General features: G+C 35.8%; 4 protein-coding genes across 11 annotated transcripts in view; 3 read left to right on the top strand and 1 right to left on the bottom strand.

The window, feature by feature from the left end:
- The window catches only part of LOC140799271 (phosphoglycerate mutase-like protein AT74), a 9,856-nt gene extending 9,214 nt beyond the window's left edge, over positions 1–642 (top strand). For all 7 annotated transcript variants that reach the window (XM_073153519.1, XM_073153517.1, XM_073153520.1 and 4 more), the window contains one exon: positions 28–642. In XM_073153519.1, the coding sequence (XP_073009620.1) occupies positions 28–437 (410 nt within the window). In that variant the 3' untranslated portion in view covers positions 438–642. The remainder of the gene's footprint in view (positions 1–27) is intronic.
- A 4,108-nt stretch (positions 643–4,750) lies between these two features.
- On the top strand, positions 4,751–10,648 carry LOC140798441 (auxin-binding protein 1-like). The gene is made up of 5 exons (XM_073152269.1): positions 4,751–4,889; positions 5,572–5,678; positions 6,599–6,799; positions 7,714–7,781; positions 10,366–10,648. The coding sequence occupies exons 1-5, from the start codon at positions 4,793–4,795 to the stop codon at positions 10,466–10,468; spliced, it is 576 nt and encodes a 191-aa protein (XP_073008370.1). The 5' UTR covers positions 4,751–4,792; the 3' UTR covers positions 10,469–10,648.
- Positions 10,649–20,039: 9,391 nt separating this feature from the next.
- On the bottom strand, positions 20,040–24,440 carry LOC140799419 (pentatricopeptide repeat-containing protein ELI1, chloroplastic-like). The gene is made up of 3 exons (XM_073153759.1): positions 23,135–24,440; positions 20,643–21,836; positions 20,040–20,469 (listed from the first exon to the last, which is right to left on the bottom strand). Exons 1-3 carry the CDS (start codon positions 23,812–23,814, stop codon positions 20,412–20,414), a joined length of 1,932 nt encoding a protein of 643 aa, XP_073009860.1. The 5' UTR covers positions 23,815–24,440; the 3' UTR covers positions 20,040–20,411.
- Positions 24,441–40,364: 15,924 nt separating this feature from the next.
- Positions 40,365–68,314, top strand: LOC140799076 (uncharacterized). Of its 2 annotated transcripts, none has more exons than XM_073153219.1 (10): positions 40,365–40,527; positions 40,709–40,778; positions 42,505–42,642; positions 62,138–62,201; positions 62,316–62,376; positions 64,755–64,839; positions 65,709–65,765; positions 66,084–66,200; positions 67,496–67,566; positions 67,890–68,314. In XM_073153219.1, the coding sequence occupies exons 1-10, from the start codon at positions 40,427–40,429 to the stop codon at positions 68,266–68,268; spliced, it is 1,143 nt and encodes a 380-aa protein (XP_073009320.1). In that variant the 5' UTR covers positions 40,365–40,426; the 3' UTR covers positions 68,269–68,314. The 2 variants fall into 2 exon arrangements, with proteins under 2 accessions (XP_073009320.1, XP_073009319.1); XM_073153218.1 differs by having other exon boundaries at positions 62,301–62,376.
- The last annotated feature ends 3,775 nt before the right edge of the window (positions 68,315–72,089 follow it).

Below are 72,089 nucleotides of genomic sequence, written 5' to 3'. Positions count from 1 at the left end.
ATTAAATTGTGAAAAATTTAAATGCAGGTTTCATGGAATCTCTGTGGAGGGACATAGACATGAAGAGGCTTGATCAGGACCGGTGCTCAGACACGAATCTCGTCATCGTCTCACACGGCTTGACATCAAGGGTGTTCCTCATGAAGTGGTTCAAGTGGACAGTTGATCAATTCGAGAGGCTAAACAACTTTGAAAACAGTGAGTTCCGGGTGATGCAGTTAGGTCCAGGAGGGGATTACAGCCTCCTGATTCATCACACAAAGGAGGAGCTGGAGCAGTGGGGGATGTCGCGAGAGATGATCGCCGATCAACAGTGGCGTGCGACGGAGAATCGCGGGAGTTGGAATGAGGAATGCTGCTGGAATTTAGCGTCCTTCTTTGACAATCTGAAGGAGTCATCCTCCTCATCAGAGGAGGATGAGGATGAGGAAAAGTAAAAGTAAAAGAGAAAAAAAAAGGTCTTTAACTTATCAATTACATGGATTTTCCTTTGTCATTCTTTTGAAAATTTGTTTCTTACGAAGAAAAATTCTAGGTATCTAGATTGAAGCTGGAAGAATGATCAATTTGTACGCTATTAAATTTGTACACAGACCTGCATAGATATTGAAAAAAAAAACCCAAAACAACTATTTTAATCAAGATAGATGACAACTATTTTGCCCTCTCTTTTCTTAGAATACTTGTAATCTCCAAATTTCGGAATGAGGAATTGAGAGGAAAGAACTATGAACTTCTTGGGGTTTTTTTTTTTACAAAAAAAAAAAAAAAAGAAAAAAAACAAAATTTCAACTTGTGAGTGTCAATTGAAAGGAACAAATTAGACTTTTTTTTTAAATTAAAATTGCAGTCATTTTTATGATTTGATGTCCTCTGACTATTTTGGAGGAGGAAGGAGAAGGAGAAGAGGAAGAGCAAAAAAATAAAATAAAAATAAAGTATTAACTTGTTAATTATATGGATTTTTTTTCCCATTTTCATTCATTTGAATTGGTCTCTTCATAAGAAAAATCATCGGTGTCTTAGATTGAAGCTGGAAGTATGATCAATTTATCGCTATTCAATTTCTACATAGACCTGGATAGATATTGAAATAGAAAAGAAAAGAAAAGGAAGTTAATTTAACCAAGAATATTGCCATTGTTCTTGAATGTTGATCAAACTTTCAGAAGAACAGTTAGTGAACCCATTTATTATACAGATTAAAATATTGAATATGAATATGAATTGTTAATTAAACGAGTGACATGGGGTCACATAGGCTACTTATATTATTATTTGTTCAAGGAAAAAAATGTGTGTATTTAAATTATAAATAAATTTATTTGAATTTTTAAGTGAATTATTCTGTTAATAAATAAATTATTTGAGTTATAGTCGAGTCATCGGGAAGCATACAAGTTATTTAATATTGTAAATGAATTATCATGTTATATATGAGTTAAATTAAAGTGGAAGATTAATTGTAAAGTGAAAATTTTATTTCTATAACATTGGATGAAATTTTGGTGCAATGGTTCTAACTAGGAAGATAGAGATTTTAATTTGTTTTGCACACTTTTTGAAAAGCAATTTGGGCTATCTTTGGGGCTATATATAAAAGCTTATTAAGAACTAACCCTAAATTATTATTTTTTTCATCAAATGTGCCTCCACTTTAAAGTTTTAAGGAAATTAATATTATAACTTTGCGATAATTTACAATGGAAGGTATTAAATTATTTTCTACTCATCTCATTTGCTTCGCATCCGAAAAGACTCTATTTCGATGATCACTGAGGTTAAGAACCAATTATGAGAAAAAAATATATAGTAGATTCAAGCAAATAAAATCTTATAAATATAGGTGTGGGTATCAGTAGACATTTTATAAGTCCATTTTATAATTGATATATTAATTTTAATAAATAATTTTATTTTAGATAGAATTTGTTATGTTTTATTTGGGTTTAACCATGGATTTTTTTCCAAAATAAATGTTTTATGTTTTATCTGTTGTAAGTTCTTTTGCCCTTTATTTCTTTCTCGCAAAATTTATAATCTCGAAAATTTAGGAACGAGAGGAATTTAGGACGAAGAAATTATATAATTTATCAACATTTCATAATAAAAAAAAGCTCAAAATTATAACTTATTATAAATTTTGAAAAAGAGTATTCATCATATTGAGGAATCGATTGCTCAAACTACTGTGATATCAATCTAATGACGACTTTTGTGAATAAACAGTCAGAATATAATATCTCATTTGCTCCTATATAAACTGAGGTGATTAATTTATGGTCTATAAAAAAATTATATGAAGTCACCCATGATAAAGTTAGCATTTGATATTGGAGTTTTGACCCTATTTTATCATTTTTTTATACCAAAATAGGCTGCTAGTATAGTTATTACAAAAACGCTGAACTGATCAGCGTTTTTAAAAATCAGCATTTTTATCGTTAAGTATTTTTTTGCTCTAATTGCTGAAAAACTAAGTTAAAGTTATATACATAAAATGCCGATCAATTCAACATTTTAGGACCAAACAAAAGTACTAAACTAATCAGCGTTTTTTTCTTAAGCAAAAATACTGACCAGTTCAGCATTTTAATCAGGGCTATAGTGAATTGAACCTCATTTAGTAGTAATTTTGAGGGATAGTTTATTCCGGTAAAAAAAAAACATTTGAAACACTTCTAAATTGATCAAATACTCTTTGTTATTGTGCATTAAGTGTAGTCAAATTAGATAAAACATCAATTTATCATTTTAAATAAACTAATATGAAGGTCAACTAAATTTTTTTTTAGTACTTTTTAATTAATTAAAATATGTAGGTGAAGTAAGCCAATCTACATCTATGACTTCCTCCACTGCCACATAGCCAAATCTTTAATCATTCAAACCCATTTGTAATATAATTCTTATCTAAAGTTTTATATCACCTATGCCATTGGATACCATAGGTGATTAGAAAATTTAAGTTTTATACTGTACATCAACTTAACGAAGGATATTGTATGTTAATGGTAGAAGAAAGAATGTGATTGATTATTTTATCTCACAAATTGAAGAAGAGGTCAACTAGCAATGCTCAATTTTTTTTATGGATCAAAGGAAATGCAACAATGGGTTGACTCAGTGGAAGGTATCAATAGTTTAAGGTGTAGTAAGATAATGTTGGACTTAGTTCAAAATGAATCATAAACTCAAGTCTTGAAGTGGCCAAACAATGACAGTAATCTTTTTGTTTTTCTTATTAATGACATAATTGACCAAACTAGCTATTTTTAAATTTATTTATCAATATATATGACATCCCAAATTTAATACTAAACATAGATTATTTTATTATAGCTCTAAGTAAAATGCTAAACTAATTTATTAACATTTTTATTGAAATACTTTGCTAGGTAATGAGAATAGACATAAAATAATTTAGCGATTCATATATAAAAAAGAAAAGAATCAGCATTTTTATCTAAAAGTAAAACAGTGAATTTATTAATATTTTACTTATGACTAAAATAAAATATAGACCTATTTTAGTATTAAGTTTGAAGTTTATAACAAAGATGTATAAATAAGACGAGTTTTACTTACCAATACTAATGCTAAGTTGGTATATAACTATATATATATATATATATATATATATATATCGAGAGAGAGAGAAAAAAATATATATTTAGTGATAGTGATACTGAGTTTTATAAACTTTTTTTTTTCTCTATATATAGTTTGATAATTTATTCTCAACTTATATAATTATATGTACTTGTTTTTTTATTTTAAAAAAGTTAAGGTTATTTTCCTTTTACCAACAAATACTTTATATATTCTAACTTATAACAATTAAAAGCCAAGCCAATTTTACTGATAGTAAAGCTAAGTTGAGAATGCATCGAATAATGAATGTTGATATGATGCTTTTTTTACATTACAAGTAAAAATATAATATATGGGAAGATAATAAGTGTCAATTAGACCTAATTGCAGGTAATTAGGGACTAAGAGTGGGCTATTCACAAGACACATCTGGCAATTAAAAAGTTTAATTTTAAGTATATATATATATTTTAGGAATTTTTATAAATTAAACTCTATATTTTACCTATTTTATTTTATGATTCACACCTGTTTTCAAGAATTTTATAGCTAATTAACGTCGACTAAGTTACTAAAATACTCATACTATCTCCTCTCATTTTTTTATATCCTTCTATTATCTTCTCCACCTACCGCCTTCACCGTTGCTGTTGTCGTCGTCATTGCCGCCGTCACCGTCTTTCCTCGCCTTCACCCTCCTCTTTCTCATTCTTCTTTTTTTCTTCTACTCTTTTGGAAAGAGAAAGAGGAAAGAGAAAGAGGATGAAGAAGAGGTAATTTAGGTGTTAATCTAGGATGCTAAATGATAATTATATAGAAAAATGAGAATTTTGATTATAAAATTCTCAACGAGGAGATGTGAATCATAAAACAAGTAAAATACAAGGTGTGATTTATAAAAATATTTATATTTTATAATATAATACATATAATTTACCGTACATATTAGAGTATATTATTATTAATTAAAAAAATCGAATGCAATTAAATTTGCAAAGCCCCCAACTATCTGGTACAAGTGTTTTTTTTTTCTGTTGAAAAGTTCAAAGCCTAGACTTGATTGTGAACTCTAATACCATTTAATGTAGGGTGTGAAATGCAAATTTACTTGTATTAATTTCAATCTATAAATATGCATCAGATTTCCTCTTGGAAAGCTAGCTACCTCACCTGACGTCTTCTAGAATTGCAAGGAAAAATGAGTAGACTTTCTCTACCAGACAGCGTCCTCTTCCTCGTCCTCTTCCTCTTCACCTCCTTCGCCGTCCAAGCTTCCTCTCTCTGCTCTAATCAAGGTTCCTCTCTCCTTCTCTACATAATTTTTCTATTAAATTAACGTCTTTGACTGAAAAAATTGGGAGCTTTAATTCGTTTTTGGGCTAAATTAGTTCATAAAATCAATGTTTCTGTTGGATTTGAAAAGGAGGTGGTGATTTCTACCTATAAGAGGAGGATTGCTTAATCCATTCATGAATTTTTGTCCGTGTTACTGCGGTAGTCAATAATGATGTTTAAAGTTTATACCTTTATATCTGGTCAATCTTGGCAAAGTCCTATGGCCATTTCAGTGAAGGGCTCCCACGAAATAAATCTTGTGTTTTTTTATTTACTGTGCCTGCTGATCAGTTTATGTTCTCTTTTTTTTTGTTGACTACTTAACTTTCTGTTGTGCGTTATCATTGTTGATTGCAGAATCATTAACAATAATAAAAGAAAGTTGAGAATCGTAATTGGTACCCAAGTTGAGAAACCACATTCATATAATTTTTCTTTGCTACCAGACTTTATATGAGGCATGACTAGATAACACTTTGAGCCTCAGCAGAGACCTTGATATAATGATTAAGTTAACACTGAAGCTCCTTGTTTTCTTCTTATGAATAATAAATTCTTTTTGCTGCTATATCATATTAAATTAGAGATAAAAAAATTGTTTTTGTTTATTGTTTGCGTAACTCCCAATTTTCATATAAGTAGGTTCTTCACTGGTCAGAAATATAAGTGAGATACCCGAAAGCAACTATGGAATAAGAGGTCTGATGCATATCACCCTTGCTGGTGCTATTTCTCATGGAATGAAGGAGGTAATGTCTGCAGCTGCAACATTGAAAACTTGAAATTCATTCATGAGAACCAAACCATGATATAAACATTTTTCCTTTATTTGTATAACTCTTCTGCCAATATTTGGTAAGCCTAACCATTGTTATTTAGTATTTTCAGTACCTGTCCAAGATACCTGGTCTTTACACCCAGTGAGATTTTCTTGAATTCCTTGATCAACGCATCATGGAGAAGAATGAAATGGATGGGAAATTCTTGATCTCATTACAAAATTGAATAGTGATAGCTATTAAGGTATTAAGGTAAAATGACAGTAGCAGTTGAATTTTGTTGGGAGGTTGAGAAAACACTAATCTAGCTATTGTCAGAGTAAATTCAAACCAAAAATAGATTTTTTTCTGTAACATGAATATGGCAGTCTAAGCTTCCTAATAATAGAATGTTATGCCTAGACCAATGCAAGGAAAAGCAAGAGAAAGAAGGATATTTGTAAATCCTACACATACACTACAAGACCCTAGTCTGAATAATACTAGGATTTTGAACTCAACTGGTTCTGGTTTAGGGTTACATTGTATCATGGTTTCCGGGGGCTTTGCTGTGCTTCACCCCCTTGAGAAAATTGCCCTTTGAGTATGAACCGTGAGAATACGAGCCACTCTCATCAACATAGAATTACTTAAGAATGGCAAGGAGTTCATGCGACAAATAGTAGTGGCTTACACTTGTCAACTAAGTAGTAGTTGATTAGCTGGTTGACAAATCTGATTACAGTCAAATATGACATTCTTTCATGTATACTCCTATCATAATGTGTGTTCTGTACAAAGCTGTAATAATTTCTCAGACGAACCAACAGTCTCAAAAGAAAAGATATATACTTATACAGTGCAAATTATATACTGTTGCACCACTTCATGCAATCACATATTCTTGTTAGGTTGAGGTTTGGCTTGAAACACTTTCCCCTGGCTCAAGTACACCAATCCACAGGCACTCTTGTGAAGAGGTATTCATTGTCTTAAAAGGAAGAGGTACTCTTTTACTGGGCTCAAGCACACTTACGTATCCAGGACAACCTGAGGAATTCCTAATCTACCAGAATAGCACGTTTTCAATCCCTGTGAATGATCCCCACCAGGTATTTAATTGACAGCTATACTTGTTTACCAGAACTGCATCTTGCCCTCTGCAACCCTGCAATGGTGCGAGCCTCATGCAGTGGGGCTTTTCTAAATCATGGTTGGAATCCTAAATGTGGCCTACAAATTTATATATTTAAGAGACTCTTATAGCAGACCTGAATGCTACCTTTTTGTTTCCAATCTTTCCATTGTTATTTTCTGCTCAGATAATTCATTTTATCCTCCATGATTCTCTCTTAAATTGAATTCTGAAAAGGATGTGGGATATATTCAGTCTGTGCTGGCTAATTTGATCTGGTGATATCTGATGAAGATTTTGTCTATGTACTGCTTTTGATGTATCAATTTTATCCTAAACATTTCCAGTTCTACTTCCTCTTCTTCAGCATGCATGTTTAACTTATTTGATGAATGCAGAAATTGGTCCCCTTATTTCTGTATTATGATCCAATTTGTGACCGGATATTGGTGGTCAACCTATAAATTACTAAAAATGTATGAAAAATGAACAAATGAGATCAAAAAATAATTTTTTCGTACTCTAGTTTGCTGCTTGGTTGCTGTTTAGTAAATGAAAGAGACATTTAGGGGCTAGCAAAGAATAAGGCATATCAAGTAGCATTACAGATCTATTGATTTGCAAGAGTGCTAATTGCTTCTTATCATCACCTTCATCACTATTTCCCATCAATATAGGTCATCTGGAGCATAACTCAAAGATAAGAAGGAAGAATAGCCAGAATTTTGTGATCTTGGTCTGACAGTTTCTTTTCTCTTAGACTGTTATATCAAATGCATGATATTGCATCTATGGTTGGACTGAAGGGCACATGTTACATTTCTTGTCTTGGTTATATGGTTCTTGGAGTAATTCTGTATTTCTATTTTTATTTATACAACAAATATGCAGGTCTTGAACACAGACAAGAATGAAGATTTGCAGATACTTGTCACAATATCACGTCCACCAGTCAAAGTGTTAGTACATCAAACCTTATTGTTTTGTTTTCTGTCAGAAATATTGTGCATTATGTGCAAAATCACAGTCACGGTCATTTAATTTTCATAGGCTTCAACTTGAGATTGGAGTCGGTTTTTGATGCTCATTATAGTCAGAGTCACTCTAGAAGTCTAATATCTTTCTGAGGGCAAACCTGAGAACAGATTCTTTCATGTTGAAGTTAGAGATTCCTCTTGATGCCACACCAAGCGATGTTTAACGAATTTTTCTACTACTACTATTATATTTTCTACTTGTATATTGATCCCTTGCCATTCTTTGTCATCGTAATGGGGCTCAATCTTGATGCATCTCATCATCGGTAGTTATATTCTTTCGCCATATTTACAAATATCAAAGATATTGACTGTGCTATTGTTATATACCTCTGTATATCATACCGAAATCAAGTGATACCTGTTCCTCATCAAGAAGTGCTCTTTCAATGTATAATCCCATTTCAATATCTTATTAGAATGGAAAAGGATAGGCAACATGGAACAATTCAATATGGGGAGGCTCTAGTAATATAGTGCAATTCTTTTTTACTCTCCAAAAAAATAGGGCAAATTTTTATGCCCTGTTCAATCTGAATTGAAGATAAAAGATCGTGCAAGCTCATGACAATAGAAGTTCAGATAATAGAGGGACTTGCTACAAGAGCTATAACAGAAGCTGGCGCAAAATCTACTTTCTTCATTGCAAGTTAGTCTGATGCAAAATGAACCATCCAAAGTACTCCTCTATACGTAGGAATAGTTAGAGAGAAAATTTCTCATCTAGGGCACCTCTGTTATATAGAAAATCTTGATAACTAGTTTATACTACTTCTTTAGATTGTTTTTTGTGGGATAAAATTTGACCACTCAAAATGGCAACCAAACTCAACATCCTAAAGTACATACCTTGCCAGTCTCTTTTTTTACCTATTAGCAACAATCATACATGGAATTGGATATAAAACTTGTATACTGCCAGTTGTTCTCAGCGAAATTAGTTGTTCAATGTAAATTAAAGGTACTAGCTTTCTAAACTTTAATTAGGCTTAACATCACCTGAAACACTTCCCGTCTTCCTTTACTTAACCAATCTTGACTAGAAAAACAAGAAGAGATACTTCGACTCATTAAGGAAGGTACAGTGAAGAAGGAAAAGAAGGGCTAAAACCCTCGAATTATTTGTTAATTCCAGAAAGAACAGCTCTTAACATTCATATCTATTTGTCAATAGACTAAATAATTGAAGTCTTAGGAAGATCATGTAATCATCTTCATAATCAATTTACCCTTTGTTGAGCCTTTTACAAGCTCCCTGTATATCCGAGTTATCATCTTCAGAGGAAGTGGTGACATGGTGACATTTGTAAGACAAAGCAGGTAAAAATATCAGCCTTCTATTTAGTAATATATATTTCTTTATGACTATTCACCATAATATGGCTGCATAAATATATCATTCCATCCTGTTGGGACACATTTGGACCTACTTAAAGTGCTGTAATGCTACCAATAGATCAAGCCAAATATGTGTGGTAACATTTTACCTATCTGTGGTCTTGCACTTTGTTTGTTTGCGTTTAAAGTTTCATTTAGAAAAAGCACTTTGTGGTATACATGCATCTGGTTTGTCTGGCATCCCTGTTCCTTTAGATCCAGCAGTAAAGATTGTTTGATAATGTTGTAGTCCATGTGTATAAGATTTTCTGAAATATCTGGATATGTTGTAAACTTGTGAAGTACCACTCTTTTGAGTGTATGACATTTGAACCAAGTGGCAAAAGTTTATGAAGCTGACCTTTTCCACGGAGATAAACCAAGTACCATCACTCATTATTGATCTTGCCTTGATCTTTGGCTGATTTACACATAGATATATGCTGCCATACTTTCATGAATTTTATCTTCTTATTAGGAATTGCCCTAGAATGGCATATTTAAGAGACTGCATATAGGTGAATATGGAGCAAAAGGACATTTTATGTCCCTTCTCTGAATTTTTGTAACATTATTCAATACATGGATCCAGTATAACAATTTTCTTAATGAGAAAAAGGAGAGAATCTTTCATTGTCTCTTTGACTTAACTCTATCATAGTGATAAGAGCTTCTCTAGTCCTAAACTGTATTCTGTACATCTAAGAGGACTTCTGCTGGGATACTCCTATAGTACATTTAGGCTTTACAACATTAAGCTGCCCTCGGGAATGCATATAGATTGGCTAGATTTTTATGACAGGTCCCTCTTATCATCTGATTTTGCTTTAGTCAGGAATTTGGAATCACATACTAGTCTTTATATGCATTGACATGTAACTTTAGATACCCTTCTCGTCCTTCGGGTGCCATTTAGCAAATGAAATGAGTTTTTTTGGTGCATGCTGGAATATGTGTGAATCTTCTTGGTATCACTTGTCAAAATTGGAGTATCTAATGCTCGTACAAGTTCTACAGAACTAATTGAAATCTACGGTGTTCTACATCATTTGTCTTGCGTGCTCGAATCAAATGACTATTGTTGTCATCATTCATCGCATAATAGAATTCTATGATCCACTTTTTACAGGTTTATATATGATGACTGGAACATGCCTCATACTGCAGCCAAGTTGAAATATCCCATCTTTTGGGATGAGGAATGCCTCCATGCAGCTAAGGATGAGCTTTGATGTCTTTCCTGCTTTGATGTCTTTCCTTTCACTTGATTAATGTTGCTAGCTCTTCATATGACCTCTTATTAAATGTTCATATGTATTGCTTATTTCAATTTGTATGCTACTTTTGGTGGAGTCATAATTCTGGAAGAACATTTCAAAAACTTCTCAATATCCTATGGACCATAATTTTTATGTGGAGTCCCATACTATAAGACAAGAGAATTAAATTTATTCCCTGTATTATCAAAACAAGCAGCAAAAGAGTATGTTTGCATAATATTGTTGAGCAGACAATAAACAATTTCTTTCTCCTTCACTCATCTAGCAAATTGTAATAGTTAGCTAATAGTTTGTTTGCACAACAAATAAATATTTCAGTCAGTCAAAGGAGCAAGTCTCGAGATAAGGCGTTAGAACGCCTTCAAGGCCGTTCAAACGCATTTACCCAATAGCAGAATATTAATAGGCATTCGAACACCCTCAAAGCTATTCGAACGCATTTATCCGAGAGATAGAAATAAATTAGGCATTTGAACGCCCTCAAGACCGTTTGAACGTCCGACGATGAGGAACTTTAGTTTAAATGTTTTAATTAAGTATTTTTGTTTATGTTAGGCAATAAAATTTGAGCTTGTTCGATCTCATTGCTAAGTAGTCGAATCAGGGAGCCACCTATAAATAGATGTGGTGTGCGCCTGAATAATCCTCTTGGATTATTAAAGTTAATTTGGAAGATTGTCTCCTTTTTTTTTATTCGACTGCCTCCAAGCTTTAGAACTCTAGCCACCATCTAGTATTTTTCATTACTGCCTTCCTCTTCGTCTGGTCGTACCCCTTGACTCTAAGGAATAATCCTACTTCTTTTCTATCCCTTCTTAACCGATTTCATCGATTTTCACCATTGCTATCTCCACCACCTTGACATAACCCTAAACCGTTCACTACCATGCCTCTTCGGCCTCCCCTCTCTATGATCCATTCCAATAGATTCGTTCTCCATTCCGAATCTATCTCAATTGTAAAAGTACTTTAACATCCAACCATTGGATCTCTAGTTTATTTTTAACTTTGGAGATCCATCGTAACCTTAACTTTCTCTATATAAGTCAGAATTTAGTTCCAACTTCTGATTTGGACTTATAGTAATTGTGGGGTTAGGAAGGTGATCATTACACAAATATATTTCTACAATAGAATAGTCTTCATAAAGTGGAAGAAAGTAATCTAGAGAAGTTGTCACAAACATGTAACCTCAATAAGTTTGAATATAACTGAACTGATATTGAATAGCAAAGCGATAATAACTCTTGGTAGTAACCTTAGTCACCAAAAAAGAAAAAAGACTACTAGCTAATGAAAAAAAAAGAGCGGACATCGGAGAAGAACAAGAAGAAAAAAGCGAAGAAGAAGAAGAAGAAGAAGAAGAAGAAGAAGAAGAAGAAAGATTGACGAAGAGGTGGAAGCGAGGAGCCATCCCTTCTTCCATGTCAACAAGCTGATGTTGCTTTATCTTTTAACACCTACTGTGACGAAAAAATGTTGTAGCACAACTGCCACAGGAACAAACATACCACTATACCCGTTCTTCCAAATACAACATTAAGATTACTCCATAATGGAATTACTGCCATCCTTCTCTATCTGTTTATTAGGGTTTTGGGAAGAAGGGAAGCTTATATATATATATATATATATATATATATATATAAGTTCTTCTTTGCTACTATAGTTAGTTGGATGTTTGGTAGCATTGAAATCGATGGTTAAGAATCTTCTCAAAGTGTTTGTAGATTTGATGCGTTGTCCTAACTTGGAAAAGATGCTGTTTATGATGGGCACAAAATAAAATCTCTTCTTAATTGATGTCGTCTAATTTGGAAATTGATGCTTAATTTGGTAAGCATAATCGTTTAATTCGGATACCGAGATAAATCAGATATTATCTTTTAATTGCCATTATAGTTAGTATTTTTACTGAATATCCTCAGATTATTTTGGCAGTTAACAAACACATATAAATAACTAAAATATCTTTCTTTCTTGAAGTTGTGTAGAATCTTTATCAATACTTTTCGTCTCACATAAAAGAAATACTTTTTTAGTTGTACTATGATATTGGATAAAATATTTGATAACTTTGAAACCATTTAAAAAAATTTATACAAAGGCAAAAATAATAGTCTCTTTTGAATCTTAGTTATTAACTAATAAGAATGATATTTTTATAAGAGTACAATGATTTGAGTGGTAAACATGACATTTTAACACTTTTTAGTAGCAACTATGCACACACACACACAAAAAAAAAAATCCTCAAATTAAATTAGAGATTCAATTGAAGAAAATAAAAATAAGAATTCACTCTTTATTCTGTTCCTGTTCACTATTCTCAATTTTCGACCTGTTTCCTTAAATCTAAGTTCATATTGGATGTGAAATTTGATAGAATCGAATATTATCTAACATATTTTTGCCTCTAAAAAGTGCTGCCAGGCTATGAATAATCTTCTTTGAACTTGGAGGGCCCTAAGAAAACCCCTTCCTTTGCCTAGTTAAACAACAATCTTCTTTGAACTAATTCCCATTGTCCCATAGTTGGTAGGTTCGGAATGAAAAAGTCTAGACATTCCAAAGAAAAAGTCCACAGCGAGATGGAACATATGGGATATAAATATAGCCATAATACTATAGTTTGGGCAAGGGGAAGATTGTCTCATAATACACAGGCGTGAGAGATGTTCACTAGTATTTCCTTACAACATTGCAAACTGAGATAGATATCTAAGGGGATAAGGAATCTACAGCTCTAAAAATGAAGACAAACTACGTCCCTGGAGGTCTTGTAAAATAAAACATGTTAACCATCAGAACCATGAGCTTTACTAGCTGTCGTAGCACAAAACCTCTCACCTCAGACCAAATAATGCCTCAGTGAAATCATCATAACAAGACATCCTCGTTCAAGAAACAGTTGGCTAGTGATCTAAAACCCCCCTCTCTCTCTAAGGGTGGTCAGGGTCGTATTTGGCCAAAACCATCTGAACCCAGTAATCTAGGTCACTGTTGATGACTAACAAGGATCTTCTTTGCTGCAAGGGCAGTTTGTGTAGAGTGTAGATCCCTTACGGCCTTGCCATTCTCACTCTTTGGCAAGGTGGCCATTTGTCCCAGCCCATAAGGTGCATGCCATATCAATGATCACTTTTCTCCCACGAGGATTTGGCATCCATCTCGAGGAGAGAAAGATAAACCGGCATAGAGTTGAGAACCGAGTTAATGAGAGTGACGTGCCTCAGTAGTTTGAGATAGCATAGGGCGCATTTTCACCCTGCTAATTTGGTTTCAACTCGAGCTAGAAGAAATCTTTAGGCCCAATAATTAATAACCATTTAGGAGAAATTTTAGCTCCAAAGTATTTGAAGGGAATACCCGTCGAGAAATTTGCACCAAAAAATAAAAATAAATAGACATCAAATTCATCTTGTTTAAGCACACATCATTAAGCGATTCATATGTTTCAAAAGCAGCCATAATGAAAGAGACCTACTAACATCCATAATTATCAACAAGTCATCCAAATACAATAAATGACTAAACACAAAATTATCTATGATTTAGAAACAATGGTGCGAGGGAGGTGATCTAGGTGCAATTAACCCTAAATTTATGGTGAGCAAGCACGCACATGAATTAAAAGACTATCCACTGAATATGTTATATTGATATGGATCGTACAACTATATATGCATTTGATAACATTTAAGGAACAAGCTCGAACAAACTATTTCTTATCCTTCTTTTTATCTGCTTAAAAACTGACTCCTATTCATCTTTCTTTGGTGAAGGACCAGAATATTGCCTCCTAACACTGTTTATGAAATTTTGTGCTTCCTCGTTAATGTTAAAACCCTTCGACTTTGCCTCTTGTGTCTGCCTCACTGATGTAACCTGCTTCTCCAAACCCTTCTCTTTAGCTGTCGTGGATTCCTTCTCTTTGTTATTTCTTCTTGTTTCCCCAGGAGTGAACCCATCTTCTAGCTCCACTGCGTTAAGAATCTGATGAGAGAAACGAACAGGAATCTCAGTGTCCTCCTGATCTCTTTGGGTTGGATTCCCTTGGATGATTGGCCCCTGTCGATGGAACGGAAACTTCTTGAGAAATGCAAAGAGTCTGTTGCAGATGCCAAGACGCTTTGCTGGATCTTCCTTTCTCTCCATTCCTTTCTAAACTCTGGCAAAGATGAAAAAGGGAAGGAAGGAAGGAAGGAAGGATTACTAGAGAAGATGGCCTCAAATGAGGAGGAGTTGTACTACTACTAGTACTAGTTCATATATATATATATATATATATATATATATATATATATATATATTCTTGCTTGAGAGGATAAGCTAGCGTTCAGATGCAGCATACTGACTATAGATGCAAGCAAATCAAAAAGTTCAAAAAGGAAACATTCCTTTCGTCCTCTTCTTGGCGTTCTCAAATAAAGAATTCAAGCAAAGAACTGTTTGCATGAGATATTGGCATGATTGATGATCCACATTTCATGTACTAACAGTCGTATGGTTTTTTCTTCCTTTTTTTTTCTTTTGTTGACTCTTGAGAATGAGGTCTATTTTTTTTTTTTTCAAAATTATTGGAGGAATATTTGAGTTCCTAAATTATTTAGAGAAATAGATGTTGATTTGAACAGTGATTTCACTGAGGTACTAGTTGAGAAAATAGTTTAAACAATACTATATCTTAAAGAATATTTTAGCTACGAGCCTGTACCAAACTTATTCTTCCAAAAGACACAGACAAAAGATTAGTAGAGAGTTGATACTCTCTCTTTTTTCTTAATGAAGATATGAAGTCATTCAGTAAGTTAAAAGAATTCAAAATCGAATCACCATATGACAAGATTGATTGATGCTTCATTAGAGAACCAAAGTAGAACCCTCTGGGCCTAGATTTTAGCTTGGCAAAGCAAGCATGCAACAATAATGGCTGGGGGGAAGAGAATAAATTCTCATATCAGCTTATTTGTGTCTCCCTCTATCTGTGTTTATTCTTTTAAATCTCCTAGATTTTGTGTGGATATCTTAAATACATAAATATTTTTAACCGATAAGAATGTATATGGTTTAATAGTTATAATCCTAGTAGTTGGGAGGTATGGTTGCTTACTAATAGTTATAAAAGTATCACTGTAGTTTATTTTTTTTATTGATCACAACCTCATAGATTATAAGCTATATAAATAGTTATAATATTTTTCAACATATAGATTAGATAACTGAGTCTGACTCTCTCTAAAAGAAACAGTTGGAAATGCACTGTAATATAGTATATACTGTATATGTAGTAATTTTTTAGATTAGGGCAATAAAAAAGGCACTCGAGCCAACTATAATAGAGAGAGCCAATTGTGTGTGTAAAGCTTGTCCACCACGTCCATACGGTTGTTGAGAAAACTTCTTAAGCATGTAAGGTGTTTGGTGATATGTCTCAGAGAAAGTTGTGGTTCATTTTTGCAAGAATGACGACAGATTGTACGAATCTCGGTCCTCTTGCCTTCGTCAGTGCCATGAGATCATGGAATGTAATAAATGAGTTTTTTTGACCAAACTAGCCCTTCTTTTTATTTTATATTTACCGAAATAGAGTATTTCTCAAACTTATTACCAAACGTGATCTAATTTACTGTAACTCTAATAAAAACACTAAACTAATTAGTGTTTTTAAAAATACTAATCAGTTCAGCATTTGTATCCTTACATAAAAATTAAGTTAAAATGATTTATATACATAATCAGCATTTTAGGATAAGACAAAAACGTTGAACTAATTAGCATTTTTACTCAGAGATAAAATATTATTTAGTTCAGCGTTTTTATTAGGGCTATAGTAAATTAGACCCCATTTAATAATAAGTTTGAAAAGTAGTTTACTTCGGTAAAAATAAATTTGAACATGGCTAGTTTAGTCAAAAACTCTGTAATAAATAACCTTAACCTCCCTTCACTTTTGGAGTAACTTTTCTTATTTATTTTAAATTACAACTCCTTATTCTATAATAACAGTTAAATATCATAATAATCTTATTATATAATATAAATACTATTTATCAAAATTATATCTTATACGGCACACTAACTCAATTACTAATTTACTCTTGATATATATCCTATCAACCTATTTTATATCAAATCAAAAGTTATCTATGGTAATTTTCAAAAATACAAAACACATTTTGCCCGTATTTTCTTTCACTTTATATTACATCAAAGATAATTATAACACAGTTATTCTATAATACAAATGAACATAAGAATAATTATTATTAGAATAAAGACATCATTATTATTTTGAGAATAATGAAGAAGAATATCTTATCTAGAAGCATCTAATATTTCTCGGTCCACTCTAACAATATAAATAAAAATGACAAATAATTATTTATTTCTCCTTTTAAATTTTCTCTAACTTATTAGCAAATAGATATTTAGTTTCTTAACATAAAAATCAATGAACGACTAAAGAAGAAAGAGAGATTTAGAAAACATTTATGTGGTTGAGAGAGACATCTTTATAAAAATAGACAATAATTAAGAGTCTACATGTCGGCAAGTCTATACTAACTTATTCTTCCAAAAGACCTGGATAAAAGACTAGTAAAGTAGATGCGTTTCTGATGGAGATACGAAGTCATGGACTCATAGCCACTGCATTAAAGAAATCAGAAACGAATCACCATGTGAACTAAGGAAACATCACAACAAGATTGATTGATGCCTTTGGTAGAGAATCAAAGTAGAGAGAGCCCTCTGGGCCTAGAATTTAGCTTGACAAAAGCGAGCAACATTTATGGCTGGAAGGCAAGAGAATAAATTCTCATTATATTCTTATTTATGCAGGAGTTTTGAAAAGTTATAATTTGATTCAAAATTTTGAAATTTAAATTATTTTTTTTCTGACAATTTTAGTTTACATAGGACAAGCAATCTATCCTAATTAAACTAAAATTTGACTAATCTTATCTCTGATAATGTTACATAACACCCTATACTTATATATATATAGCACCCTGATTTAGAAGGAAAAGAAATAACCCTAAACATTTTAGCAAACATACAATTTTAAATAGACGTGATCATCGAGCGAGTCGGCCGGGCTAGAATATTCTAGCCCGTTAGATATTTAGCATGAGTTGAATATAATGGGTCTAACATAATGGGTTAAATATAAAAAATATTATATCTTATTAGACCAAGTTTAATGGGCTTATGTAAATAGATTTTAGTTATCTTTTATGGTAACGTACTTATATATTGATATATAGTTTACTAAATATCCAATGTAGGACTAAAAAAATTATAGGAATATGCATGCATTATAGGTTGGACTATAGATGAGAGTAGTGCATCAGACTTTCGGGTCAGGCCAAACAGGCAAAAACTTATCCCATGCCGCCCACTACCATCTCGACTTCGGGTCGGGCTAGGCCTAAATTGGGCTCAGGTCATGCTTAGCCCAATAAAAATCGAGCAGGTTCGGGCTAGGTTTGGGCGAGTTGAGCTTATTGATCATGTCTAATTTTAAATAATAAAATTAATGGGTGTAAAATAGAAAATTTCTATCTTACACCCACGGATTTCGGGTAGTCACCCCCGCCCCCCCACACCTGGTGCTTAAGCGAACACCAAGGCAGTGTAGTATTTTAATATATAAAAAATTAAAAATAATTATATATGATATATAATATCTTTTAATATAGCTAAAAAATAAAACTAAGATTGCAAGTAGCTAAAAATTTAGAATTATAACTAATCTTTTTTCTTATTACTGAGATTCTAGAAAACTAGAAAATTAAAAAAATCTCCATACTACATTTCAGTACTACTCTCAAATGTCAGCCTGTCATCCATTTGTAGTCGGGGCAAAATTGAAAACGTAGGAAAAAAAGCTTGAAAAAAGGGAAGCAGAGAGACCGAGAGAGATCTACATCTCGATGTCGTCGGAGAAGGAGAGAAGGCTTGCCGCTGTTGCCGCTACTGCTAGTGACGCCACTGTGGCTGCAGCAAGGGGTTGTGCTGTCGTTGCGGCAAGGGCTTGCTGACGCTGTCGCTGAGGCAAGTGCTTGTGTTGTTTGCCAGTGTTGCCACTCGAGAGAGGAGAATCGAAGGAGATGGATTTAGGGCAGAATAAGAGGATAGAGTGAGAGAGAGAAGAGATTGATCATAATTTTTTTTTCTTAAGTTAGCCAAAACTCAATCCACATCTACCGACCCGACCTGCGTCTACCAAGGCACCAAAGCGGCCCTTCCTGAACGCCAATGCAACCTACCTTGTTAGCAGGCCAGTGCGCTAATGCGCCGTATTGCTACTTTGCTCGGCAGCTAGTGCGCCGCCCCGCCATGGCAGCCGTCATTATCGCTTTTCAAAATAGTGATAGAAATATATGAAATGTTTTTTTTGAGTTACATTAAAAAGTTCCTCTATTTTACCTTACATTTAAAAGAGTTCTCTTTTGATTTGATTTGTCTTTTATTTATAATTTGAGCCCAATTTTGACTAAATATTTTCCAAAATAGACATTCAATATGTTTTACCAAATAGACATTACGGTAAGATATTTTCTGTAGATATTTGATAAAAATATAGTTCTCAAATTATAAATATTAAAAATATTAGGTGTAAATAAAAAAAATAGATGGAAGGATGGGGTGCGATGAAAATATCCCTTTGAATTCGTCCTAGGATTCCCGACTTCAAATGTGAAGTCAAATGATTAAATATTAATTATTTTTCATAAAAATTGGGCACATAGGAGAGACATACAAAAGGACTAATGTATTCTTATAAACTAAAAGGTTGTTGACCAGATTATTTTAACCAGTATTTCCCGTTAATCTTTATATGATTATATAATTTTAACAGTTGGATTAGGAGAGAGAAATTAGTGGTTCTTGAATCATTTGTATAAATGTACACCCTCCAAAGTTAAGTATTTGCATATTTACCCTTTAAACCCCATTTATTTTGTGTAAATACCCTACTTTCTAATATTTATAAGTTAATACTCATGTTAGTCTTCTTCTTACGATATCTATCTTCTCCTTTGGAGAGAGATAATCATGTTATTCTAGCTTTCCTAGTTGGTTACTCTTGCACTTGCACACATACTATTAATTCTCTAAGCTGAATGAATATATATGCATACAAGAGAACTAGCTCTCTAGCATTTGTATGTCTTAGCAAGATAGTTTGCAAGAAAAATTAAAATGAGATGCAAGCAAAACCATCATAACGCAAATTAAAAATAAAGAGATATATAAAACCTTTGATCACACATGAATGGAAAATCACATACCTATCCAAGAGGATCACTAATGAGATGCGATCGCCCTCACATCGATCACACAATATGCCGATCACACGGTCACTTGTAAGCCTTCCTCTTAGAAATGCTTCTTGCCAAGATTTTCCACAGCTTAGACAGAACTATGGAGGGTTGCTCACCATCTTTTAAAAACTTGCAGAGAGACTTCATGAAATAAATTGAGGGTAAAAGTAATTTTTAACTGGAATAAAGAATGAAAAACAACATACTCGAAAAGGGATCTAAATTTAAAGAATTATATTATTCTATACAATAACACCATTCGTCAAAATATAAAACATAAGAAACTAAAACACGATCCAAAATGTTACCTAGGCACCTAAAACACCATCTCAAATATTCCAACTAGCTGGACATGCTCTCTCTTTCCAACATAAGATGACTTCAAGTCTTCATCATGTATCAAAAAATTTTATTCATTGATTTTCCTCCAAAACAGAATGTGGATCTTCAAATGAGTAAGCATATTGTGTCATTTGCTTAATTGCGTGAAAAGGTGATGACGTTTCAGGCTTCAGCACTTCTACATTAGCTGACAGCCTGACATTGGAGTATCAGTAGACCGTTCAAAAGTGCTTTACAAAGAGGGACTTATGAGTCAACCTCAGACTTAGTACAACAGGGCTGTACAAGGAAACAATTGTCAGGATCAGATACTTCTAATTGGAAACCATTGCTTTATGGAATCTGGAAAGACAGAAGTTATGAATCATCTACTGCATCAGACACCATAACCACTAGGTAATGAGGGAGATCAATCCAAATGTTTTAAGACACATTGCGCATGGCAAACTCACCAATAATCTCCGCAAGAACAGACACCATCTCTAAAATGGTGGAACCTTTTCAAATCTCTAACTATAATCTCCCTCTTCACAATCTTCGATATGAATTTTGTTGCAGTGTGACAATCCACACACACCCGCAAGTTCTTAATCACCCTTAATACTTCGCCTTCAGCCGTGCTAAGAATCCCAAAAGCAATTGCCAGCCGTTCACTGTGACCACACAGCATGTCTTCCTTAGCCTTCTCATCTACATTAGCCAGTACACAATTTGTTTCTGGAATGTAGCCTTCAGCTCTCATCCTCTCCTCGAGGTCCATTATAAGCTTGTATATATGTTCTGATTTTGGGTGGGACTTGTCAAATACAAGGAAGGTGTGTATCTGCCCACCAATCTCAATTGAACTACACCCAGGATGCTTCTGAACTTTCCTCCCCTTCATTAATAACCTCATCCTAGCAACCCCATCCCAACATCTTGAAGTCGCGTAGATATTAGACATCAAAACATACCAACCCGCATTACCAGGGTCTATCCTAAGAACCTTCTCCAAGACTCTTTCGCCCATTTCCACATTCATATATATCTTGCAAGCATTCAGCAGTCCACCCCATAAACCAGCATCAGGTTCCATATCCATTTTTCCAACAAATTCCTCTGCCTCATTCAATCTACCAGCCCGACCAAGCATATCAACCATACAACTGTAATGCTCTAAAGTGGGCTTAATATGATATTCATCCGTCATTTTCTGAAAATATAGATGACCCTTGTCAACCATCCTTTTGTGACTAAATCCTGAAAGAACACCAATAAACGTGACACTGTCAGGGCTAAGTCCAGATTCCACCATTTGAATAAAGAGAGACTCTGCATCTTCAGCAAGGCCATGCATCCCATATCCACAAATAATTGCTGTCCAACTAATGGTATCTGCTTTGGGCATTGCATCAAAGATCTCTCGTGACTCTTTGATACTACCACACCGAGAATACATGCTTATGAGAGCTGAACCCACATGCATGTTGATTTCCATGCGAGTTCTCATAATTTGTTCGTGTACCCATCTTCCCTTTTGGAGGGCTCCTAGGGAAGCACAGGCCTGCAGGATGCTTACCATCGTCATGGCGTCGTACTGAACCCCTGCTTCCAGCATTTGGCTGAATACGAAAATGGCTTTCTCGCATTTTCCATTCATAACATACCTACATGGTAGCAAATATATCTATTTAAACCAAGACTAGCAGAAGAACAATACAATAAAGTATTTCATCTTCCAAATAAATTGCAAAATGTGCAAACTATAGGAAGCATTTAACTCAAACAGAACAATAATATAAAACAACACATAGGCATCCAAGCTAGCCAGTCAATCATTACATGGCGTTGAATGACATTAAACATAATCTGTACAATCAGATATAAAGTCAATTATACCAACTTTCACTAGCAAATAAACCAATATGTTTATCAGAAACTAATTTACTTCAGCAGGAAATTTAAACTAGGAAAAACTTGGACACTTCCATAAAAAATAAAAAAATAAAATCACATAGCAAATATTACATCCGAACAAATCCTGAAAATTACAGAGCATACCCAGTGGAGCAGTAAAATCATCTTTCAAGTTTGATCTTTGGCTCATAATTTTTCCTTAAATATGGATAAATTATGTGCATCAAACCAATCTTGGCTTCTTCAACATCTAAAATTGAAAGGAAAACTGGAAGGTCATTTCTTGGTAAAGTGAAGTTAAACTCTTAGATTGCCTAAAATGAATATCTAACCTAGAACAAGTTACCAAAAACAAGAACTTTGCAGGTATCAATGCATGATACCAAACTAGCAAGAAAATATGCAGAATATCTCTGGACAATCAGTTTTGTTGGTAAACCTATTTCCACCAATATGGATTAGGCTACTTAGCATTGAAATTATAGTATTACATCTGTCACAAGTAACTATCATTACCCCAAAGATAACCCTATTAGACTTCTGGGCCTTGTTTGGTTTGAGGCTAAACCCTAAACTCGATTAGTTAGTCTCATTTTTTTAATCTTGATTTTTTAGAGAGTAAAACATAATTAGATATGAAAAAGATAAATAAATATTTGGTTATTGAACCAGTTTAGAGGGGGTCCCTAAACTCAAAGTAAACAAGGCCGTAAAATATAAGTCACTACTTAATGAAACCATGAAAAAGTGAAAGCATAGACTAGTCCGTGAAGTTAGATACTTTTTCTTTTAAATTGTATTAGTTACTTAAGATCCTATATAAATTTACTATACTGGAATGACCCTTTGTTGGGAATTATATGCAGAAAAAGAGAACAGCTCCATCTTTCATTGTTAAATGGATCAGAACTTAACTCATGATTGCAAAAACAACCTGTAAGGAACAAGTGAGACTTGCAAATAAGGGCATTAGAGAGGTAATAGACTAAAGGACCCTTATTGATAATTAAGATAATACTTAATAAACTTATACTGTAAAGTAGCTCACCCAGAAATCATAGCATTAAATCCAGCGGTACCTCTCTCGGGCATTCCATCAAACATCTCCTCCGCGCTTCCAATTTCCCCACATTTGCCATACATATCAACAAGAGCCGTCGCCACAAACACATTCTCCTCACACCCAAATCTCACAATATCCCCATGGATCCTCCTCCCATCAGCTGCCGCCTGCGTGCCCGCACAGGCCGACAAAACGAAGGTGAAGGTGAACGCATTGGGCCAAACACTGCGAGAGATCATTGAGTTGTATACATCAATGGATTCTGCAAAGAACCCATTTCGGGAAAGGGCTTTAATGGTCTCATTCCATAGGAAAAGAGGTGGGGTTTGGAGGAATTTTGTGAGGATCTGCCATGCAGGGTAGAAGCAGGAGGAGGAGAGGTAGGCGTGGGCGAGGCGGGTGAGGAGGAAGGGGTGGGTGGAGAGAGGGATTTTGATTATCTTGGCATGGAGTTGGGGAAGGCATAAGGAAAAGGAGCGGTCTTGGAGTTGGACGAGAAGGGTTTTAAGGGTTATTTCCTTGGCGGGTATTTGGTGGCATTTAGGGGAGTTTTGGGCGAAGGTGGAGAAGTGGTCCAAGTGGAGCTTGGGCAAATGAAAGGTGTGATGGAGTTCTCTTGTTCTCCTATAGAGTGCCAGTTTTCCTCCCGTTGAGGGTGTTCTCATACGTCAAGTTGCTCTCTAAATTGCTTATCAGTCGATGCAAAAGTTACATGAATCAAAAGGAGTAGCTGAAAACATGAATGCATTCAACTAAAAGATATTGTTTTGCAAAATAGAGGCACGAATTCATCTATTAAAAATCCTAAAGCTCAGCGCTTTCTCGATCCTTTCCTCACCTAACCACTAGAAAGCCCCTAAACCGAATCAGTGCGACTATAATCCTTATCAAGAAGCAAAACCCCAGACCACCGCTGACCTGATCCCTTGGCGGCGAGAGGCCACGGCCCGTCGAGAAGGCTGGCCTGCTGCAGCTCGAGCTCTTTCATTTGCTGCTCGCGATCCATCTCGATGATGAGAGGAACTACGAGGACGAGGAAAATGGTTCCGGCAATCCAGGCGGCACGCTCCACAGAAGCTTCTTAGCCGCAACGGCGGCGTCGGAAGCGGCGAGGTGGCCTCGTTATACGAGGGGGGACTGCGAGATCAAGCTATATACACGGGCAACCACGCTGTCGCCTTCGCCGGCGCTGTTGGGCGGCGGCAGTCGGCAGAGGAGACCTTCGTCCCTCGGAGGAAAAAGACATCGCTTCAGAGTTTTTTTTTTTTTTTTCAGTTTTAAGAAAAGCTAAAATTTTAAACTAACCACTTCGTCAAATAAATCGAATTACTTCGGCAAGAGACAGTATCCCAAGTGCAACCAAAACCATCTATCTCTTTCGGCCAACCAATTAGTAATATAATTAGCTTCCTAACCTAAAGATCTAGGAAACCTAATTGACTTCCCCTAATTTGAAAAAAACCATCATTCTAAATACAACCAAAACCTAAAGATTTACCCTTTTTAGCTGGCCAATCAGTAATGTAATTGACTTCTCATTATACATTAGTAATTTTACAATTTTGGCAATTGCGAATTAGTTTAATGATATCATCAACTAGATTTTTCACCATTCAAGGAGCTTGTGCAGAATCTTTAATCATGTTGACAAGAAGAAGTGAATCTTCTATGCAGAAGCCATGGGAATGAGGGAGGCCTTGCTCTTTTTGAGGGACAAAAATATCCCTAACTAGTGGATAACTAAAGAATCCGCGGTGAACACTTGCAATGATAGTCTGCTCCACCCAACTCATGTGAGCTCACATATGAGTCATCTGTGTTAATCTTTTGCCATCTAGTGGTGATGGTTCCCAATAGACTGGAGTAGTAGGGAGACTTGGTTTCATAAAGCCGATATAATAGTTTTCAATATATTTAGCAGTTTAAATGTAAAGCCTGAGTTCATACCTTTTCAAGGTCTTCCTTTTTGGTTATTATAGCAGATACTGTTCCTAAATCTCTAGATTTGTTAAACGATGTTAGCAATAAGAGCTCACAACCAGATTTTCTCCTTATCCTAGAGTCTCGTGCCTTTCTTAAGCCAAAGCCCATCTTCCCAATAATCCCAAAAAAGAGAAAGAAATTGATAAATATTTCTGCAAGAAAACCTATAATGTGGAAGCCACCTACAGTGCTGAAATAAGTGGGCTATGGACTCTGGTTCTAAGTTACAAATATGGCAACTAGGCTCATAATTAAGCCCAATGCTGGCAAGGTAAGCCCTAGTAAGCAACCTACCCGGCATAATTTCCAAATGAAAATGTTAATCTATGAGGGGATCCGAGGGCCCAAATATGCTTCCATCTTTCCCAAACTGGGATAGTAGGGATAAGGCTTCTTAAGTAATTATAAATAGTTTTGGAGTTAACCATCCCAGAAGGATGAAGTCTCCACACACAAACATCTCCCATGTTCTTGATAGGGACAACCAAATTGAGAATTACATGAGATAGACATGACTCAAAACAATGCAAAATAAGGTCAAAATCCCACTAATCATTATAGATAAGGTTTGAAATTTTGGAGAAGTTGTCCCTGTATTCCATGTTGACAAAAGTTTGCCATTTATCTAGGGGAACTGCAGCAATCCAAGGTTCCCTCCATATGTTAGTGTCTTTACCATTCCTTATAACCTTAACTAGACCACCCTTGATCTCCTGCAAGGTAGATAATAAGAGCTGCCATGCCTAAGAAATATTTTTTTTACCTTTCTTTTGGGAACTAAGGCTGAGGAGTCTCACATACAGGTGTAAACGAGCCGAGCTTGAGCGAGCTGACTCTAGCTCAAGCTCGACTTGAAATTAAATTTTGAGCCATCTAAAGATGTTTAGGCTTGGCTTGGCTCAACTCGAGATGAGCTCAAGCCTAACCGTATCGAGTTCGGATCGAGCCTGAGCAAAGCCCGAGTTTGATTAGAGGAAAAGGGGGGTGGCGGGGACGACAACTTGTGTTAGGTTTTAATTATTAGCAATTGTGTACAAAATATTCTAAGTGTATTTTTTACATGTATATGAGTTTTACACAAGTCTAGAAAATATCTGGTTTGAAGAATTGCAAAATTATTGGAGCAAAGTTGATGAGATCAAGTCATGCCAAACGCACCCGAGCCGCGTTCGAATGCACCAACGAAGTTTGAAAATCTTGGACTTTTGTGAGTACGGATAAGATTTGGATTTGGCTCTATCTTGTACTTTCTTGAGTACGGATAAGATTAGGATTTGGCTCTATCTTGTACTTTCGTGAGTACGAATAAGATTTGGATTTGGCTCTATCTTGTACTTTCGTGAGTACGGATAAGACTTGGATTTGACTCTATCTTGGAGATCATATATAAGGATTGTGAAACCTTATCTCTAGGGTGGTTGAAAAAGAATTATTGAAGGAGACTTCTTGAGGCTACATTGGTTCTTCAACTATCAAGGTTCCACTTATCTACAAAACTTAATATTTCGTCTTAAGGGTTATCTAGACGAAAGATCAATCTCGAGGGTTACTGAGGTTGGACTTCAATTACGAGAAGTAGTGAATCATGGGTTCTAGCGAGCAAGACTGAGAAGAACAAAGTCGTTTGGATCGACGGGTTGTTTTGTGAGTCAGTCTTGTAACTGCTACTATTCTAGTGATTGGTTTTGATCCGAGTTTGGATCCGTGGTTTTTTCCCATTTGGGTTTTTCCACGTTAAAATCTTGGCGTTCTTTCATTCTTAATATTTCTACGGACTTTTACTTAAGCGAACGAGTGATATCATTGCCTAGTATTTAGATACATACTTGTGTCTAGGGTTTTTTTCAGCTTGCCTAGGCTAAGGGAGGATGAGGAGGCCAGATGGGAGGAGAAGGTGACAACTTGCCAAGGCCAAAGGAGGATGAGGAGGAGGCCAATGGAGAGGAGAAGGCGGTGTCTTGCCAAGGTCGAAGGAGGATGAGGTGGAGGCGAGGCCGATGGAGAGGAGAAGGTGGCGGCGACTTGTTAACGGAGAACGAGGAGGCTGAATGAAGTGGAGGAGGTGAAGGAGGAGGCGAAGGAGGAGAAGATGAAGAGGCTGACGCTGGGGTTAATGATGATGGAGGAAGCCGACGTCGAGGTCGACGTCAATGGAAGATGAGGTCATCGAAAGAGGCCGAAGTAGCCAATCAATAGAGGAAAAGGATATTGGGTGGGTTTGTTTGGCATATTTTTATTAAATTTAGGATTAGGGTTAGTATAATCAAAGATCTAATGAAGCCATTGGATAAAAATCTAATGGTTAATTTCAAAGATCTAATGGTAGCATTTGATAAAGATATAATGGTTAATTTATATATAATATATATAAAATGAACCGCTATGAAGTAGAAGACATAAAATGAACTGGTATGAAGTTAATGATCGAGTTGATTAAGACAACTGTCTTTTTCCAACCTACAAGTTTATAGTCAATCTTAGGAAGAAAATCCTCGCTGATGCCTAAACAACAAGTGATGGAAATTTTTTGACCCAAGGTACTTTAACGGAAAAACCCCAACATTCATATTCAATTTTTTTTAGAATAGTTGACCTAACAAAAATAGAAATCTTATCAGGAAAAGAAATGTTAGATAAAATTTTTAAAAATAGATAGTAATTTTTTCACCAAGTTATCACGAGCTTTAATGTAACACCAAAAAAATGGGGGTGGGCTCGGAGGGCAAGCGGGCTGCTGCTCTCCATTCTCTCTCCCTCCCCCCCCCCAAATTCCTTCCCCTCCCCTCGGTTCACTTCACTCACCATTTTTCTCTTCCCACTACTTTCCCCCCTCTATTTAAGTCCTCCTCTCGCTCTTTTTCTAATTGATGATGGTAGCAGTTGGCCGCCGACGTGGGTTCTCCCCCCTCATTGGGTGGTGCCAAATTTGGGTGGGGGGGGGGAGCCCATCCCCTATGGTGCGGAGCCTTAGCTGGTTAGGCTAGGGACTGCCGCTCGGGCTAGGTGGTGCTAGCCCGAGCACACCTTTACTATGGGCTGCATTTGGCACAACATGAGCGCACCTTAGCTGTGGGCTATGCTTGGCCCAGCCTAATAGCCTTGTCTTGGGCTAGGTTTGGCCCTGCTTATTAGCTTAAGCCTTTTTGGGCATTTGTTTTACCATTATTGGACTAGGCAAGGCCTGAGCTCAATTTTTTTTCCTCTCCTTATTGTTATTTTCATTATTATTATTTGTCCCCTTTTTCACTACCCCTTAAATTTAGAATTAGGTGCTGACCTAGTGATTCTATCGCAGAGCATCTTGGGTCCAAATTCATTAGAGGAATTCACGGTATCCTTACCGCCCTACTTTTTAGACCTCACCGACTCTCCAACTAGGGGTGTAGACAAGCCGAGCTTGAGCGAGCTGGCTCTGGCTACAGCTCTACTCGAAATTAATTTTGAGCCTTAGAATTGGGCTCATGCTCAACTCAGCTCAACTGAGTCAAGCTTGAGCCGGGCCAGACTAAGCTCGAACTTGAAATGAGCTTATCATCAAGCCTCATCCAAGCCGAGCCGGGTTGAGCTAGATCAGCTAGATCGAGCCCAAGTCGAGCTAAAAGAAGAAGAAGATCGGGGCTTGTGGGACGGCGTTCGGGGACCTGTCAGAGAGCTGCGTTATGGAGGTGCTGATCCACCTCGATCCGCTAGAGATTTGCCAGTACCGCGGCAGCTTGACGAGGCTGCACCACAATGGCTTGTCGTTGTCGTAGGAGGAGGAGGCTGTACAGTGACGGCGGCTTGGCGAAGGAAGACGAGGGCACGAGGCGACACAGCAGCAAAGACTTGGCGAAGGAGGAGGAAGCGGCACCAACGCATTGCGGTGGAGAAGGAGGCGGGGATATGGAAATCGAATTTAGGGATTGGTGTTTTTCTCACCCTTTTTATACTGAGCCTATCGAGCTGGCTCTAGGTCAGGCTTGGCTCAATATTAATTTTGAGCTAGTTTTGGCGGCTTGGGCCCGACACATCTCTAACCGAGCTAAGCTGGACTCGAGCTTCAGCTAAGCCGAGCCCGAGCTGCTAGTTTATATTGACAGCCTTATCTTCAACCACCACGGAGGCCTTCGGCTCTTTAGCAAACCCAAGATCGACCCGACTACGCCATCGACTAACCCATCAGTGATGCCTCTTATGCACCGATTTTAGTTGCCTTTCTTTGCACAACAACCCAAGGACTCAAAGGCTCAATGATCTTACCTATTGTGTAACAACCCAACCTTTAAAAAAACAATTTATTGCATGGCACGACGTAGCCAGCCATAGCGTGGTCGGCCTCATGCCATGCAGTGCCAGGAGGGGAGGGCACCACGCGCCCCAGCCGCCAGGCCAGTTGGCACGGTGGGCCTCGCCGCCGCCGTAGACTCTCTCCCCACTGCCTCTCTTTCTCTCTTTTACTTCTCTCTCTCTCTCTCTCACTCACCTCTCTTTCTCTCAAACACTCTTTCTCTCTCTCTACTACCGTCGCCACCTCCACTAACGTCGGTGAGCCTCTTTCCTTCTCTCTCTCTCTCTCTCTCTCTCTCTCTCTCTCTCTCTCTCTCTCTCTCTCTCTCTCGGGTTCCTCGGAACAGAGCCACCGGTGAGAGGCCGGCCGTTGGCTGGCCAGCAGCGGCCGAGCCCCTCCTCGCCAGCCCGGTCCCCTCCCTCCCTTCCCTCCCCTCCTTCTCTTTCTGCACAGCGGTGGGCTCGGCCCAGCACTGTAGCAGGCAGTGCTGGGCCGAGCCCAACACTGGTGGCACCACTAGTGTTTTATTAATTAATTAATTTATTTATTATGTTTTATTTTATTTATGTTATTTAGGTATTTCTTTCTTAATTAATGTAGGCATTAATTATTTTAATATTAATATACATTCTTCAATATAATTATTATTAATTATAATTGGTATAATTAATGCTTAATTAGGTATAAATATAGGTAATACTTATATTTATTATTTATTTATATCTCTATTAGATTAATAGATAGATTTGTAAATTATAATTATCAGATTTATATACTAATATTCTTATGGGATATATTTTACGTAATTCTAATAATTTATTATATATTATTATTATTTTTGTAACAAATAAAATACTAGGCTTATTTATTTATTATTTTATAAAGTAATGACTACATATCCCTAATGAATCAAGATAGAGTGAGAACCACAATTTAATTATAATTAGGTTTTTATCTATATTTTTATTTTTATTTATAATTAAAAATCTAGCTAGTTATAAAGATAAGTAGAAATTCTAAAATCTAAGAAATCATCGTATTTTACATGAATGGATTTTAATTAGATAAACGACTAACTTCAAGCTACTTAAATATTTTTAAATCCCGAACCCCCTTATTTGACATCTCGTGGACCTTGCTAGTAATTTGTGATGATTGATAGATGGACGAGAGGGATACGTGTATTGGGTCTTCTAATCAGACAGTGAATAGTCTTTTCCTCTAGACGTCATTCTCAAATTAGGATATATTATATATTATGTACATGCATATTTTGATCTCCACCATAATTATATGACTTTGGCTAGAGATGATTACAGTTGAGCATATTTTATCATACAATATAATTATGTTGATCTTAGATATGAGTATGATGATGATATATATAGATGATTAGAGATGACTATACTATTATAATTTTATGTCCAGTTGATCAGTAGTAGGAGTATGTGTAACGCTCCCGTCCGGCACGAGCACGTGTACGCCCACGGGCCAACACAGTACGCGCGCACGCGACAGATCGGGCATGGCCCATCACGCACAAATACACTCCTGTGCACATATAATCATGACATCATCAAATAATACTTGCTAACATATGCATACTTACATAATTCAACACCAAATAAATTATATTAATCAACCAAATAAATATGTTAACATCTGAATATCTAAGTTCACAATAATATACACTATGCCACTAGCTAATCTAGCAGGACCCACACAGGCCACAACAAACCATCAAGATACAACTAAACGACTGATACACGAGTGTACTATAATCTGACATGTACTATACAAATCATCGTCTAATACAAAAGAGTACAAATATCAAATACTGGTACAACTCAATTTCTATATAAACTATATTCTATACCATCTCGCATCTATAGCTCACCTCATCATCGCTCTAAAATATCTTCTCAAGATATCTCAAGTCGCTATAACGTACCACATATCTGAGGTGGTTAGAAAAGAAATAAAAAGAGTTATGAGCAAAAGGCTCAGTGAATAGACCTTACCCTGAATCAGTGATGCCAAACAGAGAGTAAATCATGTACTAGATAATATGAATAAAAAAGAACATCATGTCATGAATGAGTATATGAATGTATCATCAATAATATATAAATAAAAAGTAGATAACATGTCATAACTCATAAAAGTATATAATCCTCATTAATGAGTAAACAAATTTCCATATCATACTATCATCATAACTCTCTCTCAAATATGACACATGATGCATGCCGACCATGACTATACTATGATATCAAATGCAATCATATATGATATATATTGACCACTCGATAATCAAGTAATCAGATAATAATAAAATCATATGCATTTCTCAACATCTTAGTCATCAATGTCATCTCTATATATCATCATCATACTAGACCACTGTGCACAGTCAACACCCGGTACTCGGTCTCAACATCATGTCTGAAGGCTCAGAGCATATTCCGCCACCCGCAAGAGTATCTCAAATATAACCATACCTCACCACCCGCTAGGGTATCAACATCCATCTAGACCGGGCACCCATATAGTTGATAGAAACCTCGTGAGAATAACTTACCACATATATCCTGGTGAACGGCATGTGTTCGAATGTCTGCTGCGCATACAGACTAACGACCTTAGACGTAAGGCCAATAGGATCACGACTATGTCGAGCGATCAATCATCTCCAAGAACGCCTTAACCCTCGCGCCCACTTGGGTATCCTCACGCTTTCTATCAACTATCCTATCAATCACATTTCATGTTTTTCTTCTAAATGACAGATCATATGCATATATTCAGTACAATAACAAATCAATGCATAACAGAAATTTAGGTGGAATAGGAATCAAGAGAAAAATGATGCAATGTAGTCTCCAACTGTATCGTCAATACATGCATACTCATGCTAATATATTATATACATACTCATGCTAAGATCAACTAGACATGACCTTACAATAATACAATCATCTCTTATCATCTCTATTTATCATCATCATATTCATATTCAAGATCAGCCTAATTATATGCATGATAAAAATATGCTCGACTGTAATCATCTCTAGATAAAGTCATATAATCATGCTGGAGGCCAAAACATGCATGTACATAATATATAACATAACTTAATTTGAGAAAGGCGTCTAGGGGTTAATACTACTCACATCTAATCAGAAAACCCAACACACGTATCCCTCACGTTCATTAATCAACCGTCACACATCACTAGCAAGGTCCACGGGGTCTCAAATAAATGGTTCGGGATCTAAAAATGTTTAAGTAACATAAAATTAGTTGTTTATCCGATTATAATATGTTTGAGTAAAATATGATATTTTATTAGGTTTAAAATTGATTAGATTCATAGGATAAGTTCAATTGTGATAATATTAATATGCTATTACCATAATTTATATATATTTACTAAAAATCATAGTTTATTAATTATAGAATAAGTAAAAAGTAAATAGTAATTTATCTCCTTTTTTCAAATAACCAAGACGACTATATATAAAAATAATATTATTAATACTTATTTTGTAATACCTACTTTTATTTAATTAATCATAAATTATACGCAAAATAGTCATTATCCTATTATACTAAAATAATATGCAAGTCTAGTATTCCATTTTATACAACTATTAGACAATAATAATATACTAAAAATAGCTATAAAATATAAATTTAAATGTAAGATTATTATGAATGAGACTAGATATATTAATCTAATAAATGATAACTAAACTATAAATAAATTTATAGGCCATGTTTATAATTAAAATTAATAACTTATTATACTAAAAATATTAGTAAAATTATATTAGTGAGTGTAAATTATCAAAATAATCAATTATCTAAATAGACTAATTTACGTAACATTAGAAGATAATTATATATGTATATATAAAATATAATCCTCTTTGCTATAGTGCTGAGCTTGGCCCAGCACTATTGCAGCAAGAGGAGGGGGAGGGGGCCGAGAATGGAGAAAAAAAAGAAAGGAAGAAGAAAAGAAAGAAAGAGAGAAAAGAAGGAAGAAGAAGAAGAGAAGAGAAAGAGGAGGGGAGGGAGGGCACCGGCTGCTGCTGGCCAGCCAGCGGCCGGCCTCGTCGGCGGCTCAGCTCCGATGAGCCCGAGCTCGGGGCAAGAAAGAGAGAGAGAGAGAGAGAGAGGAAGAAAAGGAAAGAGAGGGGGAACGAGGGATCTCATCGGTGGCGGCGGCTTTGGGAGGTGGTAGCGGGCTGACGTTGGCAACGAGGAGAGGAAGGAGTGCGAGAGAGAGTAGAGTGAGGGAGTGACCGAGAGAGATTTAAAGGGAAAGAGATTGCGGTGGAGTAGTGAGGCTCCGGCGGGGCCCACCGCACTAGCTTGCTGCAATCGGTTGGCTACGACAACGACAGCTGGGGCTCGTGGCACCCCCCCCCCCCCCGAGGCCGGCCAGCAACGTTGTGTCCAAAATTATTTTTTTTTAAGGTCGGGTTGTTGTAGTATGCATATGTTAGATACATGGTGGGAGTTTGCATTACATCATCTTTCTCTTGGCTTCTTTACTAACGAAATTCTTGAGTTGCATGATCTGTTGTAGTACTAAATATATGCATATGATCTATCATGTATTAGAAAATCATAAAAATACTTATGTATGTGATATGATGGCTAAAACGGTATCTGGTCCGGACTAGTACTTGATATACTCTTATTGTATGACAGAGTATGGTGATGACTGATGGTTGTACTCTTAGCGTATGATAAGGTACAACTATCATTGATATACCCTTAGCGTATGGCAGGGTATGATTTATCTCCAGAGATACTCTTAGTGTTTGACAGAGTATGCACTGAGTTTGTGGCATGCTGTGTATCGAGTTTGGGGCCGGATGATGGATGATATTCGTAGTTGAGACAGATGATTGTGATAATAAGAGATATGTAGATTATATGTAGCTCTGACATATGCGATTACCTAGTGGTTGGCATGCATCATGCATCATTATTGATGTGACTAGTATCATTGGATCATAATTGTTATACATCATATGTTATTATATTCTGTGATGTTATATTATAATTTCACCATGAGATATATTTTTGATTGAGGATATAATATGCTCATTCATGAGAATTGATTTCATTTATATATATGTCATTGATGATACATATATACATACTCATACACTACAGTATGTTTTTTTTATTTATATTATCCAGTACATAATTTACTCTCTCTTTAGCTCACTTATTCGGGGTAAGATCTATTCACTGAGTCTTTTGCTCATGACTCTTTTTCTTAACCCCCTCAGATATGTGGTACGTGATAGCAATGTTAGATATCTTGAGAAGATATTTTAGAGCGATGATGAGGTGAGCTATAAATGAGAGACAGTATAAATGATAATTTATATAGAAATTGAGTTGTACCAGTATTTAATATTTGTACTCCTTTGTATTAGACGTTGATTTGTATAATACAGGTCGAATCATAGTGCATTCTTCAGGTTTATCTGGTTAATAGTATGATTTATTTGGTAATAGATTATGTGAGCATGGATATGTTAGCATATTTTATTTGATGATGTTATGATTATATGTACATAGGAGTGTATCTGTGCGTGACGGGCCCCGCCCGTCCTGTCGCATAAGCCATACGTGCCGTGTGGGCACGTGGGCGTGCACGTGCCCGTGCCGGGCGAGGGCCCATCACGCATAGATACTCTCCTATGCACATATAATCATGACATCATCAAATAAAATATGTTAACCTATCCATGATTACATAATCCATCTCCAGATTAATCATACTATTAACCAAATAAATTTGTTAACATATGAATATCCCAGTCCACAATAATCTGGCAAGACCCACACAGGCCACAACAAACTATCAAGATACAACTAAAACAACTAATACAAGAGTATGTCATGATTCGACCTGTATCATACAAATCATCGTCTAATACAAAAGAGTACAAATATCAAAATACTAGTACAACTCAATTTCTATATAAACTACCATCTATACTGTCTCATGTCTATAACTTACCTCATCTTTGCTCTAAAATATCTCATTATAGTATCTCAAGGTGGTATCACATACCATAATATCTGTGGGGGTTAGAAAAAAAGAAATAAAGAGAGTCATGAGCAAAAGGCTCAGTGAATAGATCTTACCTCGAATCAGTGATACCAAACATAAAGTAAATCATGTACTGGATAATATGAATCTGCAAGAGCATTATGTCATGAATGAGTATATGAATATATCCTCAATAATATATAAATGAAAAGTAGATAATATGTCATAACTCATAAAAGTATATAATCATCGACAATGAGTAAACAGATCTCAATGTTATACTATCATCACAACTCTCTCTCAAATATGACATATGATGCATGCTGACCATGACCATGCTAAGATATCAAATGCAACCATGTATAATGCATATTGATAATTTGATAATCAGGTAACCAAATGATAATGAAATCATATGCATTTCTCAATATCACAATCATCACCAACATCTCGGTATAATATCATCATATTAGACCACTATGCACAGTCAACGCCTGGTACCCGGTCTCAACATCATGTTTGAAGGCTTAGAGCATACTCCCCCACCTGCAAGAGTATCTCAAATATAACCATACCCCGCCACCCGCTAGGATATCAACATCCATCTAGACCAGGCACCCACATAGTTGATAGAAACCTCGTGAGGATAACTCGCCACATATGTCCTAGCGAACGGCGTATGTTCGAATGTCTACTATGCACACAGACTAACGACCTCAGACGTAAGACCAACAAGATCGTGACTATGTCGAGCGATCAATCATCTCCAGGCACGCCCTAACCCTTGCGCCCACTCGGGTATTCTCATGCTTTCTATCAACTATCCTATCAATCACATTTCATATTTTCCTTCTAAATGACAGATTATATGCATATATCCAATACGATAATAAGTCAATGCATAACATAAATTTAGGTGGAATAGGAATTAAGAGAAAATGATGCAATGTAGTCTCCAACTGTATCGTCAACACATGGATACTCATGGTAATCTATTACATGCATACTCATGCTAATCTAACAGTAGAATCATCTTCAATCATCTCTATATATATATCACCAATGTACTCATATTCTAGATCAGCATAATTAAATGCATGGTAAAATATGCTCGACTGTAATCATTTCTAGATAAAATTATATAATCATGCTGGAGGCTAAAACATGCATGTACATAATATATAATATAACCTAATTTGAGAAAGGCGTATAGGGGATAAGACTACTCATATCTTATCAAAGACTCAACACACATATCGCTCGGGTCCATCAATCAAGACGCTGGTGAGATCCCCGGGGTCTCGAATAAGGATTTCAGAGTTTGGAAATATTTAAGTAACATAAAGTTAGTTGTTTATCTGATTATAATTTGTTCGAGTAAAATATGATATTTTATTAGGTTTAATATTGATTAGGTTTATAGGATAAATTTAATTGTGACAATATTAATATGCTATTTATATTTATTTAATAAAATCATAATTTGTTAATTATAGAAAATAAGTATATAGTAATTTATCTCCTTTTTGTAAATAACCAAGACGACTATATATATATGATTTAATAAAAATTTAATTATATTATAATATTATTACTAGTTATTTTGTAATACTTACTCTTATTTAACTAATCCTAAATTATACGTAAAATAATCATTATCCTATTATACAAAAATAATCTGCAAGTCTAGTATTCCATTTTATATAAACTATTAGACAATACTAATATACTAAAAATAGACATATATAATATAAATTAAATATAAATATAAGATTATTATCAATAAGACTACATATATTAACTAATAAATAATAACTAAAACTCTAAATAAATTTATAGGCAATATTTATAATTGTAATTTATAAATTATTATACTAAAATGCTTAGTAAAATTATATTAGTGAGTGTAAATTATCAAAATAATTAATTACCTAAATAGACTATGTTACTTATCATTAGGAAGTAATTATATATAAAAATAATAATAGACCTCTTCCAGCCCTGTCTGCTACACAGCAAGAGGAGGAGGAGGGGCCAAGAATGGAGAAGAATAAGAAAGGAAGAAGAAGAGAAAGAAAGAAAGAAGAAATAAGAAGAAGAGAAGGAGAAGGAAGGGAGGCTCACCTAGGCTGCGGCGGTGGCGGCGGCGACGGCGACAGCGGCGGGCCGGCGTTGATAAGAGAAGGGAGAGAGCTCGAGAGAGAGAGGTGATTGAGAGAGAGAGAGAGAGGAGGGTAGGAGAGAGAGAACGAGAGAGTTAGAGAGAGAGCACTAAATAGAGAGAAGGTGGTGAGGGGTGCTACGGTGATGATGGCGACAGCGAGAAGCCGTCGGCGAGGAGAGAAAGAGAGACGTGATAGAGAGAGAGAAAGAGAGGAGGGTAAGAGAGAGAACGAGGGAGTTAGAGAAAGAGAAGGTGGTGCGACAGCGACGACGGTGGCGGCGAGGAGAGAAAGAGAGAGGTGATAGAGGGAGAGAAAGAGAGAAGGGTAAGAGAGAGAGAAAGATAGGAGGGTAAGAGAGAGAGTGAGAGAGGGAACGAGCAAGTTAGAGAGAGGGCTATAGAGAGGGACGGTGAAGGGGGGTTGCGGCAGCGACGGTGGCGGTAGGCTGGCGTTGGCAAGGGAAGGAGAGAAAGAGAGAGACCGAAAGAGAGAGAGATTTAGATGGAGAAAGAGAGAGGCGGTGGAGGAGGGGAAGGGCGGCAGCTGCGGTGGCGGCAGGGCCCGCCACAGCCAGCTGGCCTGGCTCGGTTGGCCGGGCCGGCGGTTGTGGGCGCACGTGGCACCCTCAACGTGCGCCCACAATTTGCCTGGCACGAGCTCGTGCCATGCAACAATTTTTTTATTTCTTTCTTTTCTCTTTTTTTTTTTAATTTAATTTATATATTATTATTATTATTGTTATTAATATTAATATTTTATTTATTTATTTTATTTATTTTTTTTATCTAGGTTATTACAGTTACACATTGAATGCTCCTTCGATGAAGCCTCCTACTCAAGCATCACATAGTTATAGGTTTTATTAGATGCCATGGAGGGTTGCCTACTATTAGTAGTACTAACATTCGGTTAGTCGGTGGTTGACTTGTCCACACAAAAAGCAAACTAGTGGCAAATTTTCATATGCAACCACCGGAAAAATTTGCCCTCCTCCTAGGGGCCCAACTAAAATATTATACTTTAGAGGATTAGTAAAGTCAATTTTAACACAAATATTTCCAACAAACTAGCCCTTAGTTCTTGCTTGGGTATATCCATCAATCTTTAAGAGAGTGTCAATGTCTACAACCACCTCAGAAAGAAGGTATCACACCCAATATTCCCCTCGAAGCCCAGTTAATTGCACCCACACTGAAGCAGATAGAATCTCCATCGACAAGGGTTGAAAAGTTTGGCCTCCGCGGGATAAGATTAAGCACTTGGCCACTAATTTTTTATTCCACTCTATTTTATAAATCGGGATAATTTCCTTTTCACCCCTTGAACTATCACTTATTTCCACATTGATCCTTTGAACTTCTTTTGATACACACTAACCCCCTAAACTATCAGAAATACCTCACCCCTCTGACACTGTTGACAGAGTTAATGAATTGACCAAATTACCCTTCTACTTATGATGAGAAAATTAAGTGGTTTAACTAATATTAAATATTTTAAATTTTTTTAAACTCCTTCATTGCTCTCTCCCACTACCTTAATCCCCTTTCTAAATATTTTAATTTTTTTTAATTCTTTCATTACCCTCTCCCCTTGCCTTAATCCCGATCCCTCCCTCCTACTCACCTCTTCGGGGACGCCAAGCTCGGAGAAGAGGGCAACGGTGACGCCGGTCTCCGTCCTCCCCATCGGCTCTTGCGACCTCTCCGGTGATGCTGAGCTCAGAGAAGAGGGCAACGGCGATGCCGAACTTGGAGAAGAGGGACGCTAGGCTCGGAGATGAGAGCGTGAGGCATTTGGAGAGAGAGAGAGAGAGAGAGAGAGAGAGAGAAAGCTCTAAGAAGAGGGTAGATCTGTCTCAATCCAAGATCCAACTCCGACGAGGATGCAAATCTTACGGTGGATCCAAGCTTGAGCACGCCGGAGAGGAGGTCAATGGTAGGTTGTGGAGGAGGCGTTGATGGTCAATGTCGTGGATGTAGTGGCTATGGCAGTGGAGGCTACGGGTGGGGTAGGTTGTGACCACAACAATGGAGGGAGAGAATGAGGGGTATTTTCGTCCATCTAAAAGTTTCTTATGACTTAGCATGTGACTTGCAGATATATGAGGGTAAAATTGTTATATATTTGTCAGGTGATTATCACGTGACATCTTTTGGACGAAAGTGGGTAACGAAACCCTAACCAAAGGGATCAAGTGAGGTATTTTTGATAGTTTAGGGGGTCAGTGTGTACCAAAAAAAAATTTAGGGGGTCAATATGGAAATAGATGATATTTCAGGGGGTGAAAAAATAATTATCCCTTATAAATTTCCTCAATGATTTAAACTATTATTCATTTCCACTTACGCCTGGCCTAATTTTTTTTTTCGATACACATTGACATTCAAAGTCAAAAGGACATAATTTAGTTTCACTTTATCTCTCTTTCTTTCTTCTAGAGGTTAACTGGACCACATATGGTCTAAAAATTGATCACATAAAACTAATATGTTATTTTTTTAAACGAAAAAAAAATCTAAAAGATAATTAATGAAAGGAGGGGCATTCCAAAGATTTTCTTTAGGTAATATGTAGGAAAAATAAATTAGGAGATCTAGGTGTAAATGGGCAACAGCTCCATGAGGTGTAGGTGCAATTATCCCAAAATAAAATTAGCAGTCGGGTCGGATCTAGAACATATTTTATCATTGAACCAAACCCGTTTAAACCGGTAACCCTAAAACTACCGGTGAGTTCTCGCAAGGCGGGCTAATCGGCGTTGTCCGTCTCTCTCGATGATGGATGCGCGCCTCGATTCTCCGGACCGGAACTTGCGGTACCTGAAGTCGGCATTCCTGGCCGTGGAGCCCGCCGACTCCTTGATCTCTCTAGCCAGGTTACTCCTTTTCTCCTATTAAAGAAATTTACAAATTGCACAGCTCTCCACACAAACGTTGAATGAGATGCAATCTATGTAATTATATTGATTATGTGTTGGTATCGTCGTTAATATTTCCAAGTATTTGGCATTAAAAACAGCGTACTAAGTGATTTGTCTTTCTTCTTTATGTTAATAGACAAGCTGGTGGAGGATCTATTACACCACAAGTCCAAGATTTTGTTTTGAAGCACTGTATTGGCAACATTGTAAGTCCCTCTGCTTGTTTCTTCTATCAGATTCTTAGTAGCAGCACTAGAGGTTAGTACTGGTGATGTGTTTAAAATCCTATGTATATTATATGTTAGATGCATATAGCCACATAATTTACGTATCCTAAATAGTTGATAAGCTAATTTAATGCTTATGTAAGTTTGTTGTGCCCATGGACTTGGGCACATGTCATTTCATGTTGTGCCAATGAGTGAACTACCGGCACTGATATGGGGAGTATTTTGGTACACCCAAATGCTGACTCATGCCTATAACGTTGACTCATGACAACCATGTTGATATTGTGCGGATAATGTGCTGAACTGGCACATGCTAGTTGGCACAGGTCCTAGACACTCCATGCCGACCATGTTAGTTAGCACATATCGTGTTGATGGCTAATCGGCACTCCTTGTGCCATTGGTATGACAATCCTTGGATGTGCTTTTGTTTTTGCATTGAAGATGCAATATGTATACTAAAGCTGTTGATATTACAACCTTAGTTTCAACGCCACAAAAAGAAGAAGAAGATTAAGCCTACCATCTATTCTATGTTGTGCTGCCTATGTCAGAAGTTCACAAGCTGTTTACTGTCATGTCATGGAGCCCAGTAGAATCTAATGATTGTGTAAATCATTTATAGTGGATATACCAGGCTTCCTTTTCCTGATAAACTTACTCATTTAACATCTTCTGTTTGCAAAAAGTCTAAAAGTGAATTTGTGCTACTGATCCTCATCTATAACTAAAATCTTATATATGTCCTTATCAATAATCATCACTGATTTTGTCCTATCGATTTGCTGCCTAAACTTGTGCTGCATCATCATCTGGAGCAGCTAAACGAAGGATGGCTGTGCCAACCTCCGATTGGCACTAGGACAAGCATGGATGGCCTTGCCATGGCATGGCCCGTGCCGACCATCGTCTACAAGAAAGAGAGAGAGAGAGAGAAATATGAAGGAGACTAGCGGTGCTTTACTCTTCAACCTCGTCGTTGCTGCTCGCCGCCGTCATTTGCTTGCCGGAGATGAAGGCATTGTTGCACCCCATGTGAGGATGCCCTGGGCTTGGGGCTAGGGCATCCCCGTGTGGGATGCAACAACGTGACGACGCCTTCATTGACGGAGCTCTCCGGCACGATGGGCGACGACGGCAGCGAGGTTTGCGGCGACGTAAGTTCAACGGTGAGCAGATCGCCGCTATGTGCCGATCGACTTGACCATCGTTGAGGACAAGTGATATCTATTGTGTTTCCTTACTCTTTTATCAACCATAACAGGGGAATAGTAAACTCAAATATCATATGAGTTATGAGCTTCTAACTTAAAAAGTTTCTATGAGACTTCTTATCCAGTCATAATGGAATACAATAGATTTTTCATGGATTGCGTTTCATCAAGAAGACTTTCAGGATATGTGTTTGATCCCTAATTGCTAGGTACTATATTAGTGGCACTACTTAAACTACCAGAGTGACATGGGTTGATTGCTGGCATATTCTGCAAACTGTATTCTACTATTTTATATTTCTATTTGTTTATTGCCAACAAGACCTTGACTTGGAAACCTTAACACTTACTCTCAGTTAGATGCAAATCTTATTCTTTTAGTCTGTTTGATGCAGTCCCTTTTGTGTACCTATTATCTTTGTTGAGCTTGTTTTAGTCCATATTGATTAATGTGAGGTCATCATCTAGTATCTGCATCTCTTATACAGGTGGAAGAAGGCACTCCATCGAACAGAACATATATTAGGAATATTCTAAAAAAGATCATAGTTGCTGCTGAATCATCCTCTGATGCTGTGGTGGAGGGTTTGTATGAGGAATTTGGTCATTATTTGACTGTACATACGGTAAATGGATAGGTTGCCTTCTATTATAGTGCCCCACTCTTGTTTCATGTTCTAGTAGAAGATAGAAACTAGAAAGTGTAATTTTACATAATCAGGCATTCAACTATACAGCTGTTGTTGTTTCAAAGTAACATTCATTGTCAGGAAAATTACACTAACAACCCGTGAACTATAGCATTGCCATGAAATTTTAAATTAGCAACTACTGCGCATTAGACCATTTTCGATTTTTTATTTTTGAGCACTATAGCTGTAACCAAAAGAAGTTCAGTGGTTATAAGTGAAGGTTTTATAGTTCATCAGGTGTTAATATAATTTTTCAGTTTTCCCTTCATTTACCATTGGAAGTTTTCAAAGTGATCCTCTTCTTTTTAGGTGTTATCACTTAGTAAAATTCATTTTCCACATGCCACATATCATATGCCAGTAAATTTTGCTGGTGCAAATTGAAGAGAAACTGCCATATATTATGTAGCAATTTCTTAGATTAGTGTGACAGGCATGTCAATCGACACTGGTATCCATACATCGTGCTAATGCCATATGGGCATTGAACATGGGAGCAAGAATGGCCATGCTGGTCATTATGCCGATGTAGAATTCGTTTTTTAAATTTTTTCTATTTTCATTAATTATCATCAAATCAATTTTAGGTATCTTCTTAACAAACATGATATGATATGTGGAATTCATATTGTTAAAACTCTTTTTTATTTTCATTAATCATCATCAATTAACTACTAGTCAAGTTAGATCTTCACAATCAGTTACTAGTCGAGTTAGATCATCTTCACGATCAATTGATCCTTTAGAAGGCTTAGATAAATTGATGATGATGAGACTAGAGATAATAATGATGATAGACTCAGTCTGATAGCAGTGATGATGGAAATGAGACATGAATCCCTACGACACAACCTTCTTAGAGAGGTGTTATTTTTACAGAGGAGAAAGACTTTATACATGCCATCTAAAATCAAGACCATAGTGCCCGACCTAGACAACCATGAGGCAGAATTTATTTGAGACAGAAGAAAAGAAAGTGACAATCTCAAGCTCAATATGATTACAACGAGACGAGAGAAGAAGTTAAGTTTGTAGGTAGCAGGATATCAGGAGAGGTGCGCCCAGAGGATGATATAAATTTATCATCATTACCATGAAGCATGGACACAGACACAGGACACGAACATGACACGACGATACGACAAATCTTAAAAGCACAGGGCACGGCTAGGATACGATAATAAATAAATTAATGAATATTATATACATGTAAAATTACAAATTATCGACCTATAATTAAAAATACATAAAATGCACTCTATTCATGCAACAAATAATAAGTGCACAAATCGACAAAAATATCATAATATCACAAAATATCAAAATATATAAAAATTTATAATAACTAACAAATAAGTTAGTGACGAAATATTCAAGTTCTATGGTTCCATCACAAAATACAATAAAGAGTTCAATAGGTAATAGTTTATCACAACAAAAAACATTCATCTTTCATTCTTCAGTCGGTGCCTCCTTGTTCTCATTCCCTTCATCTGTAAATATTACAATCTCCAAATTTGGCTCATCAAGAGAGAGATTGACAACTTCTAATATTTTCTCACCATCAAAATTATTAAAGCCATCTCCCGTTATGTTCCACATCTTGGTTTTCCCTTCTAAGTATTCTTTAGATTTTTTTGATAGAAGGCGAAGATTATTATGTATAAATACTAAATCTTCAGCTCATTGTGGATGTATCTTGTTTCTTTTCATTGACTAAATGAATGAGCATGTGCTCTAATTTCTCTTACAAAACGAATATGAGCAAGGTTGCCTAATTAACCGAGTGCTAAAATTTGAAGAATAAATACAATGACGCCATGATTAACCCACCACATCTTTGGATCAAAAGAATTTCTTTCTTCACTAGATGTATTTTCTAGCACATGTAGAGAAATTAGTATAAGCCGCATGTATAATTTTTCTGATGCGGACATCACTGATAGGACGCGATGGCGTGTGTATCAGCGCAGGAGGTGCCGACAGTTGATGATCCCTCCTATAGGGATCTGGTTCTGATTTTTATTTATTTAGGGTGTCTTTTGCTTATTTCCTATGTAGGGTGTTTTTTGCTTAATTCCATTGTAGGTCTATATATAGACCCGTTATATTTCCTTTGGAACTTAATGAAAGTTTATATGATTTATTCTCTAAAGGATTTTGGTGTGAAACCATTTTTTTTAGGGTGGAGGTGTGAAACCCCATTACTTCCTTTCTTATTTCCCTATTTCATCTTTCTCCACCACGTTTTGCATCATTTTGGTATTAGAGCGAAGGATCCTAGTTTATGGACGCCCCTCCTCCCGGGTTCTACGCCGCTCCACATTTGTTCTTCGCACGACTAATCGCTCCACGAACACCGGAACGTCAAGAAATCCGGCGTACAACGAGCAAAGAAATTACCGTCGACGAGGAACAACAAGATTCTGTTGTCATAGAGGAATCACTACCGCGTAAGATTCCAAGTCCTTCAAAAAATTGATTGTTGTTGCATTATCTAGTGATCTACTGTTCCATCGTTATTTTTATTTGTTTTTAGATTGAAAAAAGAAGAAGAAGAAACAGCACGTCTCTTTTGCTGTAAAAAAAAAAAAAAATTAGTGTTTCAAATTTTCGAAAATTTCATTTTTGCTTTTAATTTTATTAAATCCCAACCAATTCCTTCTTCCCCTAAACCTCCTACCAAATTTCCTATTTCTTCTCTAACATCCCAACAAATCCTATCTATCCTAATTTTCATCCCTCCAATATTTCCAATTTTCAAATTCCCTCCCTAACTTAAAACCAACCCAACCCCATTAAACCTATCAAACCTAAACCCAAAACCCATTAGCCCAAAACCCAAACTTTATTAGACTAAACCCACAACCCATTAATCATTCCCACCCAACCCATTAATCATTTTCTCCCAACCCGTTACCCAACTTCATCCCTAACCTCCCCCTCACCTCACACCAAAATCCTAACCTTTCCTGTCGCCATTTTCTTTGCCCTAACGCCGCCCGAGTCAAGACAGCCCCGACGGCGCCACCTGACGCCGCCCCGGTTCGGCCCCGCCCGACGACGCCGCCCCGGCGCTGCCCCAACGCCACCCCGATTTAGCGCAGCTCCGACGACGCCATCCGACGCCGTCGCTCCACCCGACGACGCTGCCCCGACTCTGCCTCGCCCCGACGACGCCACCCGACGCCATCACTCCACCCGACAAAGCCATTCCTTTAACGCCTGCAACCATCACAGACGACGTCGCCGCCGACGCCCGCGCCGTGATCTCCCGTGCCTCGTTCCCTGCCGTAGCTAACGACGACCACCACTGTCTCGGACTTTGCCGCCGACGTCGCCGATATTGCTGCTGACCACTCCCTGGTGCTGACGGAGAAGGACATGAACAATGACACATTGTGAGGGGAGGAAGAAGAAGGGTGAAGACAAATTAATTAATTTCAATTTCTTTTTTTTTCCTCAGATGATCAGGTACGTGCTCTTTTCAATGTATTAAATATTTTTGGGTCATTCTTTTCTAGTATCATCTCTAAACTGTTATCAATTCCTGCTGTCCACATATAGTGAGGGAGAGACTACATAGAAATCTTATATGCTTTAGTCCTGATATTAAGAGATGAACTGTGCCAAATAGAATATTAGTATTATGTTAATTTTTGGAAATAAATTTAAAGGGTTTGGCATTTATTAAATGTGACTTTTGTTTAAAAACCATTAAGTCTTGACATTAAGGAATTTTATGCTAAATTTAGTGAAAAGCTGAATGAAACTAGACAACAATATACCACTTACGATAATGAATTTTATGCTGTGGTTCAATCCCTTCGCCACTGGAGGCATTATTTGCTTCCTCAAGAATTCGTAATCTTCTCTGACCATGACTCTCTTCGCTACCTTAATTCCCAGAAGAAACTTAATGCTAGACACGGTAGGTGGGTCGAATTTCTCCAGGACTATACGTACACCTTGCGACACAAGTCCGGAGCAGACAACAAAGCGGCTGATGCACTGAGTCGTCGCATGATTCTTCTTTCAAGGATGAACGCAGAAGTAATAGGATTTGATAAAATCAAAACTGAATATGAATCATGTCCGGATTTTCATGAAGTTTACAATTTATTAAGCAATTGAGAGACTCAAGAATAGATGGTTTCATCTTGCAGGATGGCTATCTATTTAAGTCCCGAAGGTTATGCATTCCTAGCACCTCGTTAAGGGAATTTTTAATTTGGGAATTGCATGCTGGGGGTTTAGCAGGATATTTTGGGCATGGAAAAACTATCGAAGCTACGGAACATCGATTTTTCTGGCCAAGCTTAAAGAAAGATGTTATGAGACTTGTTAGTTGATGTCATGCATGTCAACTTGCTAAGCAGCGAAAGCAAAATACAGGATTGTACACGCCTTTACCGGTTCCTACTTGCCCTTGGCAAGATGTTAGTATGGACTTCGTGCTTGGACTTCCAAAGACTACCCGAAAGCATGATTCCGTTCTTGTGGTAGTGGATCGATTTTCTAAGATGGCCCACTTTATACCCTGTTCCCGAACTTTTGACGCCTCTCGAGTTACTAAAATATATTTTGACGAAATCGTTAAGTTGCACGGGCTACCAAAAACTATTGTATCAGACAGGGATGTAAAATTCACTAGTTATTTTTGGAAAACCCTATGTCATAAGATGGGAACTAAGCTTCAGTATTCAACTGCTTTCCACCCACAAACTGACGGGCAAACTGAAGTAGTCAATAGGAGCTTAGGTAACCTATTGAGAACTCTTGTCGGCGAGAATCTAAGAGACTGGGATCAAAAACTGCCAATTGCTGAATTTGCATACAATAATTCTGTTAATAGATCCATAGGTCTGAGTCCAACTGAGGTAGTATATGGTTATAAACCTAGACAACCTATAGATCTCATTCCTATGTCCCATTATCATAGGTTGTCTGAGTCTGCATCTGCATTTGCATCACATATTCATGACTTGCATAAAGAAATCAGTAACAGAATTGCTCAAAGTAATACTAATTATAAAATTCGAGCTGATCTAAGAAGGAGATTCAAAGAATTTAATGTTGGAGACTTTGTGATGGTTCGGATACGTCCGGAACGGTTTCCACCCGGAACTGTCAAAAAGTTGCATGCACGAAGTGCCGGACCTTTTAAAATTCTCAAGAAAATTAATGATAATGCTTATGTTCTAAATCTCCCTAGTGATTTTGGCATCAGTTCTACTTTTAATATTGAGGATCTAGTAGCTTATAAAGGTCCAGATTTTACTCCAGATAACCCACTAGATACTGAGCCTACCTATGAGCCTGTTTATGAGAGACCCTCTTTACCTCCACTTTCCAATATTCCACCTAACACAGCAGACGAAATTGATAAAATTTTAGATGATGAAATTATTTCAACTAGAGAAGGTGGATCCCAACGGTATCTAGTATCCAACTAAACCCCCAGCATGCAATTCCCAAATTAAAAATTCTCTTGACGAGGTGCTAGGAATGCATAACCTTCGGGACTTAAATAAATAGCCATCCTGCAAGATGAAACCATCTATTTCTTGAGTCTCTCAATTGCTTAATAAATTGTAAACTTCATGAAAATTCGGACATGATTCATATTAAGTTTTAATTTTATCAAATCCTATTACTTCTGCGTTCATCCTTGAAAGAAGAATCATGCGACGACTCAGTGCATCAGCCGCTTTGTTGTCTGCTCCGGACTTGTGTCGCAAGGTGTACGTATAGTCCTGGAGAAATTCGACTCACCTACCGTGTCTAGCATTAAGCTTCTTCTGGGAATTAAGGTAGCGAAGAGCTTCATGGTCAGAGAAGATTACAAATTCTTGAGGAAGCAAATAATGCCTCCAGTGGCGAAGAGATTGAACCACAGCATAAAATTCATTATCGTAAGTGGTATATCGTTGTCTAGTTTCATTCAGCTTTTCACTAAAGTAGGCAATCGGATGGCCCTCTTGGCTCAGAATTCCCCCTATACGAACTCCAGAAGCGTCACAAGTGACCTCAAAAACTTTAGTAAAATCGGGGAGTCGCATGACAGGGGCTTCCACTATTTTCTTTTTGATATCAGTGAAAGCTTTAGTAGCACTTGCTGACCACTTAAATTCACCTTTCTTGAGGCATTCTGTTATTGGAGCCATAATGGTACTAAATCCTTTGATGAACCGATGATAGAAGGTAGCGAGTCCATGAAAACTTCTCACGTCTCTTATGGTACGGGGTTCAGGCCACTCTTTAATAGCTTTGACCTTATCAGGGTCAGCAGACACTCCTTCAGATGAGATAATGAAACCTAAGAAAACAACTTTGTTTGTCAGAAACGTACATTTCTTAGGGTTTGCATACAGTTGCTCTCTCCTCAAGACAGCGCATACTTGACGAAGATGATCTATATGTTGCTCCCGAGATCGACTATAGATAAGGATATCATCAAAGTATACGACTAAAAATTGTCCCATAAAAGGTCGTAATATTTGAGTCATCACTCTCATAAAAGTACTCGGAGCATTAGTCAAGCCAAAAGGCATAACTGTCCATTCATATAACCCATCTTTTGTTTTAAACACAGTCTTCCATTCATCGCCAGGGCATATACGAATTTGGTGATAGCCACTTTTTAAATCTATCTTTGAAAAGATCATGGCCCCTGCCATCATGTCCAGCATGTCATCCAAACGAGGAATGGGAAAACGGTATTTTACCGTTATTCGATTAATAGCGCGGCTGTCGACGCACATACGCCATGTTCCATCTTTCTTTGGCGTTAACAATGCGGGAACTGCGCAAGGGCTTAGGCTTTCCTTCGGAAAGCCTTTTCTCAATAACTCGTCAACTTGTCGGTTTAGTTCAGCGTGTTCAGTTGGGTTAAGTCTGTAATGAGGCAAGTTAGGAAGAGATGCCCCCGAGACGAAATCAATAGCATGTTGAATATCTCTCATTGGTGGCAATTCATCCGGGAGATCATCTGGAAAGACATCCGAGAATTCCTCAATCAGAGCATTGGCTTCAAAATGAATCGATTCACTAGGCTCATTCAGAATTTCTCGAGCAGCAAGAATCAGAATAGGAATTCCTTTACTCATCTCACGTTCAATGCCTCTCGCACTAATCAAGTTGACTTTATTATCGGAGTGGATGGGATCAGACTTCTTTTCCATCTTGCCACCTCTAGGCTGCAATGGAAGAATCTTGATTTTCTTACCCTCGTGTTTAAACATGCAGATATTTGAACGGCCATAAATATGCACGTCATTATCAAATAGCCAAGGCTTTCCAAGGATAATTTGACCCACATCCATGGTCAATACATCGCACCAGATTTTATCCTTATAAGTCGTGAATTCAATTGGAACCAAATAGCGCTCTTTTATTTCCAGCATGGTTGAATTAATCCACGAAACCTTGTAAGGATTAGGATGGGAAACCGCTCTCAGATTTAGTTTTGAAATAATGGTGGAGGACACGGCATTTATACAGCTGCCACTATCCACAATTACTTTACAATTTTTACCTCCAATATTCGTGAATGTGTGGAAAATGGAGTTGCGCCTCCAATCATCATTGACTTTAGGTTGAGAGAGGGCACATCTAACAACATGTAACCTTATGGAGTCTATGTGCCTCAGGCATCCTAGGGTATTTTTTTCCTCTTCATCTTCAAAATCTCCTTCTTCACCGTCAACATGGTGAACATATCCATCAAATTCTTGCTCGAAGTCTTTTTCGAAGGGTTCCTCAATTAAACTTATTTTATACGGGCTCGCACAATTTGCAGCAACATGTCCATAGCTTTGACACTTATAGCATTTGACCCGAGGATCAATCTTAGAAAAGTCTTTCTCAATGTTTTTACCTTTGTCGTTTTGTCAAAGATCAGGTGGCGCATATCCCAAACCGAGCCGGCTAGTCAACACCGGTTTGGATTGTGAAGGGCTAGGGGTAGATCAATTAAAAGATTGGCTAGTAGATTTGGCTTGATGAGGACCTGTGGAGGATTTATGAATTTGAGGTTTTGTTTCATAATTTCTTGGGATGTGGTTAGGTCTAGACTCCTCTAAGTCTTGAACTAAGCTGTAGGCCCTTTCCAAAGTATCAACATTACGAGCAAAAAGTTCACTTCTCAATTCTTCACGTAGGCCAGCCCTAAATCTGGACAAGATTTGCATAGGGGTTTCTGATTCGATCACGCTACACCGAACAAGCAATTCATCAAAGGCCGCAACGTAATCCTTAGCGGACTTACTCCCTTGGGTAAGTCGGTTCCATCTGTCTAGAAGCTTAAGGTAATAGGAAGGTGAGAGGTATTTACGTTTTAGTTCATTTTTCATGTCAACCCAAATTTCAATTGGAAGCTCACCCCTAATCTCACGAAGAGTCTCAATGTTGGTCCAGTATTGATTTGCTTTCCCAGTCAATTTTATGGCAGCAAACCTGACTTTACGGATTTCCGACATATCATACCATTTAAAGTAACGGTCCATGTCTTTGATCCAGTCTAAGAAGTGTTACGGATCTAGACGACCATCAAACATCGGAGCATCAATTTTAATGCTTCGAAGGTACCGTTCATCAGGATCTCGCTCATTCCCTTAAAAATGTTGACGAGATAAAGGAGTGGGAGATTCACCACGTTCAAGGTCAGGGCGGTGATCATTTTGAAGAGCGGTGTGCTCACGGGGTCTTTCTACCCTATATAGTCGTTCATCGGTTACCCGTTGATACCCAAGCAAAGTATCTTGAGTATCTCTGACTTGTTGAGCTAAGGTACCTAGTTGTCCCATAATGTCGTCGAGCTTTTTACTAAGTTCGGGATCCATAGTGCTACTGCTGGACTCATTAGAATCACTGAGGAGATAAGCCTTACCTCTACGTGTTGGCATACACTAATATGCAATGAATGAGTTATGTATTGCTTTATATATTTTATTTTTATATATATATCCTTTTTTTTATTTTTTTATTTTTTTTATCTTTTTAATTTTATGTTTGCTAATTTAAATAAAATTAAATAATGTTCTAACCTAATGGAATGCAGACGTCTCCTATATTTAATCCAAATACAAATGTCTTAATCTAAATGATATGAGATGATATGCTATGCAATCAAGAAAATCTTAAAAATGAATACTTAATTGAATTTAGATTTTCTGTTCAGGGGATTCAAAGACTAATGTCAAGACTTAATGGTTTTTAAACAAAAGTCACATTTAATAAATGCCAAACCCTTTAAATTTCTTTCCAAAAATTAACATAATACTAATATTCTATTTGGCACAGTTCATCCCTTAATATCAGGACTAAAACATATAAGGTTTCTATGTAGTCTCTCCCTCACTATATGTGGACAGCAGGAATTGATAACAGTTTAGAGATGATACTAGAAAAAAATGACCCAAAAATATTTAATACATTGTAGGAAAAAAAAAGGAATTGAAATTAATTAATTTGTCTTCACCCTTTTCTTCCTCCCCTCATAATGTGTCACTGTTCATGTCCTTCTCCGTCAGCACCAGGGAGGGAGTGGTCAGCAACAGTGTCGGCGGCGTCGTCGGGGCGAGGCAGAGCCGGGGCGGCGTTGCCGTCGGTTAGGATTTTGGTGTGAGGTGAGGGGGAGGTTAGGGATGAAGTTGGGTAACGGGTTGGGAGAAAATAATTAATGGGTTGTGGGTTTAGTCTAATAGAGTTTGGGTTTGATGGGTTTAATGGGGTTGGGTTGGTTTTAAGTTAGGGAGGGAATTTGAAAATTGGAAATATTGGAGGGATGAAGATTAGGATAGATAGGATTTGTTGGGATGTTAGAGAAGAAATAGGAATGTTGGTAGGAGGTTTAGGGGAAGATGGAATTGGTTAGGATTTAATAAAATTAAAAGCAAAAATAAAATTTTCGAAAATTTGAAACACTGATTTTTTTTTTCAATCTAAAAACAAATAAAAATAACGATGGAAACTAGATAATGCAACAACAATCAATTTTTTGAAGGACTTGGAATCTTACGCGGTAGTGATTCCTCTATGACAACAGATTCTTGTTGTTCCTCGTCGACGGTAATTTCTTTGCTCGTTGTACGCCGGATTTCTTGACGTTCCGGTGTTCGTGGAGCGATTGGTCGTGCGAAAAACAAATGTGGAGCAGCGTAGAACCCGGGAGGAGGGGCGTCCATAAACTAGGATTCTTCGCTCTGATACCAAAAATGATGCAAAACGTAGTGGAGCAAAATGAAACAGAGAAAGAAGAAGGGAAGGAATGGGGTTTCCCACCTCCACCCTAAGAAAAGGTTTCACACCAAAATCCTCGAGAGAACAAATCACATAAACTTTCATTAAGTCCTAAAGGAAATATAACGGGTCTATATATAGACCTACAATGGAATTAAGCAAAAAAACACCCTATATAGGAAATAAACAAAAGACACCCTAAATAAATAAAAATTAGAACCAAATCTCTATAGGAGGGATCATCAACTGTCGGCGTTTCCTGCGCTGGTACACACGCCATCGCGTCCTATCAGTGATGTCCGCATCATTAACGGAACATGATTGTCAAATTAGTATAGAATAGATGGTCATATACTCATACGAAAAATAGATGATAAGACATTTAAAAAAAGATTAGTCACCTTGGAATCTTTCTTGGATTTTAAAGAATGTGCTAAACAGTGGAGTGGTGTATTATTTTTGTCCCACCTATTAATTAGGATCTTATACACCACTAAACAAAATGGGGATTTCTTGCTTTTGATCTTCTATTCATGCTTATAAATGATTGTCTTAATCTGTTCTATCATTGTATCTCACATCTCATATATCAGATGAAAAAACAAAATGGAGACTCCTCTCTTTCTATCTTCTATTCATGTCTATAAATGATTGTCTTAACCTATTCTATCATTATATCCTACATCTCATATATCAAATGCAAACAAAGTGTATCAGTATTTATAAGCCTTAACGTTTTATAAATAGGATCTATGAAAGTAAGTATACAATCAATTTTATCCCACCAAAAATTATCAAGACTTTTTTTCTACAATAAATTGTGTCTTGCCCAAATCATCATCTCTGTAAGAATTCCATCTATTACTGATTGCCATTAATTGAATGTTTTGTTAGATTGTCCTGAATCTCTTCAATATTATAATTATTAAGGCAAAATGAGTATTTATAATAACAAGCATCTTTAAGTTCACATATTCATTAAAGATGGCCAACCTCATTGAATGTTGCATAATAAAATTCTTGATGTACATTACATTTTATGCCACTACTAAAATCTGGCTATACTCATCAAAAGTAATTTCATTCGTCTCAGTATTCTTCACTGCACATATATTTTTTAAGATAAGATTAAGTGTATGAACTACACATGGAGTTCAAAAAATATTTGAAAATTGACTCTCAAGTATCATCCCTAATGTCTTACAAACAAGAGCATTGTCATTTATCATTTGAACTATGTTTTGAGGCACTACTTCTTCAATGACTTTACTAATCAAAGAAGAAATATGTTCTTGTACTCTTTTTCATCGTTAACAGCTTTCAAAAACATAGAGCCACTCTCAGTTACAGCCAAAAAATTTATGAGAGGCATCTTCTATACATCATTCCATCTATCACATAAAATACTAAGCCTTTTTGTTCCCCATGCATTCTTGATAGCAAGGTTCCCAGTATCGGGATCGGGATCGGTATCGGTCGTCTAGAAAAACGATACGTATTGGCCGTATCGGCCGTTCGTATCGGATCGGACTATTTTTTAATTATATAAAATTCTAAATATTATTTAAAAATACAGAAAAATTTAGAAAAAATGACAAAAAATAAGAAAACAAAAATTACTCACATATGAAGTCTAAAAACTTAAAAAAATGTATTAACTTACTCAAAATTTAAAACTTTGTTGAATACCGAGCTGGTTCTCGTAAATTTCTATAGTTTTCATCATCATAATCACCATAAGTTTGTAAATATTGATGTCTGGGACCTGATGCTCCAAAAAGTGATTCCATCATACTAGTCATATTGTATGGATCTTGTTGTGTGACTTGCGTTTGAGAAGGATAATAACCAGCATTTGGATCTTGTGCCTGAGAATACTGAGGATATTGAGGATAATAACTAACATATGGATCTTGTGATGGCTCCAAACAATAAATACTCGATGTACCATAATCATAGGAACCAAAATGCATCTCATGACGACGTCGCTGATATGTATATATATCCTCAGTTTCTCTGTCAAGTGAGTAGCAAATCTAGTGACGCCGGGTCTGATGATCTCCCTACCACCAGTCATCGGCCTGAGTAAATTAAGAACCCAACCATGGTTATATATAAAATTTGTTAACCTTTGACCTTCACATATGACCATGTCAATTTCAGGCTCTTTTGCAATATCCTCTAACATCAGATCAATACAATGTGCAGCACATGGCGTCCAATATAAATGAGGTCTTTTAATCATCAAGAAATTTTCAAAGAGCCTTTATAATTTGCCCCATTATCGCAACCACTTTGACTACTCTTTTTTTCACCGATTTCTTGTACCACCTCATCCATCAACCGACAAATATAATAATCGCATTTTTGAAATGAGCAAGAGCATCCACACGTACTTCAAAAATATTGTCCCCATGCCAGAGTACACTAAGAAATTAATTATATTTCTTCTCGTTTTGTGTACTCCACCCATCACACATCGTTGTACAACCAAATTCATCCCAATACCGTTTAAATGTCTCAATATAAGTATGAAGTTCATCTACCTCTCGAGTCAAGATATTTAGTAGCAATATCATTTGAACTAGGAGGGGGAACACTGTGCCCTACCGATTGTATAGTATCCACCATAGTGTGATAGTAAGGGCTATCAGCTACATTGAAAGGAATATGGTTGTAGAAGAAAAATTTAGAGATAGCTTTACCAATGTGTTTCTTTGCATTTTTAATTCCTTTGAGAGCTGTCTTGATTGAAGTCTGTGTACGACCCTTTTTTTTTGAAGATATGTATCCATTGGTCCAATATTTTCACTCTGCTGTAACACCAAGAGTCCTATGGGTAGAACTGCTGCCCCTATATTCTCTCTCTCATCGTATATTAACTGATCTAGATCTCTGAAAGTTACCACCAGTGCTTCTTCTCATCTCTTCCTCTTCTCTATGCATATTTCTGCTCTCTTTCATTGCCCTCCTCATTTATCTGTCCTCCTCATCCTCCTCACTTTGCTCACTGCTATCATCATCAATGTGTACATGATTATGCATCAATTCTTCACGAATTATTGACTCTCTTTGTTGTGCAGATTGTTTATCCTTCTTTTTGTCAATTAAATAAGCCAACATCTGCTTCCTCAATTATTGATGTCCCCCGGGTCGGATCTGACCCGTTCCCACCCGTTTCGGTCGGGATCGGCCGAAACCGCAGCCGTTTCGGCTGGGATGCCGATCCCGATCTGTTTCGGTCGATCTCACTCAGGATCGGCCGAAACTGGGAACCTTGCTTGATAGATTCTAATAATAGCTAAACATTTGTTTTTCCTAGGAGAGTTGTTCTCATTATATTATATCCAGGAGGTAAATAACTTAAAAGTGAATTATTTGCTGCAAATAAAAATACCTTAACATAATAAGTTTCCTTGCTAAATGAAAAGACAATCCTATTAAGTAGAATATCTTTGCAATCTCATAGTGCAATTGGTTACGGACATTAGGGTTAAATGGCTTTTCAATAGTTGCCATTGTTTTTCTTTTCTTTGGCTCTCCCTCTCTTGATGTTTCTGCCATATTAAATCTTAAATATGCAAAAGAACTACTAGATGATGAAGCTTGAACATCTTTTGGCAAAGGAACTTGCTTAGACATTACATTTTTTATTCTCAACCCAGCCTCCTCCACAACTCTTTTTATTTTCATCATGTGTTGATCATTCACTTTTGGACAAGTCTTAATTCCATGTCCAGTTAGTCTCCTCAAATGTGCTTTTGCCCTATAGTACGATTCCTTTTAAATTTGCTGACATAAATTGCATTGGATTAAATTGCATTCGCTTTCTCCCAATTTTTATAACTTAGTTACATATTTTTACAATAGAATACTATCATCCACATTATTGGAACTTCCAATAGGTTCACTAGATTCTTAACTTTGATTCTTTATTAATTTTTTCTTTCATTGCAATCACTATAACATTAAAAATAAAACAACTAACAAAATAAGTGTTACTTCACTAATTGCAATTACTGTTTAAATAAAAATTAAATTAAATTAATGTCACGATCATGTCAACTACTGTTTAAATAAATAAACTGCATCGTTTAAATAATTGAATTGCACTAAATTATGTCAATCACTAATTCACAGTGTTTAAATCACTAAATAAAATTATTTATAATTTAAATTTTACTCACTACTGTACTGTAGTGCTGTATAAAAAAAAACAAACCCACCAACTAAGCAAAATAAAAATCCAGCTACTCACTTCTTCTCAACTCAGCCAGAGAGAAAGAGATTGAGAGAGAGAGAGAGAGAAAGAGATCTCAGTGAGAGTGCGTAACATTGACAATGGAGATGAGCTCGTCGTTGGGATAGGAGGAGATTGTCATCGGAAGAGGAAGAGCTTGTCATCGAGGGAGGAGGAGCTCGTCGGGAGCATTATCGAGGGAGAAGAAGCTCATCAACGAGAGAGTCATCAAGCAAGGAGGAGATCTGAGGTAGGTTGTGATTTGCATTTTCCTGGTTTTAGGGTTTGAGTTGAGGCTTTTAGTTTAACAAATTATTGGGTTTGAGGAAGGAAAAAATTCGTAAACTCAAACCTGTTAACTTGAGATGTGTCTGACAGCATGTCCTTGGTGTGTCCACGGTATGCCCATTTTTTTTAATTATTGGATACTCTGCAGCGTATCCAGCACATGTTAGTGGCATGTCGGCAGGGTGTCCGTGTCCCCGGCATGTTCGACACAGCCACGACATCCATTTTGCCATGTTCATGCTTTGGAGTTATAATCACATCCAGTAGAACTTATGGTGTGCCTATGCCGGTGCTGGTGCTAGTTGTTTCCGTGCATGTTCACTATCCATACCATATTATAGGAGAATTGCAAAATTTATATTTGTATAAAGACTGTGAGACGTTACAACAAGTAATACTACTAGTAGATAAGTTTTAAAAATTATCGACAATTTAATACAACATCTTATGTTATTCTTGTGCTGACAAATAAAGTTTTTGATCCTCGTCATTCTATATTCAATTAGATATTAATTTTAATTATTAAACTATTATCAATTAATATTATATGTTGAAATGTTATTATGTGTTCAATTATATTATTAAATCTTCAATCATATCATGGAGCCTTCAATCATATTATGGAGTGTTTAATCATTAGTATTAGTTTTAATGAATGTATTTAATCATATATGTGTTGAATAATATTTACTCTGAAGCACGAATAGGTTGCCAACACATGTCGGATATGCCATCGAGTATCTAATAATTAACAAAAAACGGACATGTGACGAACACGTGGCAAGTAAACAAGTTTGGGTTTATGGTTAAACTAAAACCCTCAAAACTCAAATTCTAAAAAAGAAGAAAAAACCCAAATTGCAACCTACCTTAGATCTCTTTCTTGCTCAATGACTCTCCTTCGACGACGCTCCTGACGAGCTCCTCCTCCCTCGACAACAAGCTCCTCTCCCGACGACTAGCTCTTTTGCTGACGTCGACGCTTTGCACTCTCGTTGAGGTATCTCTCTCTCCCTCTCCTGCTTCCAATGCAAATACTATTAGCAAATTCATAAAAAAATTATACTATAAGATAAAAGCGTATTTGATGAGACTAACTAGACTTACCAAAAGATGTCCTAGCTTTATCATCTAGTAGTTCTTTTGCATATTCAGAATTTGATATGGCAGGAACATCAAGAGAGGGAGAGCTAAAGAAAAGAAAAGCAATGACAACTTTTAAAAAAGTATTTAACTACAGTGCCCGTAACCAATCGCACTATGAGATTGCAAAGATGTTCTACTTAGCAATATTGCCTTTTTATTTAGCAAGGAACTTTTATTATGTTAGGGCCTTTTGATTTGCAGCAAACAATTCACTTTTAAGTTATTTGCCTCCTTGATATAATATATTGAGAATTACTCTCCTCCAATAAGAAAGAGCAAATATTCAGCAATTGCTAGAATTTATTAAGAGTATATGGGGAGCAAAAAAGACTTAATATTGTATGTGATGGATGGAGTGATGCACAGACAAGGCCTCTCATAAACTTTCTGGCTATAACTGAGAGCGATTTTATATTCTTGAAGGCTGTTAATTATGAAGGAGAGTTTAAAGACAAATTTTTTATTTCTACTTTGATTAATAGAGCCATTAAAAAAGTAGGGCCTCAAAATATAGTTCAAGTGATAACTGACAATGCTCATATTTGCAAGGCAGTAAGGATGATACTTGAGGGTCAATTTCTAAATATTTTTTGAACTCCATGTGTAGTTTATACTTTTAACTTTATCTTGAAAAATATATGCATAGTGAAAAATACTGAGGTGAATAAAATTGCTTTTGATAAATATAACTAGATTTCAGTAGTGGCAGAAGATGTGATGTGCATCAAAAATTTTATTATGCAACATTCAATGAGGTTGGTCATTTTAAATGAATTTGTGAACTTGAAGATTTTTACTATTGTAGATACTTGTTTTGCCTTAATAATTATAATGTTGAAAAGATCAGGACAATCTAACAAGACATTTAGTCAATGGCAATCAGTGATAGTAGAGTTCTTACAGAAATAATAATTTGGGCAATACACAATTTGTTATTGAAAAAAATTCTTGATGATTTTTGGTGGGATAAAATTGACTATATACTTGCTTTCACAGAGCCTGTTTATAAAATGTTGAGATTTGTAGATACCGACTCACCTTATTTGCATTTGATGTATGAAATGTAGGATACAGTGATAAAATAAGTTAAAATAATCATTTATAGGCATAAATAAAAGATGGAAAGTGAGGAGTCTCTCTTTTGTTTTTGCATCTAATATATGAGATGTAGGATACAATGATAGAATATATTAAAACAATTATTTATAGGTATGAATAAAAGATGAAAAGCGAGGAGTCCCTCCTTTGTTTAGTGGTGTATAAGATCTTAATTGATAGGTGGGGCAAAAGTAATACACCACTCCACTGTTTAGCACATTTTTAAAATCCAAGGTGACTATCATCTTTTTTTAATGTCTTATCATCCATTTTTCATATGACTATCTATTTTTTTTTACTAATTTGACAATTATGTTCCATCAATTATCTTAATAGGTATTATAACTCAATGGATTTAAGAGGACTCAAATCATGTTGCATCGCATATGGACTTAGAAATTTCCTACATGAGGAACAAATGTTTAAGGAGATTATTTACCAATGCGAAGGAGAGAAGAATTATATATGCGGCCTATACTAATTATTTTATTGAAGAAAAAATTCTTTTGATTCGAAGATATGGTAGGTTAATCATGACGCCTGCGTATTTATCCTTCAAAATTTAGCGCTTCGGTTAATTGGACATCCTTGCTTATCTTTGTGTTGTGAGAAGAATTGGAGCACATACTCATTCATTCGTTTAATGAAAAAAAAAATAAGATAACTCCACAACGAGCTGAAAATTTAATATGCATTAGTAATCTTTGCCTTTTATCAAGAAAGTTTAAAGAATACTTAGAAGAGGAAATCCAGATGTGGGATATAGAGGGGATGGCTTTAATTATTTTGATGGTGTAGGAATATTATAAGCTGCCAATTTTTCTCTTGATGAGTCAGATTTGGAGACTGTGATATTTACAAATAAAGAGAATGAGAATGAGAAGGCACCGATCGGAAAATGAAAGATGAACTATGGAACTCTTTGTTGTATTTTATGGTAGAACTGTGAAATTTGAATATTTTGTCACTAACTTATTTGTTATAAACTCTTATATATTTTGTAATGTTATGATATTCTTGTTGCTTTGTACACTTATTGTTTGTTGCATGAGTAAAGTATGCATTTTTATGTAGTTTTAATTATAGGTCGATAATTTATAATTTTACATGTATATATATATATATATATATATTATTTATTAATGTATTCATTATCGTATCCTAGCTGTGTCTGTATCCTAGTTTTTAAGATTTGTTGTATTGCCGTGTCCATATTGTGTCGTGTCTAGTCCGTGCTTAATTGAATACTTATATTTAATTATTCTTTTATCTTTAATAAAATATGGCATTTAAAAAAATAATTTAAAGATAAAACACTATAATGTAGGTTTTAATACATATATTTAAACTAAAATTTAAAGATTGACATACCGAAAACCTTAAAGCATCTTTAAATATTTTAAAATTTTTATTAAAAATATTATAAATGCGTGTCAGTCGCACCACTGGGCGTGCTATGCTGATGGTGGCACGGCACGACATGTGCCACTGATATGACCATCGTTGTATGGGAGTATCCTGATGCTCCCCTATTAGATCTTACGCAGGTTTTATCGACCCTGTCTAGAATTGGCAATATTATTTTTCACAAGGATGTGCCACCCTATGTTGACGATGGTGTAGCACATAGTGCGTCGATGACCAAGCATCATTTTGTGCCATTAGCTAATTGGGAGAGAGAATCTTTTATTGCTTTCATTCTTTGATCACTTCTGCTTCAATCAAAGTGTTACTTTCTCTTACAATACTGTCACCTCTTTGAAGCTTCAATCAAAGTGTAACTTTCTCTTACAATGCCTTGTCTTGATTGAGTAGACTAGAGCTGCCTTTCATTTGACATATTTGTCTAATGAAAAGGAAAGGAAAAATGAAAGCTCAATAGGGTTCAAACTCTGTGCTTATGTCAATAAAAGAGGAACAAAAACAAACTACGACAGAGAACCAATTGTTGTAAATCTTCAACTAAGTACATATAATATAGAAACAACTTGTATCTTTGAGCTAAACCAAGTACAACTCATTTTGAGCTCAGCTTGTTTATCAAGTGAGAAAATTCGCCAAGCCACAAAGGAACTGAGCTTAGCAGGCCAAGAGTTAACGAGCTCTTTTGACACTCTATTGGAGAAGGTCCAAAACAGCCATGCTGCCTGCCATGACCTTTTTTTTAATAGCGATTGTGTGACTGCTGTCACATGTTATAGCAATAATCTTAGTTAAAAAGTAATGCAACCATACACACCCACTTTCTTTTTATTATCAGAGGTCTTTATATATGCATATACATATATGTAATATGTGTCCTTGCTAGAGTCATATTATTCATTCGTCCTATGCAGGAATCTTTTATGTTGTCGCAATTGAATTGGACTATATAATCTTTGTTTATAGATAAAGTAATTTTTTAACCTTTATTAGGAGGAAGGCTTGCTAAAAGAGAGTGGTAGAATCTACAAAGAAATTTCTTTTTATTCTTCTACTTGTAAGTAATGGCATTTTGATTGGTTGTTCACTTAGTCTCAATTTTTTTTTATATTTCATTATTAGTATTAACTTAAGAACTACACTTCCTTTGTCCAAGATGACTCTTGCTCAGGGTCAGCAAACTTTGTTGTTCGGTTGCTGTGTTCTCTCAACATGCTTGAAGGAGATACCGGGTACGATGCTATTTTCTTTTATGATATTTGGCTTGTTGGTTTGTTATATTTCATGAGTAACAAAGATGAGCTCTTTTAAAATTGAATGAGATGTATATCCATATATAGATGTAGGTCTTATGCACATATCATGTACATTCATCGGTTGCTTTTTTCTCTAGTATTTGATGTCTTGTCAAGTAGTGACAATCATCTGTGTGCACAGATATTAGGGATTGTGGTGTCTTATCATGTATATGTTATGGAAGTTACAACTGATTATGTCAAGATGTCATTGATTTGTTACTGCAAATACATAATAGTTTTGTAACTATTAGAGATAGTTTCTTAATGAAGGATGCAAGCATAGTTTGAAATATAAATATGTCTTAGGGTTTTGGTTACATTGTAATCATGTTTAAGGTTACTTTGGGCCTCACAAAAAATGAGATTATGTTGTGGTCAGTGGACACTGTTCATCAGTGCTGTAGATGTAATCGGTCATGCTGCAGCAACCAATACTATTTTGAGTTGTTGGTTGGCTATCTGGATTGATTAGATTATATGGATCAATTGTGATCCTTCATAGACCATGGTCAGTCGTCACTGTTCTTCAGTGCTCTGGAAGTGAACAGTCATGCTGCAGCAACCAACAGTATTTTGAGTCCTTGTTGGTTGGCTATCTGGATTGATTGGATTCTATGGATCAATTTTGATCCTTCATCGGCAGTATTCTTTAACAACTCTTTGCAGATTTTATTTTTCTATTTTATCTTTGCTTCTTGCAGCTATGCATGGAAAATCAGCATTCGGCACAGCAAATGTCTAGCCGAAAATGTTATCATAGTTTCTCATGTCATTTTCTGTTGGTGACCTTATTTCCTACAGTTTTGTTGTGTTATTCAGGTAGAGTAATATCACTTTTAGGTTGTCATTATGATAGTATCCTTTTCTTGGCCTAGTGAAGTATTGGAACATTTTGTTTTCCATAACTGAAATTATGATATGCCACATCAAGCAACTATCAGTATGTATCTCTAGGATGATTGTAGTCTTTATTGTGTAAAGAGTAGTTGGAATTTTAGAAATATATAAAGGAGTCAATTTGGTCTACCCCACAAGGATCAAGAGTAGAGGTATTGCAGATTAAGACAGCATTTGATATGTTTCCACATCACTTCTGTTGCATGGTTCTTTCATGGATAATTGTACGAGTTTGATTCATGCATATTCGACATATAGTATTTTTCTTGAAACACAAAAAGCTCTTCAAGTCAATTTCAGAAGGCAGAGTAATTGTATGCATATTCATGGATTATCATACCTGCAATGAGGCCTCTCCTGTTATTTTATGGAGCAATGCCTTAGTTCTGCTTGGGATAATTTCCTGATTTCCTCAGCTCTGCCCTGCCCCTATTTGGCCCACTTAGAAGTTGTGGATAAGGGAACCGGCTCCTGTAGGCTAGTTAATAACTTAATATCGACCACTAGAAATTCCATGTCACCTACTGATCCTAAAGGGACAGGCTTCATCATCAGATTTCCTAATGGTAGCCTTTGTTGACTGGTGCTAGGGTATCAGGAATAGACAATTTGCTTCTTTCCTGTATGCAGAAGCTTCAGAGATTAGGGTTGCACCAGCAAACGTTTTCAGAAAAGGAATTTCACATCTTTGGATTGAATTGGATTCTCTTCCTATGATCAAGATATGTGAGCTAGGGAACCTTCCTAGCGAATCAAATCCTTGGTAGAAGGCTTCTACTTTTTGCTGACTTCTTTTTGTAATATGAAATCCATGTAAGCATGCTAAGTAGCTGACTGGCTCACTTATCTTGGTCATTCTTTGGTTTTCTGTTGCTCTTAGGAGAGCTCTTTCCAGTGCAGCTCACCTCTCTTTTGGTCTCCGGTGTCTCAGGAGCATTTGCTGAACATGGCAATTGATAAAGACGTCCTTTTTCTTTCAAAAGTATATATATATATATATATATATGCTGGTGTGACAGGTGCTGAAACAGTTGAATCCTTGATTTTCTGACCCTCTCAAACACAGTTTGTTGAATGATAACAAACTCCCTTGAGGTCCCTCTTTCCATGCTTACATATATTTCATCTCTCTCATTTAGTGTACTATTTTTGTATTCAAACTTTTCTTCTTTAGATTTTAGATAAATATTAATAGCATCCATAAATTGTGATCAAGAAACTGTGTCCATACTAAAGTTTATCTTAGATCTGCTTTACTTTGTTTAATAAGTTTTATTTTGAGTACCCAGTAGGCATTTTCTATTCTCCTGTGTATCTGTGATCATCTGCACTTTTTATTGGTGATATTTTCTCAAATCTGGCACTTCATATTTAATTCATAGTTTATCTTATTAGCTCATATGTTGCATACACAGGTGCTCTCTTTGGCCCTCAAGTCTCTTCTTGTCAGAGTTTATTCTTTCTTATCCAAAGATTTTCTTGAATAAATTTTGCTTTGAGGTATGCATAATTGTAATATTCTATTATTCATGATTTATTTTTGAAGGTCCATAGACCGATAATTCCATTAAATCCAATCATCTTTTACAAGTTTGATAAACTAAGGAAAGGGGAGATATTTTAAAGAGACCCTCTACCGACACTACAAGAAAAACAAACATTAAGCCCTAAGGACACACAAGATCCGAAAAGATACACCCAATACATTCAATCACAGCAGACAAGCTACCTTAAGATTTTTTTCGATTTCGAAAGGATCCTGAATATGTGCTATGATTTTAAGAACTGATCATTAAAGTTGTGTCAAAGCACTGTTCTTTCCCCTCCCTTTATGGCTTTCATTTTGTAGGGAAGGTATAAGATGATCAAAGTGGTAGGGCTCTTTAATGCTCTCAAGAGAGTTAAGTGCGCATGATTTATGATGTATTTATTTTACTAGATTTCATGTACGACCAATGACTGTTTCTTCATGTGGAGGCTCAATTAGTCTCTTTTAGATTATTGATAAGGCAGCAAGCTATTTAAGGAAATGCAGATAGGAATCTGTTCTAGGGAAGTATGTCTCTTTGCTTCCTTTTTTCTTTTGTCTTTTTGTACCTAGAGGTAAGAGATATTAAACTTTGTATTATGAATAATTTGTTTTTTAGTTCATTTCTAGCAAACTAAGTTTAGCATTGGATTTTCTTAGTTACTTCCGTTCTTGATAATCTTCATTCTTTCTTTTGGTTGGAAGATGCATTCATTTCCTTATATATACTAATAAATTAGCTGTACTTAATATATCCCTAAGTTTTATTTCATGCTATTCAAAACTTATATTTTTTTGGTGTTGTTTACTGTGACTCTTGCTGTGGTCTTGCAACAAATAGGTCGGATCTGGTGTTGGTTTGGTTGGTGTTTGTCTCAACCAAGTTGGTGCTTCCAAGGTACGATATTACATGCATATATCGGATATTTTTTTCCCTTGTTTCTTACACGTACTTGTTGTATTCTTTCTTTTTTCATATTTTTATGTCTTTATATTTTTATAGAATTCTGATTCATACACATGTTAGATCCATATGAAATGCATTAAAAATGTATTAAATGGTTGTTTATGTAATCTTGTGCACCAATTGACTTCATAATTTTGTAATCCTATTATATATGTGCTTTACATAATGGTTTAGTTATATACTTATATTACATTGTTTCCTGTAGTAATTATTTGAATATCATATATGTTGATCAAGTACTCGATGCAGGTGATTCTTACCGATGGTGACATACAAACTTTAGCTAACATGAAGTCAAATGTGGAACTCAATGGCTTGAGAAATGAAGCTATCTCATCACAAATCTTATGCCGAAGCACGAATAGGGTTAGCCATTTTGTTTCTAATTTCCTTCTAGTGTAGGATTGCATTTTAACAATCAAAAGACAAAATCTAGTTCTACAATGACAAAAGTCAAAGTCAACCAAGAGAACAACTCTATTCATAAGAACAATATATTTTTTGTATTTTTAAGTTTGTGATATTTGGCAATATCTTCTCAACAACATATCTTTTGGTTGAATTTAGAACTGCATTAGATTCATAAATGATGCCCTTTTTATCAAATCATGGGCCTCATGGCCCAAAAGTAGGGGGTTCACCTTATATAACATATTAACATGCTTCAGCAATTTAAAGTTCTATGATTGGTTTTGCTTTAGATTTTCTAGCTATCTTTTAACGTTTATTTGGAAGTCTTCTTTCAAAATTGGTGTAGCTTTAGCGTTATTTCCATTGTTAGACTTGTCAAATTATTTTTATTATCCACAAACAAGATATACAAATCAACAATGAAACTTTGTTATTCCTGATTCATGATCTCAAATGGTTTCTTTCTCTTTCCTTTTCTGTTCCTTTTCTTTTGTCTAAATATTGGTATTTAATCGGCTTCCTAAAAAGTTGATACGATATATCGACCGTTTCGATTTCAATTTTTTTAAATTACTTAAAATTAAAAAAATGATATAGAACATTTGAAAATCCTAAAAAGTTCAAAAAAGATGGCAGGCAAATAAGAAAGTTTAGATTACTCATATAAGATATTAGGAACATAGTATGAAGAGTGAAAAATACTAAGAACAATGTTGAACTCCGGGTGGATCTAATAGATACATGTGCTCGCCCATTGCCATCACCTTTGTGATAGAGTGGCCCTTTATTAATAAATACATGTTGCGCATTGGGTGAATGCAACAGAGGCAAATGGGAAAAGGTGATGAAAGAAAACATAAAAAGGGGAGAGCGAGAGAAATAAAAAAGCAACAAAAATGAAAGGAGAGATAATTTAGTAGCTCACTGGAGACTACTTTACTAGAGCTTCCCTTTGCTGGATCTGCACTGAATTCAGGTTGGATCCACCTTATAATCATACCCACATATAACTGAAATTAAAAGAAAATTAAGATTTTGTGTCTACCATATGGGCTTCCGTATGAGTTGGCACTATTGATATTGGGTCGAGACCATGAAAAACTTGGTTTCGTCCCTCTATTTCGGATTCTTAATGGTCGATACAATACATGTTAGTATCAGTTGATACTTGGAGAATGCTCATAGCCATATTTTATGTGCATTAGATCATACATTTGTAGGCATTTTGAAGTTGCCTGAATTTTTGCCAGGTTGAGTGCAAGTATCTGCCATGGGAGTTTGTATCTGAAAGCGAGCTACAAAGCTACGAGCCTGATATTATGTGAGTCACACATGCTTTCTTCTATGCTCTGTAAGATCCTTTTTATATTTAACTTGCACTCTTTTGCTCGTCTCTCTTTTTGTGTTAATATGGTTTGATTAAATCACTTCGTCATTACCGAAACCCGAACAGTTGTCATCCATGGTTGATAAGCAGTTAAAAGTGAATTGAGCTGGTTTCATCAGTCCTACTTTCGATGTTGGGTATCTTATGCATATTCAATTAAGTTTTCTCAGTCACATATGATTGCCACAGGCAACTTCCACTGCTTCTGAAATTAGTTATATGCTCAGTGTCAAATACTTAATAGCGTTTCTTTGCAGCCTGGGTGCAGATATAATTTATGATCCAGTCTGTGTACCGCATCTCATTCGAGTGCTTTCCGCACTTCTGGGATCTCAGAAGTCTAGCTCAAACGAACCGAAAGCCTCTGACTTCGATGACCTTGGAGTATCTTTTCAGGCTGAAGAAATCAACAAGGATAGGTCAAGGAAAGAGGGAAAGGAATCTCCAAGTTCATACATAGCTACAGTCATCCGAAACTTGGATACATTCAATTACTTCCTCAAACTAGCCAGTGAAGCTAATCTGTCGGTTATCGACATAACAAAAACAATAAATCCTCTAAATTTGCTCCCTTACATGCTCTCATACGATCGATCAAGTGTACATCTTTTACGTGTTTCCTTTCTATGTGACTGATTATTTATTTGACTTCAAATAAAAATCTTGGATTATTTTTTCCCAATCTCATATGCTTTTTATTACATGGAAATATCTACACTGTGATGTATATTTCCTGCGTTATGGCAATGCTTTGCCTCTTATTCTTGTGTAAGTGAATCTAAATCATTGTTATAATTAGGGATAGTAACCCATTATTTTTATTGGGTTTTTATGCATGCTTAACTCTCCAAAGTTGATATTTGCATGTATATACCTCAAAACATTTAAATTTTACATATACCCTTGAAACTTTTTGGTTAAAGATTCATCAAATTAATTACAAAAATACATAAATGTTCTTATTTTTATTTACATACATTTCTCCCGGTTAAGGGTATCTTTCATTTTGTTTGTTAAATTACTCAGCTTTTAATTTACATGCATCAAAAAGTAACGTGAAGGGTATCATACAAAAACCTAAGTTTTGAAGATTCTAGGGTTCATTTTGACACTAAAATTAATAGGAAAGAGAGAACATAATGTATCAAATAAGTAAATATGATATTATGAATCGCTTCTTTCTCATGTATATTACAAAAACCTACCTCCATGTTGCATGTAAGTATGTTAGGTTTTTTTTCTTCTCAAATTCACATCATAACATATATTTCGGCTTTTTTACGTACACATTCTAAACTTTTTTAATATTATTCTTATATAGACTCTTGAACATAAAAGAATATCCATATAAAATTTTTAATTGAGGAGTCTATGAAAGAGTTCATGCAAGTATACGTGGAAAACATGATAGTGTAATCAGCCATTTTATTTGATCCCTATATTTTTAGTAATGTCGAAAAACACTCTAAAACACCGTAACATTTGTCCATAGATTTTTAAAATGCACACTAAGTAGGAAATTATTTTGTGATCTAATGAAAAAAAAACAAGGTTAGAAATAAAAATAGAGTGGAGTGTAAACTATAAGCATAACGATCTCAATACTTACGAAGGTTATAGGTTATGAGTTAGATAATCCTATAATTGTTAGGATTGCTATTTTATAAATTTTATAGTCAGAGCGTTATATGCATATAATTTAAGTTTGTTGTGATTTATTTTTTATAAAAGTTATCGCTCATAATTTTAATATATATATATATATTAAATGGCAATCACGCATGAGGTTCTACATCATGTTAAATAGAGGAAAAGAAGGTATTATCTTGAAAAGTCGTATGATAGCGTTTGCTGGGATTATTTGGAGAAATTATTAATTGGGAAAGGTTCCAAGAGTTGATGGACGAATAGGTGAAGTCTAATGTAATTTCAAGCTCCATCACCATGAATTTTAATGGTATTGTGGGCAGCTATTTCAAGTATAGAAAATGTTTGAGAGAGAGAGACCTCTTAGCTCCTTTTCTATTAGTGATTTTGGCAGATGGGTTAAACAAAATTACTAATGAGGCTAAGCAGCATGGTTTGCTCGCTGGTTTGAGTGGAGATGTAGTTAATGATGGGAGGATTATCAACCTTCAATATACCGATTATACACTTGTTTTTGTCAAGGCTGATGATAAGGAAATTTTGGTTCTAAAGTTTATCCCTAATTTATTGCTTTGAAATTATACCTGGATAAAGGATTAATTTTAATAAAAGTTTACATTAGCTTACCAACTACTCTAAAAACTTAAGTTGATGGAGAATAATATTTTTTATATTTTACATTCTAACACTCTCCGTCACTTATAGACTGAGTCATTTTGATAGGTCTAATAAGTGGATTTAACTTAAATATGTGGAGTTTTATAGTTTTTAGGCAACGATGGGCGTGACAAGATTTGAACCCATGACTTTTAGCTCTAATATTATATTAGTTCACCAACTACTCTAAAAGCTTAAGCTGTTAGTGAGTGATGGTTTTTATATTTTATATTCTAATGGTTCATTAATTTATTTGGGAAGTATTAATGGTGTTGAGGATAAGCATGCAAATATGCTGAATTATAAAATAGAGAAGCTTCAAATTAAATAACTGGGATTTCCTTTGTTGGAAATATCATGTATTTGACATGGATATTTTATTAACTTTGAGCTGAAATTAAGTAGGGTCCACCCATTATTAATGATGGATTAATGGTGAACTTAAAAGAGCTCAAAGAGTATTTTAATATTATATATTCACTTATTTAAATTCACGAAGAGAAGTGAATAAAAATTGGCTGTAAAGTGTGTATCATGATAATGAAAAATAAAGAGAAGTGAGTTTAGTACCATATTAGATATTTGAGAAATGTTAGTGTGGTATATAAGTGTCAAGCTTCTTATGAGCTTTAAACCTTAAAAGAGATACTTATTTTGTAGACTATGTAGATTAACTCTCACACACGTATGTCGCTCAATTCAGCTAGGTTCTTGCGTGTGGGTTAAGTACAAATTTTTTTTTGTCTTGTACAAATTCGCCCTACTACCTAATTCCCGAGGTAGTGCATTCTTTCGTAAACAATTGACTCAACTGTTTCCATCCCTTCAATGTGGCTATTTAGTTATATAAGTAGGTTATCAGTCCGCATTTGTTAAACACAAAATTTATTCATTCATTCGTATGTTGAGTCTTTTGTTTATATTTAAGAAAAAATACTGCACAATTCAAGTTTGACAGGGTATTCAAATAGTAGCTTCTTTTCGAGTGCAACGTAGTCATTGTGTCTTGGGAGACTGACGTTCACTATTCTAGAAGCAACTGATGGAGCACAAATTGGTCTTGAGGACATAGTGTCCAATACTAGACTCGATTATAAATAATTTTAAATTCTATAATCTGTAAATTTATTTAATTATTTTTGATCGAATTTTTGTGACTTTGAAAATTCAATTGTTACCACCAACATCATTTGCATAACAGAAATTTGAGGAAGCAAGATACATTTTTGTTATAGAGAAAATTGAAAAGAAATTAGCAGGCTGAAAGTGTAGATTACTTTTCTTGGATAGAAGTTTGACCTTGATGAACTCAATTATCTGCTTCATTTCTCTATACTATCTATCATTTTTTAATGTTTCAAGTTGGGTGATTAAGCAGATTAAACATTACACATTAAATTCCTTTAGAAAAGTTTAGGAGAGAATGTCAAAGGTTATTACTTAATGAATTGGCAATGGGTTTGTAAAGGGTCTGAAGATCTAGAGGAAATATTAATGTTGCCTTACTTACAAATTAGTAGAAATTATTGTTCTTTGGGCTAAGATTGTTTGCAAAAGATATTATAGCAAGATCAAGAAAATGAATTTTAGATTGAATATTAATAATAGAATTTCTCGTTTCTAGAAAGGAGTTTTGCAAGCTGGTCCTTCTAAAACCGATTTATTAAGAAAGTGAGAAATGCGGTTGATATAAGATTTTTGACTAATTGTAGAATGAGAGAATGTTGTGTACCCACTCTTTTCCCCAATTTATATGCTCTTGCTTAGAATGCAAACTGTTTCATAGTTGAGGTTTAGAATGGAGAGGAATGAGATATTAAATATAAAAAAAATTCAATAAGAGTTTTTTATAGAAAGAAGAGCAGATGTTGTTGTAGTTGCTGAGTGTTGCTTAGTTATTGAATATTAATAAGAAGGATGTTAGTAAATTGAGGTTTAGCTCTAACGAGATTTTTACTGTATAATCTCTATATAATTTCTTTATAATGGTGGGAGAATATCTAGGGTGATATTTGGTTTTTGGAAGATGAGAATCCCTTTAAAGAATAAAAGATATATTTGGTTGGCTCATAATAATTTGGTGCTAACCAGAGATTATCTTGCTAAATAAACATTAACCTAGAGAAACAAAATACAACTAACTTTTCTGTGAT

This window comes from Typha latifolia, chromosome 12 (assembly GCF_019914945.1).
Source record: "Typha latifolia isolate L0001 chromosome 12, TyphaL0001v2, whole genome shotgun sequence".
Taxonomy (NCBI): Eukaryota; Viridiplantae; Streptophyta; class Magnoliopsida; order Poales; family Typhaceae; genus Typha; species Typha latifolia.
This window is presented reverse-complemented; position numbering and strand designations above follow the sequence as displayed.

Excerpts from the sequence above, each read along its gene's own strand:
- LOC140799419 (XM_073153759.1), bottom strand. The coding sequence starts at position 23,814 with ATGAGAACACCCTCAACGGGAGGAAAACTGGCACTCTATAGGAGAACA. Across the intron at positions 21,837-23,134 it reads TTTAATGCTATGATTTCTGG|GTATGTTATGAATGGAAAAT; the intron begins GTGAGCTACTTT and ends GCTACCATGTAG. Across the intron at positions 20,470-20,642 it reads TGTTCTTGCGGAGATTATTG|CCCTGTTGTACTAAGTCTGA; the intron begins GTGAGTTTGCCA and ends TTCCTTGTACAG.
- LOC140799076 (XM_073153218.1), top strand. The coding sequence starts at position 40,427 with ATGATGGATGCGCGCCTCGATTCTCCGGACCGGAACTTGCGGTACCTG. Across the intron at positions 65,766-66,083 it reads ACCAAGTTGGTGCTTCCAAG|GTGATTCTTACCGATGGTGA; the intron begins GTACGATATTAC and ends TACTCGATGCAG. Across the intron at positions 67,567-67,889 it reads AGCTACGAGCCTGATATTAT|CCTGGGTGCAGATATAATTT; the intron begins GTGAGTCACACA and ends GTTTCTTTGCAG.
- LOC140798441 (XM_073152269.1), top strand. The coding sequence starts at position 4,793 with ATGAGTAGACTTTCTCTACCAGACAGCGTCCTCTTCCTCGTCCTCTTC. Across the intron at positions 4,890-5,571 it reads CTCTCTCTGCTCTAATCAAG|GTTCTTCACTGGTCAGAAAT; the intron begins GTTCCTCTCTCC and ends TCATATAAGTAG. Across the intron at positions 5,679-6,598 it reads TTTCTCATGGAATGAAGGAG|GTTGAGGTTTGGCTTGAAAC; the intron begins GTAATGTCTGCA and ends TATTCTTGTTAG.